The sequence below is a fragment of the Papaver somniferum genome, unplaced genomic scaffold (genome assembly GCF_003573695.1).
Source record: "Papaver somniferum cultivar HN1 unplaced genomic scaffold, ASM357369v1 unplaced-scaffold_31, whole genome shotgun sequence".
NCBI lineage: Eukaryota > Viridiplantae > Streptophyta > Magnoliopsida > Ranunculales > Papaveraceae > Papaver > Papaver somniferum.
This window is the reverse complement of record NW_020642151.1, coordinates 1127939-1186399: the sequence shown is the minus strand read 5'-3', so window position 1 is coordinate 1186399 and position 58461 is coordinate 1127939. Positions and strand designations below refer to the sequence as shown.

General features: G+C 37.0%; 2 protein-coding genes across 3 annotated transcripts; both read left to right on the top strand.

The window, feature by feature from the left end:
• The first annotated feature begins 12504 nt into the window (after positions 1–12504).
• On the top strand, positions 12505–14176 carry LOC113341712 (transcription factor MYB36-like). The gene is made up of 3 exons (XM_026586473.1): positions 12505–12711; positions 12855–12984; positions 13099–14176. Exons 1-3 carry the CDS (start codon positions 12576–12578, stop codon positions 14033–14035), a joined length of 1203 nt encoding a protein of 400 aa, XP_026442258.1. The 5' UTR covers positions 12505–12575; the 3' UTR covers positions 14036–14176.
• A 24973-nt stretch (positions 14177–39149) lies between these two features.
• LOC113341737 (ankyrin repeat-containing protein BDA1-like) lies at positions 39150–40983 on the top strand. Of its 2 annotated transcripts, XR_003356118.1 has the most exons (3): positions 39150–39748; positions 39861–40146; positions 40391–40983. XR_003356118.1 is itself a non-coding variant. In XM_026586498.1 (2 exons), the coding sequence occupies exons 1-2, from the start codon at positions 39281–39283 to the stop codon at positions 40005–40007; spliced, it is 615 nt and encodes a 204-aa protein (XP_026442283.1). In that variant the 5' UTR covers positions 39150–39280; the 3' UTR covers positions 40008–40983. The 2 variants fall into 2 exon arrangements, 1 of the variants encoding a protein (XP_026442283.1); XM_026586498.1 differs by having other exon boundaries at positions 39861–40983.
• The last annotated feature ends 17478 nt before the right edge of the window (positions 40984–58461 follow it).

Sequence of the window (58461 nt, the reverse complement as noted above, 5' to 3'; positions counted from 1 at the left end):
CAGGGAAAGGAATTAAACACATGAACATTACACAAAACCGAACATGAACATTACACAGTGAATACCAAGAAAACAACATATACAGAACATCAAAGTTCTGGACACTGGCTATTCCAGCATAAGCCTTTACATCACACCCACAGTCACATTTATACCCAATTACAAGTTAGGGTTCTTCCCAAAAAATCCCTAAAATCAAACATAAATTAGGTAAATTATTTCTACCTAATTTGACAGTACAAATCAGACCCATATCTTCTATAATGCTCCTCCATGCTTCTCCCTAACAGTAATTAGAGTTTACTCGAAAATCCCCAATTAACTGAAATTAGGGTTGGGTTTTTTTTCTTACCTTGATATGACAAATCTCCTCAATTAGCATCGACCCATGTCTTTCTGCTTCTCCTGGTGCCTTTCCCATACCTTGATTTCTTCTCTAGGTCACCTACTTCATCGACCTCTCACGCTTAGGGTTTCAGGGAAGAAACGTGAGAGATTGAGGGAATAGGGGGCTAGATAGTTAGGGGGTGATGATAGGTTGGTAGTTTAGGGATGATGTGAGACAGGTAGAGGTGGTGGCGTGGCAGTGGAGTGGGTAGTGGTGATGATGGAGAAGGTGGTTCTGTTGCAGAGAGGGGGGGGGGGGGGGGGGGGGAAGAGAAGAAGTCGATGGAGAAGAAGGAGGGGGCGTTTGGTTAGGGTATAGGTATAGGATACTAGTGTGTTGAGCAGGTGTAGAGGATTTTGATGTTTCGCGAAGCTGGACCGAAGGATTATAGGATGATGGAATGATCCAACGGCGCGATGGAAATGGATGAGGGGAGACCGTTGGATGACGAGATACATCAAAACTGACGGCGAAGATCGAGGTTAGGTGTTGTAGTGTTAAGCGGAAGTATCGAGATTTGATGAGCAGGCAAAGAAGCGACCGTAGGATCTAAATGTGATCTAATCTGAAGGCTTGGAATTTAGGTACTATGGTGTTTTGCAGGGACTTCAGATTTTGATGAACGATGAAGAAGCGACCATTGGATGATGAGATGGATCCGATCTCACGGCTGAGAATGGAGGCGGGTATGGATATAGAAAATGGGTTTGGGTAAGGGTTTTGGGCCTTGGGTATGCCAAGCCCATATCTTCTTTAAGAACAATTCTTCCTTCTTGAGCCCATTCCTAGCTTTTTGGACGTGCGCTCCATTCTTTGCGGCTTCCTTGCGTAATTCTTTCTGGCTTTTCACCACTTTTCTGCTCTATTCCGCTCCGCAATTCATCCAAACTTTATTTATTACCTAAAAATATAAAATTAAGTAAAAATATATAGAAATATGCGCTTTTTAGCACTCATCAGCTACTGATGAGACAACTGCTGTTTAAATGACCTAGATCTAGGTTTAACCTCTAAAATTACCTCACACGTGAACCAGTGATAAGTCATTGTGCTATTGTTGATTTGCTTTGCAGGAACAACGATCCTTGTCGTATGCGAACCAGTGACAGAACACATGGATGCTCTACTTGATATCATTTATGAAGTATTGGCTAAGTTCATCGTCATCGGAGGAACATATCATTTTGTTGTTTAACATGTTGTTGGTAGCTTATTGTCTATTAGTTCAGAATCTTGTTGTTAGAACTTACTAGCTAGCTAGGATGGACATGTATTCTTCTGAATCAGAATTTCATCTTTTTTGTGTAATTTTAAACCCAATGGAAATGAATGAATGAATGAATGTGGAATTCTCAAGTTTGAGTTTAAATTTGAATTTCAGCTTGGGTTCTATTTGAGTTTAATTTGAGTTCTATTTGACTTGACTTTAATTCAATTTGACTTGACTTTGGTGTAGGCAGATCATTTCAGATTCAGCCATTCAGGCATTTTAACAAATCTGAATCTATATATTTTTTTATATTATAATTTAAATCTGAGACCCACGGCTCAGGGTCTGTACCACGAAACCCTTAAAACCGGTCGTTATTCTGAAACCCACCGCTAAGGGTCGTACAAAAAAAAGACGCTTTATCAACGACCCCATCAGAGACGGTTAAAAATAGTCGTATAAATCGTAGGTATGACCTGTCCTGACGGTCGCGGAACTTCTGTTTTCCACTAGTGTGAGTGTTCTATCTAACTGTTAACGTACTCTGTGGTTTAGAGTCACTTGATTTGGGAAACAAAAGGCTATCAAGTACTTTTGTAAATATCTTTTATTTCTTGATTCTTTCAGAGATACGTAATAACCACATATATATGCTGCATTTTAAGTCCTTTTGAAATTATCAAGCTAACTAAGTAGTGGAACGCTATAACGTTCATTACTAGAAGACAATTCCAGGTCTTTGTGAGAAACCTCGCGCCACAAGGCGAGTCTTTCTACTTTATGACTTCATTCTTCTCACTGCGTTTGGTGACAAATAATCATGTATGTCCTATAGGATTTACACTTGGTTGGTTAGCACTACCACAAAAATACCTGTATATTTGTCAATGAACCAATTCTACCTGGATTGTGTAGGCCAAATATGCTCTTTGTTGAAATTTAAACAACAAGAAGCAAGGCTCGATCTTATCTTTATCTATTTCCTTAAGAAAGTGTATATGAAATTAATCATCAATATTCTCGCATGATCTTTCCATTGACTCGTGCGCATTTTCATAATCCACTTGGGATGTCATTGTTCTGGAATCATTAAACTTAGGAGCGTCCTCCAGTTTGATTCATGGACATATTCAAAGACAATATTATGAGATGATTTCATTAATGATATAAATTAGGTTGTGCCTTAATCATCTACTTCCTTTCTAGGTGAGCATTGGTCGAACTTGGTGGTATCTCCATCTTCCTTTATGGAGACACGGCCTCAACTACACTTCCACCAAGTGTAGTTGCAACACCTTAGTCTATGGTGTACCTCATACTGAGGATTTCTAACCTTGCAGAAATATTTGCAGCTGGTATGTGTGATCTTGTTACTTTAGCGATATCACTGTACACTCTGAAAATCGAGTATTCTTTGTCACTTCACATTTACATTTATGAAGGACAAGAATCAATATGAGAGACAGTGGGAAAACACCACGACAATTCCTGACGTTCGCTTAGAAAATAATTTTTCTTATCTCCCTCTAACGACGGGAAGGATGTCTCATTAAAATGACAACCCGCAAATCTATCGGTAAGAGATCTCCTACCAAAGGTTTTAAAAATGCGGATAATTGTTGGGAACTCATTTCCAACATAACTACTTAACAGTTTTGAAGACCCACCATAGTACGATGTGGAGTCGTAATGGCACATATATAGTGGAACCAAAAATGTATAAGAACAAGAATGTCAGGCTTAAATCCAGTTACCAACTGGTACACAAAAAAGGTTGACTAATATTGGGGTCTAAAAACGAATTAAGTAAAGATGAGCGTAATATTGCATATCCCCAAAGAAATGAAAGGTAGGTTAGTACACATAACCTATTGCTTTGACACCATCTGTAACCTTTGATGGTAGCCTCTGCCAGACCATTGGGTATAAGATTCTCTATATTGATCTTATTAAACATGCAATATCCATCAAGAACTTTTGATGTAAATTCTCTAGCATTAACAAGGGTGGTGAGCCTTTACACTTTGCATTGTGTAATATATGCTAGGAGTTTTCAAACGCAAATTTCTTGGGAACTATAACTAGTCCAAAATGTCAAAACATTCACCAGATCCGTAAGTCACTTTAATGATCCGCATTCTGCATGAATATTTTTCAAATTTCACCTCGTTTTCCTTCTAATATGTAATTTTTTTACCATTTGCATCTTAGGATGGTCTCTATCCTATTTTACTGAAGACTTTGTGAAATGAGTGATATGCTCTATTACTAAAAAGCATAATGGGAAAGGGGGGGTTGTGCATCCAGTACTTTAGAAAACACTCATTGAGAGATATGCCGTCACTTTGCATTCTTTAAATTTTTTTTCCCATTTTCGTTCACTAAAAAAATGATATTTGTATGAGTTCTTTAAAAACAATCATCATGTCACAACCAAAGTTGCTTTATGGTTATGCTCAAAGCCTGTATGAGTCAGTTCCCAACATTTCATCGTCGGAGTCAATATGGATTCAATAATCCAAATATTATAGTGAATTACATTGCATTAGATTGACTCATTAATTTCTCTAAAATATATTTCCTTCTAAATATATTAGAGACTATAAAAGATGCAAACAATTACATGCTCATCATAGTGATGTTCCACATGATATCCATTTGTACGGGTTATAACAAGGTGTGATTATCTCTCGGTTTATCTAGAGATTTTGTGAAGTCTTTGTTCTATCTTGAAAACAAATTTTGAGCAATGTTGTGCCCGACGTTCGAATCCTTATAGTCACATTATAAGGAAATAGTTCAACAACTAATTTTAATTCTTTAAGAGTTTCGTGTAATAAGTGGTGTGACCTTATTACATAGAAAAAAAATCTATCTCATTTACTTTAGAGTTACCGTTCATGAAGATGATATACTTTTCATCATAATGTATGATTGATCCTTATAACTCAAGTACTTTTGAGTATATCTCAAATGCTTTAGAGGATTTCAGTCTCGTGGAAATGATATCCTTTTCATTCCACAAGAGCATAAACTGGATATAATTCTTCGCATAAAAAAAAAGATCTTTATTTTAGCTAATATAATATCGGTCAAACTATCGTGCAGACAATAGTTTAGGATCAAATCATGCAAAATATAGAATCCAACCATACGAATTCGATTGAATAAAGATAGACAATAAGAAAAATTGGCAAATTTCTTGTTGTCATTAATGTTAACGTCTAGCTAGGATATGACCTTCTCCAAGAATATAGTGAGTCCGTTTTTCTTAAACTCCCTATATCTCTTATAGTTGACTAGCAATATATGATACTTGCTTTACAACGCTTGTACCATTCTCAGTATAATGCTTATACCAAGATTTGCAACTTTCATTTATGAGTCATAATTACATCTCTGTCCCATTATAGGTAGATACATTTACTTTGTATCATTACTACCGGATCCAGAATTACATCTCTGACTCATGAAAATTTTTGTGAGTTTCTTTCCACAAAAAGTGAGGTTTGCTTTTAATTACAACATATCATTGTCGAAGTTATTGACTCATTATAGTCTAACAAGTGGATTACATCCCACTGAACATTCAAGTTTGGGGGAAAATGAATGTTTCTACAAACTTCCTTCAAAGCATTACATCGTCTGAAGTTAATATGTCGCCTTGGAAATGTTGAAGGTATGACTTCCTCTTTGAAAGGTGTATCTTTACAATTTGAAGATTTTTATGACGAAAGTATTGTACTTGTGCACACATACTTCTACGTCATAGACTCTTTAATGGTGCTCAAGTACTTCCGAGTCAAAAAAGTCAAATTAGAGTCGAACTGGTTTAGTCAAAGTATGGTCAATTATTTGGTCAAGACCCGGTCCATTGGGTTGACAAGGTCATGGTTAATGCATATAAATATATACGGTCCATTAAATATGAAATATTCAGGTTGTTGTTAATAAGTTTGAAACTATTAGCATATGAGCCCAAAACATATCGTTAACCCTAAAAATTGAAAAATTCTTCTTTCAAATCTTCTGATCGACAGACAGATGCATCATAGTTCGATCATGATGAAAGTTTTACAGTTGCGCCAAAATTATGTTTTTCCAAACATAATAAAATTTCAATAAAATCTAACGGCCAGATAAAAATTTCATGATGCCGTATGACTGTTCCAATTAACGTTTTTGTGACACAGCTGGAAATGTCACGTACTTTGGAGTATTTTCCATTCTTGGATCTTTATGAAAGTTTTACACCGGTTCAAGGAGAACAATATGTAACACGTAACAAAATTACAACATAATCCAACGGTTGGAATTCCTAAAACATATGTTTGTCTACGCTGTTATAAATTAGGGTTTTTCTGAACGTACACAGATTCATTAAAATCCATTTTTGGAGATTGCATCATATTCCGATTTGATTGAAATTTTAAACGAGTAAGTAATACCTAATTAGGTTGAACATATTAAAATTTCATAAAAATCTAACAGTGAAATCTCTATGTTTGATAATCATATATATTCGTGGAACCCTGAAAAATACTATGAAAACGAAATTCTTTCGTGGAACGAGAATACCTGGTAACACATCCATAATGAAAATTAATCTTGATCATAACCACACTAATATCTTTGAAAAGGAATCCATGATTAATCTCGAGCAATAAAAATTAATAGAAAAAAAATTGCACAAAGTGGTAGAGTCGTGCTTGATAACGTGTTACAGTGGAAATATGGAGAAAGTAAAGAGGCAAAGAGAGGTTTCTATTGATCAGAATAATAGGGTTACATGGAACAATATCCTTTATATACAAGCAAAAAGGAAACCCTAGATATCTACCTGGGCTGCACATCTATGGACCGTGGGCCCTACAACAACTTAAATTTTTTGTGAGGATTATAAATACGAAATATAAAAGAAAAATATAAAGTTATCAAATTTATGGAGTATAAACTTTATAAGGAATTTAATTTTTGGATCTAAATATATATTATGTTAAAAGGAATATATAAGAGAATATAATACTCTTTATCCACTAAAAGAAATGAAAGATATTTGTTTCCTTAATCACACAAATTTCTTTAATATTTTAGATCGGGTCCCGTTAAAAATAAATTTTTGAATATAAAAATATTAAGGGTATATTAGAGAGTTTATTAGAAATAATACTATAAACAGAAGCTGGACACAGTTTTGAAACAGACGAAAGTAGAATAGAACACAGTTTTTTGAAACAGAGGGAGTATTAAAGACTTCGCTAAATACACGTTTCTTTTTAAATTTGGAACACATGATTATGCATATTTGGAAATAGTGCTCGGATCGAAGGTAGAGGATGATGGGAAGGGTGATTAAATTATCATCAAACCCCCGCCAGGCTTCGTTGATCCCCAGCTCCCCAACACGTCCACAAAGGATCTTTAATCTCTTAAATTTTTTTGTATGCTCACTTGCTCTTTATAGCTTATCGACATGCTGGTGTAAATAATTAATATTGACTCCCATACAACCAAGCAATTCAAGAAAAAAATGAAGAAGTTTAATCTCAATTACATATACAATTCTAACTAAGTTACGACATTAAAACATGAGAAGAATTAGTCAAAACAACATCTTATGAACAAACATCAGAAAGATAGATATAGAAAATCATAATAGTAATATGGAGGTAAATTATTGTACAGAGGTGGCACCATAGGAACTGCAATGATGCTGAAGGTTGGGATGCTGACCCGGGAAATGCAGATGCTAACCCTCGGATGGTAACATATACATGGACCCAGCACCACCATTTAATCCTCCATAACCTCCAGAAACTGGTCCACCACCAAAACCACCTCCTAGTCCAGCACCATATCATGTGGTGGTACTTGACTACCAACAGAGGACAACTACCGCCCCCTATGGGGAAAATGATGACGATTGACGACCAAGTCCAGCAGGCAATTGTTTTTAATGACCAACTAATTCAACTCTTGCGGTCTTGCTGCTTCACTATTTTTATAAACAACTAAAGCAAATCCGCATTATTTCCCAGTTTGTTTATCAAAACCTAATGGTCCTTCTAAATTTCACCATATGATGAAAAATGTGTCGATAACTAATCCTTGTTGATACCAACACCCTTCACGGTATCAACCTCTTCTCACATCAACGTCAAATTAGAAGATGATTAAACATGTTTTTCTTTTAGATCTAGAGATGTTTGTAGGTCATTTTTAGAGCGAGTTTTTCTTGTTATTTATCCTTAAACTAAGAAATTTAAGGTTTAAATATACCTCGATTTGAAATAACAGCAAGTGAATTGCTGAATATATTCAAAACCAAAAGAACTCAAACATCTGCTAAAAACAAAAACAATAACAATAACAAAGGACCTAAAGATACACCATGCATGTAAAATACAACTCCATAAAGAAAACATATATATAAAAGGCTACCAAGAGAATATCGAGTTGCAATAGTTACCAGTTCTGTCCATCGGGAAAAATTGTATCTTATGTCCATGCCATATATGGCTTGGATAGTTCTACAAAGTGATAAGAAAATCATAGTTTCCAATGGCCTGATCCGTATATAGGGACGATAAAACTCATTTACACCTAAACCAATAATCAGATTCGTCCAAACTCCGTGGTTAATAAATAGAAAAGTAGTTAAGTTGTATCAGAAGAAACCCAGTTGCTGAAAGATTTACAGGAAAAAGGTGCTAAGCTCTTGAGGTTTAGCCGACAATTTCACAAATTAATGAATCTTTCAAGAGCTCGTGAGTTATCATCAATTTCTTCAAAATAAAATCAAGTAAAAAGCAAAACGAAATTAATAAAACAAAAACCAAGAATACCAAAAAGAACAAAAAAAAAAGATTTCAGGATTCAATACCTTACATGAGTTTACTTCATTAGTATGGGAAAGTTTTAGAATAACCATTTCAATGCTCATGAGCTTCCACTGCCGCATCCACTAATTACACCTTCGTGGTTTGTGCAAAGCAAAAAACCAATACATTAGACAACAAAACAAACCGAAAAAGAACTGAACCGTAAAAAAATGAAAAAACAAAATGCAAACGATGGGATCTGCTGTTGGCTCGAGCGTTTTATATAGACAGACCAAGGAAAGAAATTCCAAAGGAAAAAAGAACAACAGTATTTTGGAAATAACATTATTTAATATACCAAAATTTACATAATTGTCGATAGTTTTTGATTTCGAATATATTCTTTTGATAGCACATTAAAAGCAAGAAATATTTACGTCTAGAAAATCTTGCGCATCTGTTAAAGTTTCATTTTTTTTGGTATATCTTGATTTTCACATTAATTTTGATATGTTTGAGTCGTTTTTCCTAATGTATCTTTACTTATCTTTGGATCATATGTAGAAATTTGGAAATAATGCTATAGTTATCGAATTCAATCTTACTCAAAAAATGAAACTTGTCTAAATTTCATTTTTCCTGATAAAGTTGACGAAGCTGCTTTCATAATTGTGGAGTTGAGAATCTTTTAGGCCTATGTTTCATAGGGTATTCCATTCTTTTTTTGATGTTTTGTTTTTTTTCCTCTCTCCAAATTTTATTGTTTGTTTGAGTTTTACTTCTATTGATGTTGTATTATTTTTATTTGTACAGGATTAACAAACCCTTTTGTAAACCATCCAAAGAAGATTCTTGGTTCATGTGTGATATCCACAAATCCGGTATTTTCTTCCAATCGTCAATATAAATTTTATGTTTTCTTTTAATACCAACTGAAAGTGTAATTGTAAATATTTTCTTTTACCCGTAGTTTGGAGTTGTAATTAGGCAGATTTTATTACAAAAACTGTAAATGGACATTGGACATTGGATTTTTTTTTTAATTCATATGATTGATCCAATTTTATGATGATATCATGATGCACACTGCGTATTTAATTTTATTTAATTTTACTATGATGAAATTGTTTTTTTTTGGTAACGTTGAAATTGTTTATATTTGTTTTCTTATGTTTCCTAAATTAATAAGATTTAATAATTTTAGTCAATTATTTTTAAAAAATGTGATTGGCCAAATAATATTTCGTGGGGCTAAAAGATTCTTTTGAAATTCTATTGGCTGAAATTTAGAATGGTGGGGCCAGAATCAACCAGATGTCCGTTAGTGTCATACGGGAATATATTGATATTCACGGTCATCGTCAACAGACAAATTTTCTAAGAGCAAATCCTATGAGTAGTGTAACTCTTTCATTTTGAAAGAGTGACTACCAATTTGGTCTAATTAGAGGCCACTATGGGGACTAGCAACCTCACTTTCACCCCCAACACTACCGTGCACTCGTTCAGATGAACGAGTAGTTGTAAGTGGAACACTAGACGGGGGACAGTCCCCCGTCTAAAAAATTTGTTTTTTTTTCACTTGGACGAAGGACTATCCCCCGTCTATGTAATTTTTTTTTGTTTTTTCCTTTTGGACAGGGGACTGTCCCCCGTCTATGTAATTTTTCTTGTTTTTTTTTCTCGGACGGGAACTGTCCCCCGTCTAGTAATCTTCTTGCTTTTTTTTTTGGACGGGGGACAGTCCCTCGTCTACTTTGAAAAAAAATTATTACATGGTAGACGATTCCCATATAGTGTTCCTTTTTAAATTCTCCTATAATGACTTTATCCGTTCATATGGTTGAGTCATCTTTCATATGAAAGAGTTAGTCTTGATTTGGAGACTACCCATACAATATGTTCTAAGGATGGATAAAAAAGAACAAAGTAATTACTCTCTGTATTTGAAACTGTGATAGTTTGGCCTTTTTGCATTCTCGACCCCACTAGCTTATAAGAGATATCAATAGGCAGATATTTGAGGGATACCATAAGCCACGAGGTAGATATAAATATTGTGTCGGGTTTGACTTCCACGGATGCTCAAGTAAAGGTGGGTTTGTTAAAATATGGTGGGTACGTTAAGGAGCTTTGACATTGTGTCATGTACCGTTTAGATTAATATATCAACAATTTCCTGGAAAAGAACCAAAATATTTTAGAAAGTTAGAGAGTTTTTTGTGACTGTTTGCGAGTATATGTGTGAGGTCATGATTTTAACAGCATAATTTTGTAGTGTATATATCCGTTGAATTTGAATATGCGTTGATCACGAAGAAGAAGAAGATGACGATGAGGATATTGAGGATGTCTTAGCGCCTTCTCACTTATTTTAATAACGTAAGTGTTAGCTAGTTAATGTCAAAATAATCCATGGTTGTACACTTGTTATGGAGTAACCTGCCTAGTACCTTCTAAACCCCTTCAACGTAACTTATATTTTTGGACTGGTAACTTACGTTGGTTACTTGTTATATGCCATAGCAAGATGGAGAAGACTTACTAAGAGATCAGTTTGATTTTGTTCAATAAAAACAGTACTGCTATCGCGAAGTTAACTTGTCAGCTGATAAAATGGCCAAGGAAGGGGCTCAGTAATTAGGAAGAGGGCAATGTATCTGTTTTGATTCCGTTCATCTTTTCAGTTCAACCTTAGAATGGCCTGACCAGAGACTAGTTTAGGTGTATTTTGTGTAAGTAGCTGGTCTGGTGTTTCTTTAGTTGGTGGGTTGTGTTGTTGATTTTGGCTTCCTTATAGTAATAAAGTTTGATGATTTATCAAAAAAAGTACCGGGAAAACTAGCCACAATATGATATATCAAGATCAGAGCATGTTTAGACCTTCAAGAGCCATATTCACACGACATAAAAAATAGCCGAATTTCGGATACCGGGTACCTTCTCCTTAAAGTTAATTAGGTTAAACTGAAAATAATTGTTAACTAGCTACCTAGCTAGGGGGCTTACATTTCCGGCCTTAAGTTATTGGTTTGTCAAAAGTTTTGTGTTTTTTATGATCTAATTATTTGTTAGGATTTTGATGATCCATACTTATCTTCTTATCAAGAACAAGAATACTGATTTGTAGATTAAAATATATTATTATTAAAGCTAATGTTTACTTTACAGTTGCAATTATTAAGATTATGGTCTTGGTTGATGACGCAATGCATAATTTAGTGCAAGAGATTCTCGGTTTGATAGTAAAAGACAAATAGAAATTAGTTTTTGTAAAATTAGATTATAAAGATGGATTAAGGTCAATGCTTACCTTCTCTGTTTTATATCGCTTGTTGTGAAGCTATGTAAAAGTCTATACCTTTTCTTTTGGTTTTATGTACGCTGTCCTTCTAAACGGACATTTTCATATAAACCCACCATGCCTAACCTGTTTAGCTAATTTCTAGTTCCTTTGCTTATCCAAGCCCCACCTTGATGGGCAGCCTCAAAGCGTTTCATCCAATCCCCTCTCACGTCCTACATTGCATTCGGGGACTTAGACTTACATTTCTCGACTTCTATTCATAAAATGCAGAGGCCAATATCGTTTGACACGTGTAGACTTCCATGAACCATGCTAATGCTTCTTTAGTAAAATGGTAAAATTTTTAAGCGCGAACTTGCATGAACTAACGCTACAGCGATGTTATTTTGAACAAAGAAAGAAGGTATGCTAAAGTTTGCCTATCCGGACAAGTAATTACATTCAAAACAAAAATCTCAAAATTTACTCAACAATTAAGCTAGTTGACATAGTGAAGAAGATTACTAAGAAGATTATTACCATATTGAAGAGGATAGTTGACGAAATATCTGTGAACTTTATCTACCTAATACCATATATTTTGCATGGAAAACCCTAATAAAATATAAAACCATCAAAAGGTCAAATAGAGTTGAATAGGGAGATAGGGTTATGACGAGGTGTACGACTTTTGTCCTCACAAGCATCACAATCGTTCACTATTTTCGTCCTATAAATTAAAGTCCATTTTTTCTCCAACCATCTTATTCATCAACATACAAATCAGAAAGGTCAAAGAAACAACATACTACAGAAGGAGAAAACATAAACGAGCATAGACGTCAGAGAAAAGGAAGACGAAAGTGAAAGATGGGTAGAGCTCCTTGTTGTGACAAAGCGAATGTGAAGAAGGGTCCTTGGTCTCCTGAAGAAGATGCTACACTTAAATCCTACATTGATCAGAAAGGCACTGGTGGCAATTGGATTGCTCTTCCTCAAAAGATAGGTAATAACTCTCTCTCTCTCTCTCTCTGGTCTTCTATCTGTTTGTTGTATATGTGCGTATGTATCTAAGTGTATACTTGTGCATGTGATGGTATTCTTTTGGTCAGAGCTAGATGTATAATGGATATATGTGCAAACTTACAGGTCTTAAAAGATGTGGGAAGAGTTGTAGATTGAGGTGGTTGAACTATTTGAGACCCAATATCAAACATGGTGGATTTTCTGAAGAAGAAGACACAATCATCTGTAATCTCTACATAAGTATCGGAAGCAGGTTTGTTTTCACTCCATCTCTCCCCATTGAAGTGGAATCACGGTTAACATATTTTGACTTGTTGTCAATTGGTTGTTGGTATTGATGCTTGGAAAAAAATTCATCATACTGTAGGTGGTCTATAATTGCAGCTCAATTGCCGGGAAGAACTGATAATGATATCAAGAACTACTGGAACACAAAACTGAAGAGAAAATTACTAGGAAGGCGCAAAGATTCTCAGGCGCGTCGCCTTTCTTCCTCGCTCGATAAAGATTTGAAAGATTCAAATGACGAAGATAACTCCTACGCTAACACTTTGAGTAATTCGGCTCTCGAAAGATTACAGCTTCATATGCAGTTTCAAAACCCCCAAAATCCATTATCTTTCTACAACAATCCTGTCCTTTGGCCTAAGTTGCACCCTCTTGGTGAAAAAATCTTTCAAGACCATCAACATGGTTCAAACATGATGAATATCAACCCTACTGCTGAATCATCACCATTCATCCAAAAAAAGCCTAATAGCCAAGATGGAATTGCATCTCATCAATCCACCACGTTCTATGAACTATCAATTTCCTCAGCTGAACTCGAACGAGATGATTCGGCTACTCGAAACCCAAATAATGGAAATGATTATTTAGGCTATTCCTTCGAAGGATTCTCGTCTTTTAATGGTGCAAACAATGTGGTTGATGAGAATATCATGAATTGGAAATCAAATGGCGGTGTAGAACAATTGAACACTGATAACTTTCAATCTTCAGTATTTGGATTACAAGCTGAACTCACTGAATTGCTAAATCACAACAAAACAAGTGGCTTTGAAGTAAATGAAAATCATCATTCAAGAAAAAATAGTACGATCTCCGAAACCGACTACTGGTTTAAAGAAATGGATGTTAATAGTTCCAAAGACAGCAAGAGTTGGTGGACTGGTACTACCACTGATTTTGATACAATATCTTCGTCATCGAATTCTTGGGACAATTCTGCATCTGCTTATCATAGTACTGCTAATGATGATCAAGGAATGTTTCAAGAATACGTTTTAGAGTATGATTTATAGAGATTGAATGAACAAGGATAAGTACTAATAATTCCCTATAGTTATTAGCCTGGGCGCTAGTTGTTTAGTTAAGTTTGTATTATGAGTCTCATGATGAGTAGACAGGAAAGGGTGGGGGGAATAAAGAGTCTCTGGGTAGTGGCTATGGTACGTGTAAATTGTGTTGATAAATCTCAATAATATTTCTCGCTTCTTGAGTTGAGTTTACTCGAGCTTTTGTTCACTCTATTGGAAGTTCTGTGTTGCTTTCCCTAGCAAAATCGGAAACAAGGTGTAAGACCATATTTTAAGAATGCTCAAATCATAAGACCAAGGTTGAAGGTTCAAATCTTATCCAATCATGCACTTTTAATCAAAGAGAAGCTATATGTAGGGGCTGGTTTGTTGGATCAATTTCCTCGTGCCACTAATATTTCTCAAGGGCGCAGTCTTGGGAAGGTAAGACCTTTTGAAACAGCAAGGATTGTAGTTGAATTACTCGAAGTGATTGTCATTAATACAACTATTTTCCTTAAAGGGATTTACCCATCTGGTTATACTATTATTATTTTTTGATAAAAATCTGGTTATATTATTATTATCAACTTGGGATTATGTTTGCTAGCTTACAAGACTCAGATTGAATATGTGATGGTATTTTATATGGGCTTCGAAACTTTTAGTTGTTGTCTGACCATGAAGGGCTTGCACCACACATTTTACTGTCATTAGTATGAACATTGGTTGTATCAAGTAATCTTCTTCTTCTAAGCCTATGGTCCCAAACAAATTGTGGTCAGCTAGAAAGGGATACGAGGACTCCCCAAACAGTCACCGATCGGTCCCATCTGGATACTGGTCCTTCCTTTTCCTAAGGGAATGACTGGTTTGCAACCAAACAAAAAGGTACATGTGGACTTCCCAAGCAGTCAGCCATGCATCTTGGTACTGACCTCGACCTCTATTAATGAACCCTTATTTTGGGCATACTGAAATCTTACTAAGCATACTGCATAAAGACAAAAAAAGATTGTGAAATAGCAAAATCAGATTGCCTCTTAGCCCAATTTTTTTTAATGGCAAATCTGCCCTTTACGTATTAGTGTTAGTAATATGATTAGTGATTAAATATTTTGTTTAGTGATTAAGATAATTTTCAGAATTATAAAGGTTGTTTAGATTATTTTTTGGATCATGGTTCGGCGAAACAAGTAGAGGTTCAACTCACATCTATGAGCCGAATCTACCAATTGATGAACGGTTCGGCTCACTCAATCTGTTTACTACATCCGCCAAACCTATAATTTTCAATTCCAACCTTTTTGCTAGACACTAGTTCGGCTTATATGAAAGTTTCATAGTAAGCCGAACAACATCCTGAATAGCCCGGAAAAAAAATAATTACTGGTTCAGCTTATATTTTGAAAATCGTATGAGCCGAACATCAATTTGTTATTTTTTGGGTTAAAATATTGTTATTGGTTCGGCACATATTGAGAATATCGTAATAGCCGAACCTCGTAAATGTGCTAGGTTCGGCACATATTATGATTATCGAATACGCCGAACCCCTATGCATCTCTATCTGTGACTAGGTTCGGCTTGAAATTTCATGAAATTTCATGTCGAACTGTTCATATACACTTACAGGAAGCTTTTGTGAAGAACAGTTCGACTAAAAACGCAACTCAATTTTGAGTCGAACCCAACACTGTAACCGTCATTTAATCGATGAAAACAACAAATAGGAGATTGGGTTTGTAAAACTTACTTTCTTATCCTCATTTCCGGAGTTGGAGATGCAGTTGGTTCAATTTCTGGTTCAATTGGTGGTTGATTTTCAGTTTCTACACCTTCATCTTCAATTGGTTCTTCTTCAATTGATGGATTAGAAGACGATTTGGTTTGCCTAGTCCCTACTTTTCTTTGTACGAGTCATTATGTGGTTGAGTTTAATCGACGATCAAATTTTTATGAATCGACAATTGATCACGATGATGAATTTTTTTTTCGGAGGAGGGGGAAGAGTTCGGCTAGAGGAGGAGGAAGAAGAAGAGATGTTAAGGGAAACTGATTTTGATTTTTTAGAAAACTGATTTTAGATTTTTGTATTAAGAGTATATAGGTAATTGAACTACCCATAGGGTACCCCTTATAAGGTCACCCAAAACGGGACTATTATTTTGTATGCATAGAAAGATTTAGGTATGCCCAAAATCAGGGTTCCTATTAATCTATCGCTGGCTCGCCAAGCCGATCACGACCCTATTTAAATATGGAAATGGCTTTGGTTCTACTGTTGTCTCGCCAAGCCCATCAAGAACGTTTCTCCTTTATCCTGGCTTACGACATGCTGCTTGTATCAAGTAATAATGGATTGTAGAAAATTATACCGGAAAACAGAAATGCGGGATTGACAACAGTGAGCAGTGCTGTACTTTTTTTTTAAGGTTTGTTTACAGTGGGTCGATTATATTATTGACCTAAAGTGTGTTGGAATGTCCAAAATCTTCCTCATGACCTTTAAACTTCCTCTTGAAACAAAATCTGCACCGGACTATCTCATGACCTGAAAAATGCTACCTGGCCAAAATAGACCATGTGCTTTAAAATTGTGGTAAAAAATTTACATTTTTTTACACTGTATAATCTTCATTCTTGATTAGGGTTGTTCATGGTCGGTTTTGGTTCGGTTTCTAGCCAAACCAAAACCGAAACCAATATTATTGGTTTCTAAAAATCTAAACCAAACCAATCCATTAACCATTGGTTTGGTTTCCAAATGGTTCCAGTTGGTTTCGGTTTGTCCCAGTGGTTTTTGGTTAACCAATAATTATGTCAAACCAAAAAAAAATACACAAATTTACAGATAAAAAAATCGTAGTTGCCGATAGTATTGGTTTACACAAATATACAGACAAAAAAAATCAAGAATAGTTAAAGCTTACTCTAATTCTAGAGATCAAATGAAGATATATAATATATCTTAATTTAGATATTGACAAATAAAAAAGAAGGAAGACGGGAAGAAAAAAGTCGAGTAGCAGCAGCTGTAGTTGGGGGTGGAAAAGGGAGGCGGCTGAGAGAAGGAGAAAGAGAAAAAGGGAGAGTATCATAATGAAATATTAGATTTAGGGTTTCTATTTATCCTCTAAATTAATGGGTAGAATCTAATACTTTTAAATCGACGGTAGAAATTAAGTTTAAAAATTAATCGGTTCCCCAATGGTTTTTGGTTCGGTTTTCAGGTCAAACCAAAACCAAACCAGTAATGTCGGTTTTTCAACATTTTTTACCAAACCAATCCAAATCTAAATGGTTTGGTTCGGTTTCTTGCTTATTGGTCTAGTTCGGTCGGTTTCCAACGGTTAACCGACACCATGTTCAGCCCTATTCTTGATAAATTCCTCTTGTTATCGAAGTAAAAAATAGAAATAATTCCATATGGACCAAAGTAAACCACAGTGAAAGAATAAAATTCCTACTGCTCACGGTGATACCTCTTGAATGAAGCATTTAAATAGTCGGAATCGAATCATAACTTGTTTCCCAATATGTAGATACCAAAATATGGATCGCCACGTGTACATAGGAAGACGCGAGAATCCGGACTAAAGATCCTGTATCGTGTCACGAAAATCTTCGTCAGTGACTTGTCAAATAAAGTCAAGGTCACCATTATTGACAAGTCGACGAGGTAAAAGCTATGTGCGAGAAAGTGTTTCATCACGAAGTAAGCTCCGAGAAGAACAAGGGTTATGAAGATCCATGAAGTACCCTACAAGATATCTGTCGCGAAGTAAAAAAGGGCGAAGTAAGATTACTTAGCCGAAAAGACAACTCACGAGATAGATAAATTATGGAACAAGAAAAGAGACAGGTGTCCCGACAAGCCCATGTGAAGTAAGCGAAATAAGGGGAAAAATCTTATGGAAAACGGTCTGGACGAAGTGTAAAGCGTTACTGCGAGAACGCGAGATAAAATGAGTTGTGTTTCATTAGGGTTAGATGGCCTATAAATAGAGGTCATTGGGCAGTGTATAGGGTATCATATTTTTGGAGAGTAGGAGAGTTTAACCTAGGGGAGAGATTAGGGTTTCCTTGTATTCAATAACTTGTATCTTTGTTACTTTGAATGATTCATCAATAAAGATGTTTATCTTACTTAGTATGTCTTAGATCTTGGTTACTATCACTTTGGGTGTACTACTGGGTTTCCTGTAGTTACATTTTGGCGTCCAGAAACAGGGAACTTAGATTGGGGATTCATCCTCATATAAGGAGTAGAGAGTAGCTAAAGTTTTAGGAGTAATAGATTTTGGAAAGACATCTTAACTTAAGTTGTAGGAGTAAGAGATTTTAGCAAACATCCCTTTTTAAGATTAGGTTTTAGAGAAAAACTAATATTGAAATTAGGGAAAATCGTTGACTAGAACACCAGATCGGGCGGCACACATGATAGCGACGAGGAGAAGTAAACGATTGGAGGCCAAAAGGGGAGGAAGAATGGAAAGAGGAGGAACATCGGCTGCAGGAGAAAGACAGGGTGTGAACCAGCGGCAAATTGAGAAGGCTAACGAAGATAATTTTAGAGAGGGATCTGTTGATAGACGCATTTTTGTGTCTAATTTGTCCTTAATGTTTCGTATTGTTAGTACTCGATTTCGTACTTATTATGGTGTTTTGTGTGTTTGTAGGTATTTTTTTGAAATAAATATTGTTGGAAAATTCGGCTCAAAAAGTTGCTCGGAGTACCCCTGGAGGACATTTTCTATACGGACCCCCACTTTTGCTGAGGAGCACCCACGGCTATGTGTAGCCCATTTGTCTATAGCACCCACTGGTTATTTGGCACCCAAGACGTTGGATAAGGGCTGACCTTTCTTCTTCCTTCAAACAGAAAAATGGCGGGAAACTTTGGTTCTTCCCTGTCAGATTTTTAGTTCATCATTTGGAGGAGTTTTAGCGAGACTTAATGGCTGGATCTTCAGAGGAAGACGTGACAGACATTAACAGGCGTGGTATGGGCTTTTGCTTGGATTAAGTTGGGTTATATTTATCGGGTTAATTATGGACAGTGTGCATGAAAATATCTCACCATTTCCCGTGAAATTCTTTGTTGTGCGTGTGTCTTGAGAGTGTTCGAACCAAACAATGACATTCAGTAGCGTGTTTTAGTGTGTATAACCAACAACAGATACGGAGAATCACCTGCAGACGCGTGAACGGGTTTTAAAAGGAAAAAAAATATCCTGTGATAGCAGAGTATTGAAGAGAGAATTATATGCAGTTATGATGCGAGATTTGGGTGCAGTGAGGCTATATAAGTCGTTGAGGGTCAGTAGAGAGGGAGATAGAGAGTTGGGAGAGTTACAGAGCATCACATAGCCGAAAAATCGATTTGCAGAGAACACCATTTCTGCTGCTGCAGAACTGAAGAACACGAAGCACAGACTCACGAAAACAGTCGTTTATCAACAGTGACAACGACAGCCACGTGAGGGTCGTAGAGATACAACAACAACAGTTCTCTTTTATCGTTCTTTGTAACAGTGTTTTGCAACAATTATAAACGTTGCAAACACCCGATTTTCATCATTTTCTCCATTTCATCATTTCTACACCTACTTTGAGCAATGAAATCAATTTTTGAGCCTGTTTCCAACATCATGATGAGATAAACTCAATCCTTGGGGCTACGGAGGATGCTATCTTTCCAATGAAAAAGTGGTAATTCTTACTTATTTAATTTGTGCAATTTTTATTTATGATTATTTGCCTAGATTGAAAATAGATTTTATGGTTTTTGTTAAACAATTGTATTTTCTTTTGATGGAACATGCTTAGCCTAGAATTCTGATGTCTCATGCTTTGGATTAACAATTGTTGTTTCTAAAAATCTACTTTTGCAATAGTTGAGAATCAATTTGAACGTGTGAAATTGCATGATTGTAATTTGTATCACTTTGGAATTGGTAAATAGCGGAATCCTAGCCCAGTCTCTCCATAATTCCCACAATATTTTTTATTCGAGTTTGTTATATTTTTTTATTTATAAAAATTAAGTCTAAAAAAATTTTCCTTTACAAGTCTCAACGAACCTTTTTATTACAACAACTTTGAAATTACATCAAATTTTTGGCGCCGCCGACGCGGACTTGTCTTAAGGATAGAGTTTTTAGATTTTTTTTTAGGTTTTTATTTTTATTTGTTATTATTTACGTTTTTGGGTTTTTGTCTTTTTCTTTCAGATTTTGGAATTTGGAGCGAAAGAAAATTTTGCCAAAACTTTTGGTGAATACTTAAAGACTGGAGTAAAAGGAAAGGCGAAAGGACCGAAAGAAGAAGATTTTTTTTTTATATAAAAAAAAAGAGAGAAAAAAAAAGAGACATTTTTATTTTTGTAGATTTTTTTTTTTTAGACTTTCTTTTTCTTTTGCACTTTATATTTTTGGACTTTGGACTTTAAATTTTGGGACATTATTTTTAAACCCTACGGAAGGGTAGTTTAAATATAAACTGTTTGCAGAGAAGGACGGTGATTACGATATCACCTCGGCCCCTCGGGTTCGTACATGACATAGGGGTCGTGACCCGAGTCGACTACAAAGGTTCATCCCCCGTCTGGTAAGGGAGGTAAGTTTGTCGAAACACTCGCGAATCCCCTGTCAGCGAGTTACAGTCTTCCTTCGTATGCATATATGTTGAGGACTTGAAAACTGCTGCTTTAATTTGCAAGGACTGGCCATACAAGATAAAGGTTCAGATTTTATCACCGTTCTCTTCTTGCCCGCCTTAGGAAAACGACACCTAACGTGAACCTAAGCCTAAAATTTTGACTAGAACGAGACCGATAGGGTAACGAGCTTAACAGGAAAGTCATTCAAAAAATATTGGTTACTCTTTTAAGCATACTTCGAAGTTCTTGACGGTTTCTGTAAGTTGAATGCGTGACTGCGCCGCCTTGTAATACCAGTGAGGCCTTGGGTATCAAAGCTCCACCGAGCTTCCCTCGCCTCTATTCAACTTAATTTCACTCGGATTGATTCCAGGGGGATTTTCTTAAATTGTAATGAATTCCCGTTCGAAGGATTAGAAGCTGGTCTAGAAACAATCTAAGTGGAGCCATCATGCATTTTGTTTGCCCGAAATCAGTAGGTTTGTTGTGGTGGAGGCAGCCTTGTTTGTGTTTGCATAGAACATCCCTTCCTTTTTAGGACTTTTCTTTTTGATTTTTTTTTTCTAGTGTATGCCCGAAGTTTTTAAACGGGCTTGGAAAAGAAACACTCTAGTTCGTTTGATTAGTGACAAACCTAGTAATTCTTCTTGTGAAGGCGGGGAGCTCGAAGACTCTTCTTTTGAGAGCCTCGTTTTTGGAAACTTGAGTTTTGAGAATTTGTCTCTTCGTGAGGAAAGTACCCCTAGTACTCCTAGTCCTTTGGTAGTACCAGAAATGATAACTTTGAAATCATTGCTAAACACAACTAGGACCCCTCGTCCGTCTTGTATCAAGTTAGCTGAAACCGAGGCAAATTATGAACTGAAACCTGGGACTTTACAGATGCTCCCGATGTTTTTAGGGAAGGAGAATGAGAACCCCTATTTTTATGTTAGGGAATTTGAGGAAGTTTGTAGTACTCTGAAAATTAAAAACCTAAGTGATGATGCGTTGAAGCTTAGGTTATTCCCCTTTTCCTTAAAAGATAAAGCCAAATCTTGGCTGTATAGTTTGGACTCTGAATCAATTGAAACCTATAACCAACTTACTTCTGCCTTTATACATAAGTTTTTCCCAAGGCATAAAACATCGTCTATTAGGACACAAATATGTACTTTTGCCCAACAAGAGGGAGAATCTTTATATAGGTACTTAGAAAGGTTCAATGACTTGATATCTCAATGTCCTCATCATGGTTTGGAGAAGGTTAGGTTAGTTCAGATCCTCTACGAGGGTTTAGATTATTCAACAACAACCATGGTTGAGTCCTTATGCACAGGTGGGTTTGAGAATAAAACTGTTGATGAAGCGATGACATTTTTGAATGAAATCGCCGATAAGACCCAACAATGGGAAAATAGTAGGGAACCCCAGAAAAAATTCTTCTAAGTAGAGGAAATGTTAATAGGGTAGAAGGATCTCATGAGTCAGATGCCAAAATAGCAGCTATAGCCAAAAGGTTAGAAGCCTTAGAATTAGGTCATTCTAGTGGTAGTAGTGGAAGAAATGAGCCTTTTTGGGAAGGCCATGTTGTTGAAGAGCAAGCCAATGCTCTTTATAACAACACTAGGTTTGATAACCGACAGAAGTTTGACCCATATTCAGAAACCTATAACCCTGGAGAAACCATCCAAACCTTTCTTGGTCCAAGGGCCAGAATCAAGGTCAGTCTAGTAATGCTCAGGTTCCCCCAGGTTTTGGCTATACTAAGAATCCTTCAGCTCCGGCACAGTTTCAGAACCCTTCGGATAAGAAGATTATGAGTTTAGAAGAGTCTCTTGCTTTGTTAACTCGTAACACTGTGCAGTTTCAGCAATCTGTTGCTCAAGGTTTAGAAGAAAATAAGAGAATAGGTCAGGCTAACTCTCAGGCTATTTCCGAGTTGAAAACCCAGGTTAGTCAGATAAATGAGTCTTTAAGAGAAAGAGGTAAGTTTCCTAGTCAGACTCAACCCAACCCTAGAGGAATTAATGAAATAGGTGAAAGACCATCTGATCATGTGAATGCTATTAAAACCCTTAGGAGTGGTAGAGTGATAGACAACAAGGTTTCCATGCCTGATAGTGAACATGTTGTAGTTCACCCTTCTGAACCAGAAACTGAGGAGACTGATAGAGTCTCTAAAGAGACCAATGAGGGTCATATTGAGCCCGGCTTTGTCCCTAGAGCCCCATTCCCACAGCTGCTAGTTCCAACTAAGAGGGAGTCCAATTTTAATGATATATTGGAGGTTTTTAAGCAGGTAACTATCAACCTTCCACTACTAGATGCAATTAAGCAGATTCCCTCTTATGCCAAGTTTCTCAAGGATATGTGTACGCGAAAGCGAAAGCTTAATGTCCAGAAGAAAGCCTTTCTAGCTAGTCAGGTGAGTTCTATTATTCAGAATACTACTCCTAAGTATAAAGACCCAGGGTCCCCTACCATTTCTTGCACAATAGGTAAATACCGTGTTGAGAAAGCGTTGCTTGACTTAGGAGAGTGTGAACTTACTACCATATCATGTGTACCTTAAGCTAGGACTTGGTGAGATGAAACCTACCCAGATGACACTTCAGTTAGCTGATAGGTCCGTTAAAATTCCTCGTGGTGTGATCGAGGATGTTCTCATAGAGGTTGACAAGTTTATTTATCCAGTGGATTTTGTTATCCTAGATACCCAACCTGTCCCTGACCCAGAGAACCAGATACCGGTAATTTTAGGTCGCCCGTTTTTAGCTACATCCAATGCGATCATTAACTGTCGAAATGGTATTATGAAATTGTCTTTTGGTAATATGACTATTGAGCTGAACATTTTTAATATTAGTAAGCTACCCTCTGAACTAGATGACTCGAACATAGAAGAGGTGAACATGATAGGAACATTAGTCGAGGAGTCATTACCAAACACTTTGTTAGAAGATCCATTAGAGAAATGCCTAGCTCACTTTGGGATTGATTTTGATGATGATAATGTGATTAATGAGGTGAATGCTTTGTTAGATTCAACCCCTTTGTTAGATACTAGTAATGGATGGAAACCTAAAGTCGAACCACTACCAGTTTCTAAGTCTACCCTAGTTCCTTCGTTAGAAGAGCCTCCTAAGTTGGACCTAAAACCATTGCCAGATTCCCTGAAATATAGGTTTTTAGGCCCGTCTGAGACTTTACCTGTGATTATTTCTTCCGTCTTGGATAGTGACCAGGAAAGTAGGCTAGTAACCGTCCTTCAAAACAACAAGGAAGCTTTAGGGTGGACCATAGCTGACATTAAGGGTATAAGTCCCACTGTTTGTATGCATCAGATCTATTTAGAGAGTGATACCAAACCTTCTAGGGAGGTCGATTAAACCCTAATATGAAAGAGATAGTTCGAAACGAGGTCCTCAAGTTGTTAGATGCAGGCATTATCTATCCCATTTCAGACAGTAAGTGGGTCAGCCCCGTTCAGGTTGTTCCCAAGAAATCCGGTATTACTGTAGTCCAGAATGATAACAATGAGTTAATCCCGACCCGAGTGACCACCGGTTGGCGTGTTTGTATTGAGTATAGGAAATTGAACAAGGTCACTAGGAAGGACCACTTTCCCCTTCCCTTCATCGACCAGATGCTAGAGAGATTAGCTGGACATAGTCACTACTGCTTTTTAGATGGCTACTCTGGATATAATCAGATCGTTATTGCCCCAGAAGACCAGGAGAAAACCACTTTTACCTGTCCCTTTGGTACCTTTGCGTATAGACGCATGCCTTTCGGGATTTGTAATTTCGCTGCGACTTTTCAGCGTTGCATGATGAGCATATTTTCTGACATGGTAGAACGGTTCTTAGAGGTCTTTATGGATGATTTTTCAGTGTTTTGTTCGTCTTTCGATGAGTGGTTGCATCATTTGTCACTAGTGTTGACTAGGTGTAAGGAAAAGAATTTAGTACTTAATTGGGAGAAATGTCACTTCATGGTTCGTTGAGGAATTGTTTTAGGGCATATCGTATCTTCTAAGGGTATAGAGGTAGATAAAGCCAAAGTTGACCTTATTAAGACTTTACAGGTCCCAAAAACTATAAGAGATATTAGGTCATTCTTAGGGCATGCAGGTTTTTATCGTCGATTCATTAAGGATTTTAGCCTAATTTCTAGATCTCTTTGCAATTTGCTTGCAAAAGATGTTAAGTTTGTCTTTGATGATGCTTGTTTAGAGGCTTTTGAGAAGCTTAAGAATTTACTCACTACCGCCTCCATAGTACAGGCACCCAACTGGAACCTACCCTTTGAGATCATGTGTGATGCTTCAGATTATGCTATTGGTGTTGTGCTAGGTCAGCAAGAAAACAAATTACTTCATGTGATTTACTATGCTAGCAAAACTATGAATGATGTGCAGTTGAACTATACCACTACTGAGAAGGAACTATTAGCCATTGTGTTTGCCTTAGACAAGTTTAGACCCTATCTCTTAGGTTCTAAGATCATCATATATACTGATCATGCTGCTTTGAAATATCTTTTGTCTAAGAAGGATACAAAACCTAGATTTATTTGGTGGATCCTTTTGTTGCAAGAGTTTTCTCCAGACATTAGAGAAAAAAAGGGTGCCGAAAATGTTGTAGCAGACCACTTGTCTAGGCTAGTTGTTAGTTCCCCTGATGATTCCCTTCCTATAATGGATAGCTTTCCTGATGAACAATTGTTCTTTGTTACCCAATTACCTTGGTATGCGAATATAGTGAACTATCTTGTTACTGGTCGAATGCCCTAACATTGGGGTAAACAAGATCGTTCTAGGTTTTTAGCTGAGGTTAAGCACTTGTTTTGGGATGATCCTTATTTGTTTAATTATTGTCCAGACCAGATTATTAGGAGATGTATACCTGAGAGTGACCAGTCCTGTATTATTTCCTTTTGTCATGATCATGCTTGTGGGGGTCACTTTAGTGCTAAGAAAACTTCTTCTAAGATATTGCAGTGTGGATTCTATTGGTCTTCGTTGTTTAAAGACTCCCACAGTTACTGTGTGACTTGTGAACGTTGCCAGAAATTAGGAACCATATCCCGTAGGAACATGATTCCCTTGAACCCTATTTTAGTTGTTGAGGTCTTTGATGTGTGGGGTATTGACTTTATGGGTCCGTTTCCTAATTCTTTTGGTAACTTATACATCCTTGTCGCTGTAGACTATGTCACTAAGTGGAATGAGGCGGCTGCGTGTAAAACCAATGACCATAGGGTTGTGATTGAGTTCTTGAAAAATAATATACTTACACGGCTTGGTACACCGCGAGCTATAATTAGTGATGGAGGGTCGCACTCTTTTATTGGACCTTTTAGGCTTTTGATGAAGAAATATGGTATTACACATAAGGTAGCTACCCCGTATCATCCACAGACTAGTGGTCAGGTAGAAGTTTCCAATAGGGATATAAAACGTATATTAGAGAAAACAGTTAATCCTAATCGGAAAGACTGGTCGTCTAGGCTTACTGATGCCTTATGGGCTTACCGTACTGCATTTAAGACCCCCATTAGAATGTCGCCTTATCGGCTTGTTTATGGCAAGGCATGTCACTTACCTGTTGAGTTAGAACATAGAGCTTATTGGGCTGTTAAACAGCTAAATTTTTCACTCGACAAGGCAGGAACCCATAGGAAACTCCAGCTCAATGAGTTGGAAGAGATTCGTAGAGATGCTTACGATAATGCTAAGGAGTATAAGAACAAAATGAAACTTGTGAATGATAGAAATATCTTAAGAAGGTCGTTTTCTCCAGGTCAAAAAGTTCTTCTGTATGACAGCCGCTTGCATCTTTTCCCTGGGAAGTTACCTTCTCGGTGGACGGGTCCTTTTATTGGTCGCACTGTCTTTCCTCATGGAGCTGTTGAAATCGAGACACAGGATGGTAGTAGTTCTTCGAAGGTTAACGGTCAGAGATTGAAACCCTTTTTAGAGCCCTTTCCTACATGTGATATTGAGGAGGTCCCTATGGAGGACCCTGTTTACCCTTGATTGCCCATCGAGGCGATTGTATGTTGTATATTAGTTTTTGATTTCTCTCTTCACCCAGGTACTATCTTTCCGACTTCTCTCTTTACTGATTCCTCATGTTATTTTACTTTTTGGTGTTGCTCTTTCATTAGAAACATTGAGGACAATGTTAGATTTGAGTTTGGGGGTGGGGAAGAAACTTTTTATCTTTTAGTTGCAATAAATAAACTCCAGAGCCTAGAAATTTATGCTTATTAAGGTTGGCACTAACCAATCTAAGTGGATGGGAACATCTTGGTTGTAGGAGTTGAGGAACCAATCTGATTAGATGGAAACATCTAAAGAGTCTATTCATAAAAGCACAGAGCTCAGGTGTTATAATTAAGAGACAAACATGGTAGTTTTGCCACATCTCGTTGAATCTTAATCCTTCTGTTTTTATTTTTTTAAGTGATTTGGTGGGGCACACGATTCAAGTTGTTACCTTTGCTAGGGTGGACTAGAGTGATTGAGATACCAAAAAAATAAATAAAATAATAATAATAAAAAAAAATGAATGAAAAAAAATGAAACCAGACCATTAGACCAACTAGAATAAATTCAATAAAGTCGACCACTGGTGCCCTTGTATATGCCAGTTGTGTTGACCTAGAGTTAGGTTTATCGACCACTGGTCCCCTTGTATATGCCAGTTGTGTTGATATTAGTCAGACCGGTATCTCAGTCCATTAGGATAGGTTCACCTTGGAAGAGGCCTTCAGACAGATATGGGAAACACCGTTCACTTTTAACCATCTCTTACCCATCTTCTTAATCTTTCCATATGATTGGTTGACTCCGGTTATGATGTACATAAACTATCTGAGTAGAGCTCTGTCACTTATATATGAATTTTAGTATGCTGAGTGCAAAATCGTGTACATCAATTGGAATTTCGCATCAGGGTACTTCCTCCTGTAGTCAATGAGAGTATCCCAACCAAGGAGATTCTTTAGTGCCTTCCAAGGTTCTGCGTAGATAGTTAGGGTCTGGAGTAATGGTTTTGTGGGTAAACCTCTGATAAACCCTCCGGAGACAACACTCCGCCACTAGGGCCACCTAGTGGTTTAACGGCTTGCTGCACGTGCTAAGTGTAGTCATTTTTATTTTCTAGATTAGATTTGTTCGAGGACTAGCAAATAATAAGTTTAGGGGTATTGATAGACGCATTTTGTGTCTAATTTGTCCTTAATGTTCCCTATTGTTAGTACTCGATTTCGTACTTATTATGGTGTTTTGTGTGTTTGTAGGTATTTTTTTTGGAAATAAATATTGTTGGAAAATTCGGCTCAAAAAGTTGCTCGGAGTACCCCTGGAGGACATTTGCTATACGGATCCCCACTTTTGCTAAGGAGCACCCACGGCTATGTGTAGCCCATTTGTCTATAGCACCCACTGGTTATTTGGCACCCAAGACGTTGGATACGGGATGACCTTTCTTCTTCCTTCAAACAGAAAAATGGCGGGAAAGTTTGGTTCTTCCTTGGAAGATTTTTAGTTCATCATTTGGAGGAGTTTTAGTGAGACTCAATGGCTGGTTCTTCAGAGGAAGACGTGACAGACATTAACAGGCGTGGTATGGGATTTTTCTTGGATTAAGTTGGGCTATATTTATCGGGTTAATTATGGACAGTGTGCATGAGAATATCTCACCATTTCCCGTGAAATTCTTTGCTGTGCGTGTGTCTTGAGAGTGTTTGAACCAAACAATGACATTCAGTAGCGTTTTTTAGTGTGTATAACCAACATCAGATACGAAGAATCACCTGCAGACGCGTGAACGGGTTTTAAAAGGAAAAAAATATCCCGTGATAGCAGAGTATTGAAGAGAGAATTATATGCAGTTATGATGTGAGATTTGGGTGCAGTGAGGCTATATAAGTCGTTGGGGGTCAGTAGGGAGGGAGATAGAGAGTTTGGGAGAGTTACAGAGCATCACAGAGCCGAAAAATCGAGTTGCAGAGAATACCATTTCTGCTGCTACAGAACTGAAGAACACGAAGAACAGACTCACGAAGACAGTCGTTTATCAACAGTGACAACGACAGCCACGTGAGGGTCGCAGAGATACAACAACAACAGTTCTCTTTTATCGTTCTTTGTAATAGTGTTTTGCAACAATTATAAACGTTGCAAACACCCGATTTTCATCATTTTCTCCATTTCATCATTTGTACACCTAATTTGAGCAATGAAATCAACTTTCGAGCCTGTTTCCAACATCATGATGAGATAAACCCAATCCTTGGGGCTACGGAGGATGCTATCTTTCCAATGAAAAAGTGGTAATTCTTAATTATTTAATTTGTGAAATTTTGTATTTATGATTATTTGCCTAGATTGAAAATAGATTTTATGGTTTTTGTTAAACAATTGTATTTTCTTTTGATGGAACATGCTTAGCCTAGGGTTTTGATGTCTCATGCTTTGGATTAACATTTGTTGTTTCTAAAAATCTATTTTTGCAATAGTTGAGATTCAATTTGAAAGTTTGAAATTGCATGATTATAATTAGTATCACTTTGGAATTGGTAAATAGCGGAATCCTAGCCCCAGTCTCTCCATAATTCTTACAACACTTTTTACTCGAGTTTGTTATATTTTTTTTATTTATACAAATTAAGTCTAAAAAATCTTCCTTCACAAGTCTCAACGAACCTTTTTACTACAACAACTTTGAAAACCCATCAATATGCAAGATCAGATCACACAAGTACGATAAAAGTAGTATCGGTCTGGCTTCACAATCCCAATGAAGTCTTTAAGTCGTTAACCTGGTTTTAGAAGAAGAAAACCAAAGGTTAAAGGAGACACGACTCTAGCACGCAAACTAGTATCACACATGAGGTGTGGGGATTAGTTTTGTAGAGTTGCTAGATGTCCCCTTATATAGTCTTTCAAATCAGGGTTTCGCCTTGGTCACAAAGAAAATAATATCCACCGTTAGATGAAAACCTAATTTAGATTCAAGCTAATATTTCTCAACCGTTAGATCGAAAACTTAGCTTGTTATACACAAATGAAATGCACGCTTCTAGGTTTGTTAACCGTACCCAAACGTGTACATTGTTGGTTCAACAATAATTAACCAAAAGGTTGTCCATATGAGCATTTCATACCAACCATATTCTTCTTCACCATAACTAGTTCAAATGAATCAATTGAACTAGTTAGAGAGTTGGTCAATTGTAAGGAAATATTATGTACTACACAAGATACAATTGAAGTAAATATGATTTGATTCACTCGAATGGGTTCATGAAATTTATAGCCACGGTTTGAAAATTACATTCCTTAGTCTTTATAAGTTTAAGTTCAGAAATCATCTTCAGATATATAACCTTCTTAAGTTCTTACACTAGGTTCGCGGACTTAAGCAACCGGGCAGAGTTTACAAACTCCAGCAAAAAATCTCTGCAAAGACTTTCCGCCGGTTCGCGGACTGAGTTCGCGGACGCAAGGAGTTTGTCAACTCCGGGAGAATTTATCGGGATGAGAAGTTCGACAGTTCGCGGACTAAGTTCGCGGACTTGGCAACAAGCCATTCTTCCGGTTTCTCTTGATCAACAAAGTTCGAAAACTTTTGGTTCAATGGATAGGACTTATGCACATATGTGTTTCCACAACAATACTTATGTCCATCATTGTTTATGTAACATAAACTCTCATTCCAACCATCGAAACATTCTTAGAGAACGTTATGTAGTTGTTACACCATTTCTCGTCAAAGAAATTTTTAAAGTGATTGAAACATATCATGACTTTCGTTACTAGGTAAAGATAAACATGGTCGAAGCGAAACGCTTACCAACACATATTTAGAGATATAGATAGGCGAGGTATACTCGGCTCGAAATACCAAATGTGTATAATCTAAGTCTATATATATCATACGACTCTTTGTCTCAAGAAGTAGGAGATAGAGTAGATGGACTTTTGAATGACAGATAACTTCAAGTCTTCACATAACTTTTTATCGAGAAGTTCCACCGGTTACTTGAGTAGTTCTTTTTCTTGTATGATGAATCTCCATGAAGTCCTTGAGCTCAACTACACTTTCTATCCTAGTCCGAGACTTAGCTATAGTAGAATATAAATCAAGACTTATAGTTTTCATCACTAACATTGAAAAATATGCTTGAGATAGCAACACATGCGAGTTCGACCGAGCAATGCTCTAACAGAAACTACTTTGGATGAGGTTAGATCTATGTCTTTTAAAAGATCAATAATGTATTTTCTTTAACAACGAAATATACCTTGATCTGAACAGGAAACTTCAATCCCTAGAAAGTACTGTAAGCGTCCCAAATTTTTAAGCAAAAAACTCTTTTCTAGAGACACTTTGAATTTTGATATGGAGTTTTCATCATTACCTGTAATGATAGTATCTTATATATATACTAAAACATATATATACGTAGATCCGCGATTATAGGTAAAGAGTGAATAATCTGATTTATATTGTTGAAAACCTTCACTAATAAGTGCAGATGAAAATGTAGCAAACCATTGTCGAGATGCTTGTTTTAAACCATATATAGATTTATTTAAGAGACATACTTGCGTGCCATCTGAACTTTCAAATCCGGATGGAAGTTTCATGCATACTTCTTCTTTCAAATCTCCTTGAAGAAAATCATTATTTACATCAAGTTGATGTAAGTGCCATCCGCGAATTGCAGCCAAAGAAAGTAAAACTCTTACAGTTACTAATTTTGCGACATGTGCAAAGGTTTCATGAAAATCGATACCGATGCCAGCGAAAGAATCCGGACTAATCTCGCATCTTCCTATGTCCAAGTTAGCGAAGTAGCACCGATGCCAGCGAAAGAAGGAAACTCAAGGATATTACCAAGGACAGTGCATGTCGTGTAGAATGATTCGAAACATGAAAAGAGAAAGCCTTCAACTCCAGTCCCAGCGAAGCTTGTTGCTGTATCTAGCGGCGATCAAAAATGGATCGATCAACAAAGGTATGAGGAGTCAAGACGAAGGAATTATGATCCACGAAGTTACAATGCAGGGTATCAACAAAGGAATAATCAAGGGCCTAGATTTGGACAGCGGAGACCAAATGCGCCAGATTTCGAGGATTTGAAGCTCCCTAGGCTTAACACGACTGTGGAAAAGATATGAGAGGTAATAGTATTAACAGAAGAGATCCCACCACCCCCCAATCTATAAATAGATCCACCCACAGGAACTAGGAGTCATGAGTTCTACAAATATCATCCTTTTCATGGACACCACACAAGGGAATGTCGAAACATTCGGCGAATCATATTTCGTCTGATAGAGCAGGGAAAACTCGTGCATTTTCTGGAAGGCTATGTACCACCTCCACCACCACCACTTCGTGACAATCAGCAGATATACCGAATTGAAATAGATCAGGGAGCACAAAAGCCGAACTGTAATACGATAATACATGCAGCGAAGAGCATCCAAAATTTCCATGACAACATACTTAAAAGGGTACATAAGAGGGACTTTGAAGGAAACAAAATATTCAGCGTTACAACAAGAGAACCATTAGAGGAATGGAAGAAAAGAGAAATAACATTCTCTGCAAAGGATGCACTAGAAGGAGGAAATTCTCACACAAACCCCTTGGTTGTAACACTGAATTTTGGGAAGTACTCGAAATGGGAAGAAGATCAAACCGAAAAGAAGAAAATCTCGGAAATTGACATAATCTTGGTAGATACGGGAAGCTCGGTCGATATACTATTTTATCATACCTTTAGAACCATGGGGTACAAGGACTCGGATCTCGTACCATCAACATACAACATATATGAGTTTAATGGAGTAGCATCCAAGACGAAAAGAGATCTAGTTGTAAATTTTTTGCTGGCGAGCTGGAAACGAAAGTCACAGTCTGCGTGATAGACAAAGACTCACCTTACAATGCTCTCATAGGGAGACCATGGATACACAGGATAAAAGGGATTGCATCTACATATCATCAGGCGATACGATTTCCCATGCCAAGTGTGATTGCCGAGATAAGAGGAGATCTCCTGGACGCGCAAGATTGCGTCAAGAAGGAAGTCGATAACTATGAGGATAAGCAAAGAAGGAAAACCGAGCAAAGGAAGAAGGCATGCTAAGAAAGGAGAGCGTAACAACTGATGGTGTTAACAATTGGGACATGTGAAGAGTTGGACACAACACAGAAGGACTCAGACGAGGAGGTAAACATGACGAGTGATGGTGAGAAGGAACGCGAGACGACTCCAGAAAAGGGGGGGTCAAGATGAGGAAAAACATAGTGGAAAAGCAAATAAAGGGAAAACGGCTGAAAGAGGCGAGGCACCAACCCCTAGCGTTAAAGAAAAGCGAACCACGTGAGGAGGAGCAAAGATAAACACTTGTAAACGTAAAAGGGCGTTGGAACAAGAGGCTGATGGAAGTGTCGAATTGCATGAATCTAATGCAGCAATCGATGGTGGCCGTCAGGAGAGGAAATAATACCCAAATAATAGAAAAGGCAACTAGGATGCAACCCGAATTAATGAACAAATGTGGAAGAAGAGAACCATGTAAACCAGAAATAGCAGCACTATTCTCGTTAAGGCAAAGAGAAAATGAAAATATGCGAAGTCTAGTGGCAAGATGGGACGCGATCTGCAGAGAACTAAAAGGAAGGATTTCAGAGGAAGATTTAGTGCGCTCATTCATCTATGCGTTGTAAACTAGGCAACCTCTATTCACGACGTTATTTAAGGTCAGAAACGAAGTAAAGATGAAGGAATTGAAAAGATGTCAGTCTGAGCACATTTGCATGGAAGAAGAACACTGATAATCAAGGAAGAGTGATAAAAGCCAGATGAATATGCTTAATTCAATCTATCAATTGATAATGTATCAAATTTCAAAAGGATAGCAATGAAATTTTTGTGAATTTTGATAAATATCATGAATTTGAATTTCACAAGAGCAAAGTAAGACCTCACATTAGGAGGAAAATAAGATTCATGAAATAAACAGTTTCTAGGGAAACTTAAAACCTTCGCGTAGGAAGACTGAGAATCCACGACATGCACTCTAGTTCGCATGAGAGTGCAAGAGGAAAGACCTAACGCATGTCGTGAACAACTCTCAGATAGATAAGCTAGGGGCAATAATAAGACCAATCCGCGAGGGTCCCTTTTTATGATGGCCTTCAGTAAGGGGTGCATAAATATGACCAAGGCGCCGACGTATTCGGTTGAGCTGCGGGTGCCTGAGACGTCTGGAGCGTTAGATGCCATGTACGTATGGAAAGTCTTGGCTACGATGCACTCGATCCCAAATAAACCTCACTTAGGGTGTGGCTTCGTAACCCCAAGCCATATCGGCGAAGGTGATAAGAAGCCACGAAAACAACTGACTGTCGTAATAACTGGATGGGAGGAGACCAACATGCATGTTAGGGTTAACCTCCTTGAAGGGGCAATCAGGGGGAATATAAAGGTATGGCGCCTTCCAGATTAGGGAGCTGTGTGACCAAAAAGGACGGCAATGTCATGGGGCTAATGTTCAAGGGAATAGCTAGGCATGTCGCATTGTCGCGGAGAAAATAAAAATAAATGTTAAGACAAGGTAGATGGATTATTACTCGCAAGTGTAATAAGCGCCTGATACTTCGTCGAGTTAAGATTCTTCAGAAAGGATGAGGCACAATAATACCTTAACTAGGAGGCGCAATAAGACCTCGTAGAGTCACAAAAAAAACACAAATTTTCTCGGAACCAACAAGGAAGTTGAAACAATAAATAAAAATGACTAAGCATGAAATTTGGCTTGCGCAACATTGTCTTGATTATCTAATGCTCAATAAGAACAAGAGGCAAGTATATACTTTTATATTTTATGTTCTTATTAAGCATTATCCTCACAAGACTCGGTTTTCCAAAGTATATACTTGGTACGAAAGCAAAGGCACGAGATATAGGCAAACGCAAAGGCACGAAAGAAAGAGGCAACTACATTAAAAATATTGTCTTCCCCCCAAGATTGGGAGCGTTCAACCAAAGTTAAAGCTAAGGTTACAACAATAGCGAAGTTCAAAAAGGTCATGCATCCTCGCGGGAATCATCTTTATGATCCTCTTCGGTTTCGGTATCCTCGCGGGAATCATCTTCACGATCCTCGTCGGTTTCGGTATCCTTGCCAGTAGGAGACAATTCATTAATGATAGGAATTGATTCTTTGGCAGCAGGTTCAGGTTCATCATCAGAAAATGCTTCAAGATCCATAGAAATGCAAGGAATGCCTTGGGAATCGCATAACTCATCAAAGAGCCTGACCTTATCGTCTTGAGCATTTCTGCGAAGACGCTTTGCAATCAGGGTTGCATCCTTCACCATCCGATCGAGATCCTCATGAAAATACTGAACGTCCTCTTGAAGAGTGGAGACCTTGTTGGAAAGACTATCCTTTTCACGGGATAAAAGAGAGACCTCATGCTGCAGCTCTTGCTCACTTCCTAAGGAATGAAGGAGTTAAACAGGTAAGTTATCACCAAGAGAAAGATAGTGCCAAAATGACAAAGAAAGGGAAACTCACGGCGAAGATCAGACGAGATTTTCCTCTCTTATGCGAGCTGCTCCTCTAGGTGGAGAATACGAGCACTAGACTTTTTCATCAATTCACGAGACTCCCGAAGCTCCACGAGATGAGCCATGCTGCGATGTTTCTCCTAAAGATGAAATATATGCTTTAAAATTTCCGTGAAGTATTATAAGGGGAAAAAATGATTAAACGCATGTTAAAGACTCACCAAACCCATTATGGCAGAATGTTGCTCCAGAGAGAGATTCAAAGAAGCATTCAAAATAAAGGATTGATCTTCAGCCAGAAAATCGTTAAGACTAAGAGAAACCAAAGATTCGGTAGCCTCAAATCTTAAAGAAGTATCTCCGCGAGTTGAAACAAAAATCTCCCTTAAAAATTGTAGGTGAGGAAGAAGATTAGGCTCCTCCACTTCGGTAGTTTGCCGACCACCTCTAGATGAAGTGGGCTCGGGAGAAGGCACTACGCGAGGGGATAGTCTCACAAGATGAGCGAGGATGCTGATGATGAGAGGAATCGGGGAGAGTTAAGAATGAGGAATGGACTTGGGACAGGCCGTCCACATCCAAGCGGTGACGGCGACGCCGTAAGGTGCGAAAGGTGGGAAGATCGTCCTGAAATCTACGAAGTTAAAAGATGATGCGAGAAGAAGAAAGCAAATTAAGGAAGAAAGGATACCTGGGCAATAGTAGGAGGAACCCCAGAACGTTGGCGTTTCCTCAAATTCTTAGCAGGACCATCCGATGCTTTAGGCTCATTATCCTGAAAATGGGAGGTTAGGAATCAGTGAAAACAACGACCAAAAGGGAGGCCACGGGATACGAACCTGTGCGTGAACTGACTTTTTAGAGCGGTCCTTCAGCATACCAGGCAGGGGAATAGGATAGTGAGGCAGGAACAAGTACGTTAGGAGACAATAAAACAAAATACAAGGAAACCAAAGAAGGATAAGACTAACCTCGTTGGGAATCTTATGCCAGCGAAATCGACCTGCATCATATGTCGTGAGATGGGCATGTTGAGGGAGAGGACCAGTGCGAGCATCCCCATTCTCGTCGAGACCCCACACCAGAGGGCTTTCGGCTTCAAATGAACCATCATCCAATCCTCATCACCAGAAAGACGGAGATACATGTTTCGTTTCGCACCAATAGGATCCACATCTAAAATAAGGGCCTTGGACGGATCAACCAAAGTTTTGCGAGAAAGCTTGACGCCCCACTCCTGATAGGATCTCGTGGTCATATCCTGGACGGTGTAGTTCGCAGAGAAATATTCAATGTTGTAATCCGCAGAAACGAAACTTTGCACCAAAAGTGGAATCTTGGAAGTATCTCCATTAGAACTTCTGACGAATTCATTAGCAAAATGGACTGCATTTCCACTCAATTGATAAACACCTCGCTGAAGTTTGACTAGGATTTCATAAAAAATAGGGTTCTTCGGATCATACAAAGGAAAATAAAGACCCTCTCTCATTTGGCCAGCGGTGATCAACATCTTTGTAGAAGACCAAGTTTCCGTTTGAATCCATCGGTAATTTAATTCCATGAATTTGGTTGCGGTAATAGGAGGAGAACCGGAGGAATTAATCGCCGGAGATAGATAAATACCCAACTTATGAAGATCGATTTTAAATTCCTCATAAGTCGTGGAGACAGTAGGACTGGGACTTTCTTGGGAGTCATTGGACGAGAACGAAACGTAACCTAAGTTTACAGAAGGCAGGGAAGGTAAAGGTTATAAGGGACTGAGAAAAGGGGTATTTATATAGATGACTAGTCAAACCAAGCTACCCACAATCGAAGAATACGAATCGGTAATTAACGGTCACACGAAAAAAAGGGACCACGTGGAGAGCATTTATGGGGAGGAGTGGCGGTTACTTAACTTCAGACGGTTCTTATTCTCCTTTCCCTACGATCGAGAAGAATAAGAAAAGGAAAAATATGGATCACCACGTGGACATAGGAAGACGCGAGAATCCGGACTAAATATCCTGTATCGTGTCACGAAAATCTTCGTCAGTGACTTGTCAAATCAATTCAGAGTCACCATTATTGACAAGTCGACGAGGTAAAATCTATGGGCGAGGTAGTGTCTCATCACGAAGTAAGCTCCGAGAAGAACAAGGTTTATGAAGATTCATGAAGTATCCTACAAGATATTTTCCGCGAAGTAAAAAAGGACGAAGTAAGATTACTTGGCTGAAAAGACAATTCACGAGATAGATAAATTATGGAGCAAGAAAAGAGACAGGTGTCCCGACAAGCCCATGTGAAGTAAGCGAAAGAAGGGGAAAAACTTTATGGAAAACGGTCTGGGCGAAGTGTAAAGCGTTACTGCGAGAACCCGACGAGATAAAATGAGTTGTGTTCCATTAGGGTTAGATGGCCTATAAATAGAGGTCCTTGGGCAATGTATAGGGGATCAGATTTTTGGAGAGTGGGAGAGTTTAACCTAGGTAAGAGATTAGGATTTTCTTGTATTCAAGAACTTGTATCTTTGTTATTTTGAATGATTCATCAATAAAGATTTCGGCATTTATCTTACTTAGTATATCTTAGGTCTTGGTTATTACCACAGTAAGAAACCGATTATAGGCGGAATATCCTTAGGCCACCTAAGGGTTTTCCGTACTTCAGATGTTGTAGCACCCGTACTCGCAGTACTAACCTCATACACCCTTTTTAAACTGAATTCATTAAACTCTGTCGCATTGTCAAACATAGCAGCGTCGTTTCTACAGTCACTGGTGGGCTTGAACCAAGATCAGCTGGTCAATACGAAACAGGTCCTCTGTGGACAACAACATACCTTCTAGTTGAAAACCCAACTGCCAGTAGACGAAATAATTAAATTAATCCACTGTGCACCATTTAGCCATGCACTATTGCTCTTCATATACAACATAGAATATTCTTGCTTCAAAATCATCCCAGTAATCCATTTATCATTCCAAAAAAGAGAAAAATAAATAAATAGAATTACCCTATTAATTTGATCGAACAAACTCCATTCAATTGTATAAAAGATCTCCCAATCTCTAATCAACTTAAGGGGTACATTTACATGCATGTGTGGGTATTAAATTTTCCATTAATTGTAATCTCTGTTGCATTGTGATACTCAGGAATAAAATGTATATATAAATGTGAGATTAATGAATATCTGGACAGTTGGAATTTCTGGCATGGCATGATCCTGAGAAATGATACAAGCACTATGACCTGGCCACCTAGGTTTTGGTGCGTATTCCCACTGGTCCTTCTAGTTCACTTTTTTTTTTTTTTGCCATTTTGAGAAACTTCGGGTTTTGGAGGGTTTTTTTGGCTTGGTCTAAAGTGTTGTTCGAAAGTTGATTCCTGTGTTTGGAGTCCGAAAAACAAGTTATTACTACCTCTTCTTTTTTTCTTTTCAGGTTTTTGTCCCACAAAGTAATGACCACTTGGGCCTTATCTGATAGATCTTCATATCAACTTTGGTCCAAGTTGAAAACCAAACAACTTCCTTCTAGCAGGGTAGACCCAATGATGCCAACCACTATAAGTTTGTCATTTCGAACATTTTTAGGATTCGCAAATTAAAACAAAAAGAAGGCCTATGTTTTTCTTAAGCTGAAACTTGATACGATGAGTAAGGTTAAAGTAAAGAATCAAACAAAGAAAAGACAGAAGGAAGACGAATCAAACACACGTTATTAATCACTGTGGAGAATCTATAAAGGACATTGAAACTTCTTGCTCACTTAGCAGAATTTCTTCACTAGCTGATTACTAGTGTCATCTAAAACTTTATGAGTATATATAGGCTTAGTACATTAAGGGATGGACCAACAAGCCAGAGATAAGAAATGGAGAGGCTATTTTAAGTATCACAGAGAGGTTGTGTTGATTCGTTACGGAAGTTGCTTCTGGAAGTCCCGAGTCTTACTCTAGATGAAGTCTTTACTAGTTTTTGTAGAACTCCAGTACACATAGCAGTTATGTGTGGTCATGTTAGTTTTGTAAAAGAAGTTCTAATTTTCAAACCAGAACTTGCACTGAAAGCCGATTCACAAGGATTAACTCCTCTTCACCTAGCTTCAGCAAGACTGCATCTTCGTTTGGTAAAAGTGTTGTTGGAAGCGAATGCTGATGCTTGTATAGTTCAAGATCAAGATGGAAGAACACCTTTGCATCTAGCAGTTATGAAAGGTCAAGGTAAGGCAATTAAGACAATGAAGATGTTAATACAAGAAAGACCAGAAGCAATTCACATAAGGAACGAACGCAATGAGACTATACTACACTTTTGTGTTAAAAATAATGGTACTGTGCAGGCCCTTAGGTTGTTGGTTGAGTACTTGGCTGGTGAAAAACCAGGAAATCGAGATTATTCTATTTCTGCCAACTCCAAAGATGCCGATGGGAATACAATCTTGCACCTTGCTGCAAAAGCGGGGAATATGAAGGTAATACATATATAACCTGCCTAACCTTAATTAATCATGAAATTTTTGTAGTCCTCCCGGAAAACATTAGCATAATAAATGAATTTCAAATATTGTTAATTTGTGTTTGCAGATTGTAAAGTTTTTGGTGGACAGCGAAATTGTAAGAGTTGACATAAATGCCTTGAACAATAACGGCCTCAAAGCTTTGGACATTATACCTCAAACTAAGAAAAATGGAATTAGAAATTGGGTGTTTTTATTACTATGGACCCCATGAAAAAAAGAAGAAGCGCAATGATCATCAAGGGCAGAAGGAGAGGATGGATGCGTTAATGGTAGTAGCAACATTAATAGCTGGAATCGCCTTCCAAGCTGCTAATAGTCCACCAGGGGGTTTGTGGCAACAAGACACTAAGGTCAATTCTAATTCAGATCCTAATACTTTTACATATTATCTAAGTAACATGCTACGCTCTCATCGTATGTCTAATGATTTGGATGGTTTGACTGCTTTTACAAAAATGGATGGTGGAGGAAGAAAAGACATTCTCTTAATATTGATATTGATCTAAACAGTACCATAAGTAATCATACAACTGACATGAGTACTCTATTTGTATGGGATTTATTACAATCTAATTCAGATTATTTAAATCGCAGCCTAACGTATTCCGATGGTGTCATTTTAGAAGAGGATAATTACAGGAACATTATTTCGAATTACCATAACAGTAGTGGAAGTGATTTTTTTCCTTATCTGATGATGTTCTCTGGAACATCTATATTGGCTTATATCAGCCCGAGTAATTACATCCTTTACATGGTTACAAATGTAGTGGCATTTCTAGTGTCAGTGACCATAATCCTTTTGGTCATATCAGGGGTTATGAATGATACATCCGTGGCTCAGGGTCGGCTTCTTGTTGTGCTAATGTGCATTTCAATAGGTTGCATTATTGCTGGTTATAGATCTGTATTCATAGCCTTGACTCCAGACTTTTTAAAGGATCCCACAAGAACATCACTGTATGTGTTCCTTGGGCTGTGGTGCATATTTGGAACTATCTTCTTCATCTGGTCTTTGATTTCCAATATACGTAAGATGCCAAAGTACCTTATTGTTGGAGTTGAAAGATACCTTAAATTGGTTTTCAGCTTTGATGCACGAGATGTGGGGAAAGTGATTATATTTATTTGTGGTTTATTTGTTTTCTTATTTTTGTTTCTCTATAAATTCAACTTATGATAGTTTATTTGGTACCGTTGTCTTTACTTTTGTTGCTTTTCTTTGGAGTTGAAGTTTTGTTCACGGCTTGTTTTGTTGTTCTCTATTAGTTGGTCAGCTTGTTTGTTGCTGCCAGTCTAGTTTGTTTCAGGTGGTGTGACATGAATAATAATAATATTCTGAATCATATACTTAATATGGCAGTTCATATATGTGCTGTACTTTTTGTTGTTATGTCGTACGCTTCTGTTTCACAACGTCAGTGGCGCCTAGACCTTGGTTCAAGCAATGGTGGTGCTGCAAATGTTTTTATGTCTCTTTGTTTTTTTGTCTCTTTCAAATATGCAGAAGAATATTCCTTTTCCAATTTTGCTAAGGAAAGGAAAGCCACAAACAAATTATACAAACTCACATAACCAACCAAACCAAGAGGAGGTCAGAGGTTTATAATTGATCAAAGAACACATCCATCAGTACATTGACCGCTTTAATGAAATGTCGCTTAATTAGGACGCAATCTTTACCGAACTGGAAGCAGATTCCTCAGGAAAATATCAACAATTCCCTGTTAAAAAGTAAGAACGAGACAAAAACGTTGTTGCGCATGCTATATATAGGGATGCTTTAGTTCTTTAAAAAGAAAGCAATTCCGCGTTAAACAAGTAAAAAATGAGATAACAATGTTGTTGGGCTAGAATAAAGGAGGGTACAGCAGAAACCATGATATCATACAGTAATTTGTTCAAGATTTCGAACGAATTACCTTGAAGATTATCATGCAGTTTCTCTTAAATATATTCCGTACCCCAAACTCAACAAGAATGTTGAAGCATTTCAAATTACCACCCCATTGGTGCCTCAAATCTTAGGAGAACAGGGGAAAATAAGTTTGGGATTTTTTAGTTCCGGAATATGAACCTAAAGAAATTTTGGTTTTCATTTTTCTATCCTTTCGTATGATTTGGGCTGTAACATTTTCGTTGTCGAAAACCTGGGTTTAACATTGATTCAGTTGTGGAGCTAAAAATTTAGCTTTTCATAAGCTTAAGGGGTAAGGAAAGGCATTGCTTCCTCGACAGAAGTCTATACTTAGCGAAAACATAACCAAAACTTAACACATTTATTCATGAATCATGATATGCAATAAGAGTATGTAACTATTTACCACATGAAATTTATGTTCGACAACACATAAGCAGTTTAAGTGCAATCTTAACCACGGGCGATATGGACACTCCCGTAACTGTGCATATGCCTGGGTAAGATGCTTGTTTAAATAATACGTAAGAAATTCTAAATTGAAGGTTTCAAATTAATGACGAGTCAACTTTTTGATTGAGATCAAATATACCACCGGTCACTTCAAGTCTTTAATGAACCCAAAGGTAAAATAACTACGAATGGGAAAAGAATAATCAATCAGAATCGTAATCAAAGTCCTACGGGAAGATTTGGCCTTATATTTTACTCAAAATGTAAATTCTGTGTCGAGTGGCTTAAGCAGAAATACTGTCTCATGACTTAATTTATTTCAAATTTATTTATTTGTTGATTATTTTTATAATTTTTAAGAATATTGAGAGTTGTTTAAAGTGATCAATTAAATTAACCAATCAATATTTCTTCTACTAGTTCAGACTTGTGTGATGCGTGTAACTGCCACATCAACTCTATACACAAGTAGTAAATCACAAGAGCTGACAAAGGGATTCTGTAAAGCAATTTTGTATAAAGATAACACTAGTAAGCGGGCCGAGCCTATGCGTCTGATGCTAGGATCAACCTGATTCACAGAGTGTAGAGCATTCGATTAATTTACACCTTGAGAGCTTATTCTTGGTGGGTTAGTTGGATAGAAACTGGTAGTCGAGCGCTTTTGTATCCAGTGACAACAGGAATCCGGGGGATAGCAGAGCTTATTGCTATTCTATGGTTGGTAACAATATAAGTTCAACAAGATATAAATTTGTATTTAATTAAGTTTCGGTTCAGTGACGGCGAAGGATTCCCCAGTCATCTTTCTTTTTATTGTTTACAGCAAATTCTTATTATTTTCTTTTATTAGTTAGTTTAATTTAAAACATAAAAACCCCCTTTTCGGTTAAATTATAACAACTAAAATCTCTGTGCTCTTCGTGGGAACGAATTCCTTTCCATTATATTACCAGTTAATAGTGTGGAAAGAAGTTAATTAATTTCTTGTGTAAACGACGCGCATCATCTATATCTAGCTAATAAGTTCAAATGAGGATGTTGTATTTTGTGGAGCGTACAATATCTAAATACAATAATGCGTCTATTGCACTAAGATAGGGGGTTCATATCCCAACAAATCTTCATCATAGTCCTTTAGACGAAATAGTCATTCATGTACATTTGAAACTCGAGTAATCATGGGAGTGATAGAAGGATGCATGTCCTTGTTCAATTTCCTGACAAAGGATATATGCAAACTGGTGGAATAATATACTACAAGCTTGGTATTCTAGTTCATAACATAGATAAGATCTAGATTTCCCAGGATTTTCATCTCAAATTCAGATTTTAAATAGCTTGTAAGATCTCTTATTCCATTAAGTGTACTTATCATGTTCTGTTAGAGCATTGCTCGGTCGAACTCACAAGTTTTGCTATCTCAAACTTGTTGTCAAAACTCTATCTTGATTTCTAGTCTACAATTAGTTAAGTCTCGGACTAGGATAAAAAATTAGTTGAGAAACAGTGGATCACGACAGTCATCATTGCGTTTTACCGTTTGAAGACAAAGATCAAACGAATCTTTTGGAGAACTTCATCAACAAAAGGTAAGTGAAGACTGGACCACCTACATCTCAAGTTATATTAACTTTTCTATCATTTGAGATGATGTTGCATAACTAATTATACTAGTATGCATAGACAAGAATTTCGAGCCAAGAACTAATTATCAAGTTAGCGGACTTCTCGAAATATAATGACTAAGCTTAATGAACATTTTTTCATGCTTGATGAATTTCGGTTAAGGACAATTTATTTTTCAGAATCAAAATCATGATTCAAGTTTATCATTCAGAAATATCCTGGAACAGTGATATGTGTCATTGGTGTTATCCAGGAATGTTTCAAATCGATTTAGAGAAATATATAACTACTATTGATTCAGATACAAGACAGTGGTATCAGTTTTACTGGGAAAACTATTATATGTCTGAACTCGTATTACATGTACTTGTAAACGTAGTGGAGTAGCTATATATCGACTTACAGATTAGTGGTACACATATTCTTATGTATATCATGTGAAAATCTGTGTGACTCGTGAACCGGATCGGTATGCATACTTATATGCAAACTATTTTTGAATTGTGGTTACGGAACCGGGTTTGTTTCCAAACCGGCACGCGAACCAATTTAGTTCTGTGAACTCCGGAACTGGCGACAGTCTTAAGGTTTCCAAAACGGTACTCAAACCTAAAGAGTTATGTGAACTCCGGAACTTAGGTTTGGTGGAAAGTTTCCAAACCGGTACGCAAACCTAAAAAGTTATGTGAACTCCAGAGATTTGGTTTTGGTTAAAAGTTTACAAATCGGTACGCGTACTTGACTGAACCGACTCACGAACTACAATGGTATTTGTACCTTGTACACCTACTAACCATGTCGGTTATATTTCAAGTGTGTTTAAACTATTTTTACGAGATGATTAGCATTTGATTAATTCTCTAAAAATACTGGACTTATTTGATCACATGTTTGTGACTTGGAGTTAATGTCTTATGTGTTCATGAAAATGAAGATTAAGATTTCAAATTCAAACCGGCTAGTTTCGACTAACCATGTTGAACATAGTCTTTGTACATGGTTCGGTTACGGTCTCACCTAACTAGAGTGTATATCTTGCTTATGTAAATCATATTCAAAGATTCATCTAACGATGGATATTTTTTGCTTGGTTCCAAAGTTATCTTAGCTTTAACCTAAATCAACCTATGCTTTGAATGTCTATAAAAGGAGAACTTAAAGCAACTGGGATCTTTGAATCTCGAAACTTCTTTTTGGTGTGTCCAAGTTGTATTTAGAGTCTTCCTCTTCCTAAAACCTTTTAGGGTTTAGCGACTACAAAGTCTTCATAGGGATTCATGAAGCCAGGTCCAGTTATCTTTCCTTGATAACTTTAGTATCCTGATCTTGATTGTTTGTTGATATTGATCCATCGATCAAGATAGATATAAATCATCAAAGTTCTCTTCGTCTCAATCTTTGTTGAATCCACGGGTTTTATACTTGTGAGGTGAATAATAATCCATGATGTACTTTGGGTTGCATAAGTCTAGATTTGGAGGTTAGCTAGACTTTATCTATTGCCATCGATTTCTACACCCTTGATCAGGTTATTTGATTGTAAAAGGAAATCAATATATAGGCTTAATATGTGGGAGGAATATTTGGTTTAAAGTCTTCAATTGAGTTGAAGCAACTCTTAGTTGGTGTGACGTAATCTAAGGGAATCAATTGCGCCGAGTCCTGTTGGGATTCAGGAGGCGTATGGAGCGCGGATTTACCTTAATCAGTGGGATACCTTTTAGGGATCAACTACATTCTAGTATGAAGTTAATTGGTAGTAGGCTAGTGTCTGTAGAAGCTTAATACAGTTTGGTGTTCAATCTGGACTAGGTCCAGGGGTTTTTCTACATTTGCGGTTTTCTCGTTAACAAAACTTCTAGTGTCTGTGTTATTTCTTTTTCTGCATTATATTGTTTATATTTATAATTAAAATATTACAGGTTGTGCGTCAATAAATCATAGTAGAGACATCTGACCTAGTTTGTTGGATACGACTTGATTGATTCTTGGACATTGATCTTTGGTACCGTGCAAGTTATCTCTTTGGGATTAGGTTCACAGATTTGATTTTGTAAACATTTTAATTGCAGGAGAGAGAGATATAACTCCAGATATTATTCCTTGACTGAGTTTAACTTTCGAAGTTGTATTGAGTTTGTCCATACATATTGCGTAAGAAAAAAGTGGTGGTGCATTTTGGTACCCCCGCGTTTTCATGTTCATACCGTCGACATAGATAGTTGTAATTCTGAATCAGGAACTTAGTTAATACGCATGGCACAAAACCTTACATGTTTATCCCTTCCCAATCAAATAGTCACTTAGATGGGTGTACTACACCCGCCTGATTGTTTCAATCAATAAGTGGGTGTTCCGGTATAACTGCAAACACACTCCGTGGTTTAGATTCATTTGACTTAGGAAGAAAAAGGCCATCATGCACTTTTACAAAGATCTTTGAGTATAAATATCCAAAGATATAACCAAATCTATTGTGTTTCAAGTTCTTTTCAAACTACCAAGAATACTAATTAACAAAATATTATGATGTTCAAAAGAGTAAGCGATCCTGGGGTTTGTAAGAAACCTCGCGCCACAAGGTGATTTTTTATACTTTAACACCTCATTATTCTCACTACAATTTGTGGCGAATAACCACATATGGCCCACAGGATTTACATTTGGTTGGTTAATACTACCACACCAAATACCCATATATTTATCAATGAAATATGTTCTACCCGGATTTTGTAGGCCAAATATGTTATTTATTTGAAATTAATCAAAATAAAGCATGGTTCGATCTCACTGTGCTCTACTTCTGGAGAAACTATTTATGGATTATATCATCACTATGCACGCATGATCTTTCCATTGACTCATATGCATTCTTATAATCCGTCAGGATATCATTGTTCTCTAGAATCATTTAAAACTTCGGAGCTCCCTCCCATTTGATTCATGAACATAATAGATACAATCTTATGAGATGATTTCAGATGATATAATTAGGTTGTGCCTAACTCACCTATTTCCTTTATAGGTGAGCACTGATCGAACCTAGTGCTCTCTCTGGCCTCAACCGCAGTTCCACCAGGTGTAGTTGTAACACCTTAGTTTATGGTGCATATCCTTTACTAAGGATTTTTAGCCTTACATGCACATTTATAGTTGGTTTGTGCGATCTCGTCAGTTTATATCAGTGTACATTCCGAAAATCGATAATCCTTTTTCACTTCACATTTCTATTTATGGAGTATAGAAGTCTATATGAGACAAAATGAGAACACACTATGACAGGAAGACTATCCCATTGGAATGACTATTCGAAAATCAACGGTTGAGGGATAGTCTATCAAAAGGGTTAAAACTGCGGATAATTATGGGATTTTTTTGTCCTTCGTAGTTACTTAATCGTTTTTATGACTCATCATAGTACGCTGTGGAGTCGTAAGGGCACATATAGTGCAACCAAAAATGCGTAAGAACACAAAATGTCAGGTTTATATCCAGTTACCAACTGGTACACGAAGAATGGTTGACCAATAGTCGGTTCTTTGAATAAGTGAAAATGCGTGTAATATTACATATTCCCCAAGAAGTTAAGGGTAGGTTTTCACGCATAACCATGCCTTAAGAACCATATGTAACCTTTGATAATAGCCTTTGTGAGACCATGGGGTATAGGATGCTCTACGTTGATCCTATTAAACATGCAATAACCATCAAGTCCTTTTGATGTATACTCTCTAGAATTTACACGCATAATATGTTCTAATAGTTTTCCAAACGCAATAGTCCTTGGGAACTATAACTAGTCCAGAATTTCAAAATATCCAAGAGAGCCATAAATCACTTTATTGCATGGATATTTTTCCAAATATCACCTCGTTTTCTTTGCAATATGGATTGTTTACCATTTGCATGGGAAGGGGGGTTGTGCATCTAGTACTTTAGGAAACACTTATTTAGAGATATGCCGTCACTTCGCATTTTGTCAATATTTTTCTCGTTGTCTCGTTCGCTAACATAAAGTGATGTACGTATGAGTCCTTTCAAAACGATCATCATGTCACAACCAAAATAGTTTTATGGGTTTGCAAAATCCTTTCTGAGTCAATACCCAATATTTCATTGTCGGGGTTAGTATGGATTCAATAGTTCAAATACTAGTGATTTACATTTCACCAAATTGACTCATAAATTTCTCTAGGAATATGTTTCCTTCCATATTCATTAAAGAAAATAAAAGATGCAATCAATTACATTCTCATCACATTGCTTGTAACAATACCTATAACAAGGTTCATTTCCAACTCATTCATATGTTCTAGTATACCAATATTGGTATGATATATCACGTCTAACCCTTTGTTCTATCCTTAGCACAGTTACCTCAAGTTGAGAAACTTCTTTATCCCGGTGTAAACATTGTTGTTCAAGATAATCTCACATGCCTCCCAACCACTTACATCGGGTTGAATAACTTACTAAATACTGTGAATCTATTGCTAATATACTTCAACATCTACTGTTACTTTTGTAAATCCCTTGTAGACACAAATGACTTCAGTATTAGAGGCTCCTTAATGGCGCTCAAGTACTTCTGAGTCCAAAAGGTGAAGGTTTAGTCAAAACCCGGTAAACGGTTTGGTCAAGGCCCGGTCCATTGGGTTGACTAGGTCATGGTTAACAAAAGTGCACATATATGATCCATTGTATATGAAGTACTCATGCCCGTTGATAATGAACTTAAAACTATTATCATAGAGGCCCAAATATATTGTTAACCCTAAAATTGGAAATTTCATCATCCAACTGTGGTGATCAGAACCCAATTGATATCTGATGATGATGAAATTTTTTCAGAAGATTCATCAAAATGTTGTGCTAAACATAACAAAATTTCAAGGTAATCCAATGGCTATATATATATATATATATATATATATATATATGTATATACATGATGTTGTATGCATGACTGTTCTAATTCACGTTTCTGTGGACACAACTGGAAATATCACGTACTTGATTGAGTGCTTCCCATGGTTGGATATTTATGAAGCTTAAAAAGAACAATATATAATATGTACCAAAAATAAAGCATCATCCAATGGTTGGAATTCTTAAAAATTAAGTTTTATTACGCTGTTATAAACTAGGATTTTTTTCTGAACGTAGACAGTTTCATGAAAAATAGGTTTTGGAGATTGCATCATTTTCTGATTTGGTTGAAATTTTAATAAAATATGGAGTAATACCTAATTGGGTTGCATATATTAAAATTTCATGAAAATCTGTTGGTGAAATCTCTATGTTTGATAATCATGCATTCGTGGAACCCTAATATACATTATGAAAACGAATTTCTTTGTTCAAAAGAAATACCTGGTAACGCATCCATGATGAGAAACAAATAGGATCAGAACCACGCTAATCTTCAAGAAATAATCCATGACCAATCTTGAACGAATAAGAAAATTGCACGTTGGTATAGTCGTGCTGATAACGTGTTGCAGTAGAATCATAGAGAAGAAGACAAAGAGACGGAAAAGGAGAAAGATTTCTATTCCACAGAATAATCAAATTACATGTAAAAAGTCCTAGGTGTTACAGTAGAATCATGGATATCATATTCTTTATACTAGTTATCATGCCCGTGCGTTGCACGGGCCTAGATGTTTTGTAGAGTTTAATCGAGTATGGTATGTTGCTATTAAATTTTGGAATTCAAAATTTGACAAAAATAGGAAATAAAAGGGTAAAATACTAAAAATAATTATGTTAAAAGTAGTCGCTTCATAAAATCTATTAAAAGTAATCAAATTACCATGAAAAAAAGAAAGGCTAGAGGTCCAGGGAGGTCTATTACATTCTCGGTATAACAACTTTATTTTGTCTTACATTCTCTCTAATTTAGGGGAAGAAATAGTAAGATGATGCTTGTATTTCTTTAGCCATTATCTTCACTGGGGAAAAAGTAGGGTTCTCCGGAAAAGTGGAGCCCGGGAATTTTGGTTTAGTCGAAGGACCCGTATAAGGAACATAAAAGGGGTTAGGGGTTAACGATCATCATCTGGAAAGCCCATCAAGGAAGATTAAGAGTACATTTTGAAGAATTTGCTCAAATTTCATACACTTGAAAATTATATTAAGTGCAATGTACCATCAAAGTATGATTAAATCTAGGGTCAATTGGTGTTATGAGTCCTAAATCAACATTGTTACACTCTTCCTAGTGGTTAACAATCAAGATTTTCTCCTGACCTTTTCTAAATCACTGTTTTTTCAATCCATATATATACAGAAAGTATCTTCAAATCAATGTTTGCACCAAAACAACTTATTAAGGTTGCATTCACGACCATGTTGGCAGGTCCCTAGAACGTTAAATCCCATCTATGAGAAATCTAGTGAATAACTTAAGTCTACTTCTAAGCATATACTACAATTTACATTTTCTCCCATTCCTAACTTCAGTCTACTTCTAGGCCTATAAAATTTACACTTCCCCCCATTCCAAAAAATTGAGGTGCCAAAAAATATATATACAAACTTCAATCTAGTGATATGGAAAACTTAAATCTACTTGAAACTTGGATCTAAAATTGGTCTACTAACTTGGTTAAGTGGAAGCAGACTGAAAAACTTAAATCTACTTTATATGCGAGAACTATAACATACAAACTTCACAAAAAAACAAATGATGTATGATAATCTTACCATTGAACATTTTGGTCCTGCGGGTAACCAAAATATAAATTGCATGTTCACGTGACCTGCCCAACGTATGGCTCACACCCGCTGGATAAAGGCCATAGAGGCCATCAAGTTGTCTTTCAAATGCTTCAACTTCCTCCTATTCGATCCCTGAGACATCCCGAGATAATTTACAAAATCTCACACAGAAGTATATATATATGCGATGGATGCCAAAAAATGGATTGGATCCTCATCTCAAAAATACCCCAACTGGTTATTTCCTTAACCTATTCAAAAATATAGCAAAAAATAAAAAAATGTTGAAGTTTTATAGGAACAAAAAGAAGAGGTAACGGGCGCTTAAGAGTGAGTATGGAATAACTGATTCAGTATATCTAAAAGAAGTATGATGTTACCTTAAACAAATGCGTCTTTGTTTCTTTAAAGAAAACATTGGTCACTACCTTGAAAAGCATAAAATTTAATTTATGGTAGAGTCAAACCGTGACACTGGCACCGTTAGTTATATCCACGTACAACAATAAACATGTCTTACTCGTACATGATTAGATTTACATAAATAAATAGCAGAACAGTTAAAAACCATGGAGAATGCAATTGAAATTGAAGTAAGACTGAGAAAGAGAACATACAATAAGTTTGCAGTATCAAGTAAAAAGATTCAAGAAACAAAAGTATTAAGGAGGAGAAGTATTAAGCAGTAAACAGATTCAAAGACTAAACTTTCTGATCTGTAGTTAATCAAACTCTCTCCAGACTGTTAACCATACGAGTCTCACCGGCTCACAAGTCTCAACTGACCAGGTTGAATACCGTAAGTCTAGGAAAGACTGGGTAGTATCAGATAAGTCTTAGAGTCTTTCAGTTAGCTTAAGAATAGCATTCATTACTTTTGAATAGGTAAAAAATGTTGTAACATCATCTTTGAGGTCTTGTATAAATAATACATCGACTCCACAGTTCAGGTGTGGAATTCATTCACCAAAACTCATATCTTAACTTGGTATCAGCCTTGATCCAAGATACGCTTCCAAAACACTTCAAAACAAACAAAACTCACCAAATATGTCGACAACAACTCAGCTAAGAAACGTACAGATCCATCATCTGGTAACTCTTAAGCTAACAGAAACCAACTACCCACTGTGGAAAACACAGTTTAAACCAATTCTGAAGGGCCATGGATTAATTGGCTTTATTGATGGTACAAAAGCTATACCTCCTAGAACAATACCAGATTCTGATGCTGAAAATCCAGAGTTCATTGCATATGAAGAACAAGACTCTCTTTTGGTTGGATGGCTGAACTCAACTCTTACTCCAGAGTGTCTTGGGGTTGTACGTGATCTTAATACATCTAAGGAGGTATGGGATGCATTGGAGGCAGAATATGCTCCAAAGACAAAGTTTCACCAGATGAATCTCAAAAAGCAGCTACATAACTTAAGCAAAGGTAACAAATCTTTAAGAGTCTTTTTAAATGAGGCTAAAGAACTATTTGCACAGCTTGCAACATCCGAATATACAGTCAGTGATGATGAAAAGAAGCAATCCATCAGCAATGGGTTGAACCAAGCATATGATTCGATTGTCTCCACCTTAAGCACAATGGAGAACCTGAGCATGGATCTGTTTTACTCACATCTTCTCAACTTTGATATGCGCATCACACGTCAGCTTGAGGAAATACAACAACCCATTGCACATATTGCATCTTCATCTACATCAGGACGAAAAACTCCCCAAAACAACAACCACAATCAAAATCAACGACCTTTTCATTATCAACAAAATCAGTCACAACATCGTTTCCAGTCTCCTCTGCAAAGCAACAACATTGCTGAGAAGTGTCAATTCTGCAAGAAGAAAGGTCACCTTGGTGACAAATGCTGGTTCCGTTACAAACCAAGCACCAATCAACCAAAACCACAAGCTGCGTATATTGCATTTCTTGAAGCATCATATGGCAACCAATGGGTAACTGATTCTGGTGCTACCAATCATCTAACAGCAGATATGAACAACTTAACAATCCCTCATGAATATACAGGCACAGAACAAGTGTATGTGGGTAATGGTAATTCACTAAACATCACACATACTGGTAATGCATCTTTCACACATAACTTAAGATTATTCTGTTTGAATAACATTTTTCATGTACCCAGTATAAATACAAACTTGTTATCAGTTTCTCAATTCTGCAAATATAATGGTGTTTTCTTTGAGTTTCACACATCTCATTTCTTTGTAAAGGACAAGACAACGGGAAAGCTGCTGCTGCGCGGACTGAACAGGAATGGACTGTACATTCTTGAAGGCCTTACACAAATAAGAAAACAAGGGTCTTCTCAAGCTAATGTTGCATCTTCCATGCCGACATGGCATCAACGTCTGGGTCATCCGATGCTACGTACCGTGTCTAGCATTTGCAATAGGTTTTCACTTCCAGTTTCGAATAAAATGTTTAATTTCTGCAACTCTTGTCATGTTAGTAAGAGCAGAAAACTTCCCTTTTCTCTCAGCACTACATCTTATGATAAACCACTTTCTTTGGTTTTTTCTGATATCTGGGTCTCCCCTAAACTATCCAGGTCTGGTTTTCGATATTACATGCTCCTAATGGATGTTTATTCTCATTTCGCTTGGGTGTTTTCTTTAGTGCAACGTTCTGATGCTCTGTCCATTTTTATAAATTTTCGAAAACAAATTGAAAATCTTACAGATCATAGGATTAAGACTTTTCAGTCTGACAATGCCTTAGAGTATAAGAAGTTCACAAAGTATTTGAATGAATCTGGTATTCAACACCGATTCTCTTGTCCTCATACATCACCACAAAATGGAATAGCAGATTCTCCATGTCACTGAATCTGGCCTAGCACTTTTATTTCAAGCACATATGCCCTCATCATTTTGGGCTGATGCGTTTGTCACTGCCTGTTACTTAATTAATCGTCTGCCTAAATCATCCAGTGAAGCCAAAACTCCTCAAGAACTCTTGTTACTTAATTAATCGTCTGCATGTTACTTAATTAATGCGTTTGTCACTGCCTGTACAAAGCATTAACATGACTTGCTTCATGGTCTCTATATCGATCATTCTAGGGTTATTCCATTTCAATGTTGATAGCGTAAAGACGATGTTACTGTTGTTTTCGTTTTTTCTTGGGAGCGTAAAGACGATGTTGATGTTGATATTGTTTTTGTTTTTTCCTTAGAGAAATTGGTTTTGGCAAACAATAATAGGAAATAAGATTTCAGAACCCACGCTTTGTTATACCCGTATATCCAAGATCACTGAGTAAAAAACCAAATCGTTAAGCCTAAGATATTGCGAAAAGATAGAGAAGTGGGTTGACAATACCCTAACCTAAATAATCAAAATAATCCTTGTGAAGAAAGGATCGCAAAAAAAAAAAAAAAAAAGATAGGGTTAAGGTACCATAGGTTTTTTTGGTTTATCCAGAGCAACGAAAATTGTAGGCTTGTAACTGCAAACAATGAACAATAAGAGCCAAATCAACAATGAACAATCAAGAATAAGATCACCGAAGAAAAACTCTTAGGAATTAAAGAGACAATTAAGGAGAACAGAGAGAGCAAAAGGGAGGAGATGAGGCAATGGAGAAAAAAACGTGATATTCAGAAACTCGATGATTAGGGTTTAGTTGGAGAGGGAAAATAAAATCGGTGGTGGTGTTTCCGAGTAAATATTGCTGGTGTGAATAATCAGGATGATCCTACTGGCTGAGATATACTCCGGTGCGGCCAGAAGCTCTCAGAAGAGAGCTTTGTTGTTGTTTTTGTTTTTTCTTAGAGAAATTGGTTTTGGGAAAACCTAATACGAAATAAGATTTCAGAACCCATGCTTTGTTATGCCCGTATACCCAAGATCACCGAGTAAAATACAAAATCGTTAAGCCTAAGATATTGTGAAAATATAGAGAAGTGGGTTGAAATACCCTAACCTAAATAATCAAAACAATCCTTGTGAAGAAAGGATCGCAAAAAAAAAAAGATAGGGTTAAGGTACCATAGGTTTTGTTGGTTTATCCAGAGAAACGAAAATTATAGGCTTGTAGTTGCAAACAATGAACAATAAGAGACAAATCAACAATGAAAAATCAAGAATAAGATCACCGAAGAAAAAATCTGAGGAATTAAAGAGACAATTAAGGAGAACAGAGAGAGCAAAAGGGAGGAGATGAGGCAGTGGAGAAAAAACGTGATATTAAGAAACTCGGTGATTAGGGTTTAGTTGGAGAGGGAAAATAAATTCGGTGGTGGTGTTTCCGAGTAAATATTGCTGGTGTGAATAATCAGGATGATCCTACTGGCTGAGATATACTCCGGTGTGCCAGAATCTCTCAGAAGAGAGCTTTGTTGTTGTTTTTGTTTTTTCTTAGAGAAATTGGTTTTGGGAAAACCTAATAGGAAATAAGATTTCAGAACCCACGCTTTGTTATGCCCGTATACCCAAGATCACTGAGTAAAATACCAAATCGTTAAGCCTAAGATATTGTGAAAACATAGAGAAGTGGGTTGAAATACTCTAACCTAAATAATCAAAACAATCCTTGTGAAGAAATGATCGCAAAAAAAAAAGATAGGGTTAAGGTACCATAGGTTTTGTTGGTTTATCCAGAGCAACGAAAATTGTAGGCTTGTAGCTGCAAACAATGAATAATAAGAGCCAAATCAACAATGAACAATCAAGAATAAGATCACCGAAGAAAAATTCTTAGGAATTAAAGAGGCAATTAAGGAGAACAGAGAGAGCAAAAGGGAGGAGATGAGGCGGTGGAGAAAAAAACGTGATATTCAGAAACTCGATGATTAGGGTTTAGTTGGAGAGGGAAAATAAAATCGGTGGTGGTGTTTCCGAGTAAATATTGCTGGTGTGAATAATCAAGATGATCCTACTGGCTGAGATATACTCCGGTAGGGCCAGAAGCTCTCAGAAGAGAGCTTTGTTCAGCTTTTAACAACGGGAGAGGAAAATCACCTGAAATCATATTATTAATACATGTAAAGAGTCCTAGGTATCTAGTTGGACCGCACACCATCGATGGCCGTAGGCCCTACAACAATAAGTATTAGAAAGTTATACAGCTATGAGGAAATATTCTGGATGTTCTTTCTACGGATATTTTGGAGATCGTTGACATTTCAATGATTTCATTATGGAGACAAGCTTGTTCAGTCCCTCATCTAATGCTTTGAGCATTATACGTATGCACCCTTCATGATGTACATAGCATATTTTTCTTTTGATGCGAAAAAAACAACTTCTATTACTTAGGATAATTATATAACTTAGAGTTATAGGCTGTCATATCATCTGTAATAGGTTTTCTGAAAGTATCTGGATGTTACCAAAAAAGTCTAAAGATAGCTTGACTTTCTGAGAGTTTTTTTCTATAGCATGAGTTGCATTGTTAGTAGTTCTCTTAACATGATTTAACTTAAAATACGGAACAGATAGAAGCAAGTTCCTTATTTCATCTACAACTCCTTGGTTCTTCCAGTGGACCGAAGGCATGGCAAGCTTTACGGCGTTAATTACATTGAGATTGTCAGACTCGAACACTACATCCTTTAAATTACTCTGTCTAGCCCATATGATTTCTTCTTTCATGGCTAGACATTCTGCATGCTCCGGATCTACTCCACCATTGAGGAATCTGCACCTGTTTCCTTGGAAGCTACCTGCAGAATCTCTAATTAGTAAACCGATTCCAATAGTTTTGGTTAAGTAATCCAAAGCGGCATCCATATTTATTTTGAGTTCACTGCAATGTGGTGGTTTCCAAACTTGATCTGGATTTTTGATTTTTGTGTCCACTTCATGGTAACAATGATTGAGTAGGTAGTTAATGGAATGCGATGTGCTGAGCAAATTCTGATTTCTGTTTTGAAATAACTTTGAGCACTTGTTCTTCCAAATAAACCAGGCAGTAATCATAAGCTTGAGAGTGCATTGATCATTGTAGTCTGACCCTTTTACTGACTGAAACCAACTAGAGATCCAATCAGAAACATGGATTCTTTGTTATTGAATCACTGTAACATTTATATTCATGGTTGACCAAACCATCCTTGAGTGATCCCAATCAACTAAGAGGTGTTGTAAAGTTTCAATCGTTTGTGAACATCTAAGACAGAGTGAATCTATTGAAGGATTATATCTACTTAGAATTTGCCTCGTCGGGAGAATTCCTTTAAGGAACTTCCAAATAAATAGTTTCACTTTGTGTGGTGCCTATGATTTCCATAATGTTTTCTAGTTGATTGTAGCAGATTGTGTAGGATTCTGGTTTAAGTTTGATAAAGCATTGTATGCCGACTTTACCGAAAATTCACCATTCCTACTAGGTTCCTAAATGAGCCTATCATTTCCTTTCTGCACTAAATTCATTTGTAGAGTTAATTGTGCCGTATCATCTGGAAAAAGGTTCTCAATTAATTGAGAATTCCATCTTCTAGGATTATCTAATATCGGGTCAGCAACAAAAACAATCCTAGAAGGCTCTCCAAAAGAATCCCTAGGTGTAGGTGGAGTATCTAGACCAGTTATCCATTTATCATACCATACCAAAATTTTCTTCCCATTTCGAACATCCCAACGATGAAATCTTCTCACAAAATGGAGGCCATCCTGTATACCTTTCTAAATCCATGAAGAATTGTAAGGGTTATCTTGTAAATGTAGGAAGCTACAATAGGGAGAATATTTTGCTTTCATAATTTGAACCCAAGTTTTATCCTCCTCTGTGCATAATCTCCATGCAAGCTTAATGATTAAAGCCATATTAAACTGCTCAAGGTTTCTAAAGGAAAGTCCTCCTTCCTCCTTAACAGTGTATAAAGAATTCCATGCAATAAGATTTAATCCTCTGTTGGTTTTGTGTCCCCACCAAAACATTCTCTGAGATGTATCCAGTTTTTTAATCAGCTTATTTGGAATTTTGAAGTGGCTCATATAATGAGTTGGAATGGAATTTAAGATGACTTAACTAAGATGGACCTTGCAGCTTGGTTAAAAGTTTTTGCACACAAACCTTGAAACCTGTTTTCATATGAGGTTTGAATAGCACTGAAAGATTGATTTTTCGATTTACCTAACTGTATCGGTAAACCTAGATTCTTATCAGTAGTGCAAAGATGTTTGACCCCCAATTTCTGAGTAATAGTCATCTTATCACTATGAGAAAGATCTCTTGTAACATAAGCTGATGATTTTGAGAAATTTATCAGTTGTCCAGAGACATTACCGAAGTTCAACAAAATCCGCTTAACTTGTTCTATGGTGTTATTATCTCCCTGAAAGAAAAAAAAGAATGCAGTCATCTGCAAACAGTAAGTGGTTTATAGATAATGAATTCTTGACCACTTGAATACCAGCTAGAAACTTTTGATTTTCAGCCTTCACTAAAGATCTTGATAGATACTCCATAGTTATTATGAATAGATAGGGGGATAATGGATCCCCTTGCCTCAGGCCACGATATGGAATGTAAGGACTGGAGTTACTACCATTTAAACGTATAGAGACAGATGTTGTCAAGATACATTGATAATGATAGAGTACCATTATTCACAGAAACCTAAAGAAGACAACATTTTAATAGCAAAATCCTATTCAACCCTATCAAAGGCCTTTGACATGTCTAATTTAAGTGCCACTAGCCCTTGCTTCTTTTTCGATTTCTTAATGGAATGTATCAAAGCAGCCTGAGTTGGAGAAATTATCTTTTCCATCAGAGGCTTCATTCTTGTTACGATTAACTTGGAAATTATTTTATATGTAGTATTACACAGACCAATTGGCCTGTAATCACTTGGTGTTGATGGGTGCTTAGTTTCTGGGATCAGGCAGGTCACAGTTTGGTTAATAGAAGGAGGCATAGTTCTGCTGGTAAAGAATTGATGTACCAGTTCCAAAATATGTTTT

Bases quoted from the DNA above. Each gene is read 5' to 3' on its own strand.
- LOC113341737 (XM_026586498.1), top strand. From the start codon at position 39,281: ATGTGTGGTCATGTTAGTTTTGTAAAAGAAGTTCTAATTTTCAAACCA. The intron at 39,749-39,860 runs GTAATACATATA...TTGTGTTTGCAG, and splicing joins CAAAAGCGGGGAATATGAAG to ATTGTAAAGTTTTTGGTGGA.
- LOC113341712 (XM_026586473.1), top strand. From the start codon at position 12,576: ATGGGTAGAGCTCCTTGTTGTGACAAAGCGAATGTGAAGAAGGGTCCT. The intron at 12,712-12,854 runs GTAATAACTCTC...GCAAACTTACAG, and splicing joins TGCTCTTCCTCAAAAGATAG to GTCTTAAAAGATGTGGGAAG. The intron at 12,985-13,098 runs GTTTGTTTTCAC...ATCATACTGTAG, and splicing joins TACATAAGTATCGGAAGCAG to GTGGTCTATAATTGCAGCTC.